This window comes from Heloderma suspectum, chromosome 8 (assembly GCF_057233095.1).
Source record: "Heloderma suspectum isolate Gila_16-S chromosome 8, 16-S_ref, whole genome shotgun sequence".
In the NCBI taxonomy this organism is placed as follows: Eukaryota; Metazoa; Chordata; class Lepidosauria; order Squamata; family Helodermatidae; genus Heloderma; species Heloderma suspectum.
In genome coordinates, this window is record NC_139465.1 from 46,128,659 (window position 1) to 46,200,034 (window position 71,376).

At 47.5% G+C, this 71,376-nt stretch overlaps 1 protein-coding gene and 1 long non-coding RNA gene across 2 annotated transcripts; one reads left to right on the top strand and one right to left on the bottom strand.

Annotated features, from left to right (window-relative positions):
• Positions 1-14,205: 14,205 nt before the first annotated feature.
• CNGB1 (cyclic nucleotide gated channel subunit beta 1) lies at positions 14,206-48,855 on the bottom strand. The gene is made up of 18 exons (XM_084812275.1): positions 48,572-48,855; positions 46,950-47,106; positions 46,192-46,308; positions 42,866-43,023; positions 40,291-40,449; positions 37,023-37,231; positions 35,709-35,759; positions 34,138-34,224; positions 33,623-33,687; positions 29,272-29,394; positions 29,011-29,152; positions 27,782-27,941; positions 25,905-26,002; positions 25,735-25,818; positions 23,182-23,300; positions 22,840-22,986; positions 17,771-17,957; positions 14,206-15,278 (listed from the first exon to the last, which is right to left on the bottom strand). The coding sequence occupies exons 1-18, from the start codon at positions 48,801-48,803 to the stop codon at positions 15,072-15,074; spliced, it is 2,502 nt and encodes an 833-aa protein (XP_084668401.1). The 5' UTR covers positions 48,804-48,855; the 3' UTR covers positions 14,206-15,071.
• Positions 26,970-39,874, top strand: LOC146339140 (uncharacterized). The gene is made up of 3 exons (XR_014784638.1): positions 26,970-27,624; positions 31,025-31,116; positions 37,042-39,874. It is a non-coding gene; the product is annotated as an uncharacterized LOC146339140 (long non-coding RNA).
• Positions 48,856-71,376: the final 22,521 nt, after the last annotated feature.

Genomic DNA, 71,376 nt, shown 5'->3' on the forward strand with positions numbered 1-71,376 from the left:
GCGGAATCTCTGCCAGCTGCTGTGCCTGTGAGGGATGAGCTGGCTCCTCTCCCATGGATTGCTGATCCTCCTCAGAATCAGAACTGCTCTGGGATTCCCTCGGCTTGGTTTCCACCCTGACAGAATACTCTCTTTGAACTCCAAGCAGAACCAGCAGCTGGAGAGCTGGGTCTGGGCATGAGAAACCCCTGTTCATGTCCCAGCTCAGTCATGAAGGCCTGTAGCAAGTGACTGTTTCTCAGTCTGACCTGACCTGACCTGACGTACCCCACAGGGTTATTGTGAGGTTAACAGTGGGACAGCAAGCGGTATAAGCCACCTTGAGCTCTTTATGCAAGGTCTGACAAGTATGACAAAGATGTATCTGAACCTCCTGAAACAGGCCTCTGAAGCCTCAAGCGCAGAGCCAGTCTCTCTGAATGTTGTTGCTGAGAGAACCTGGGGGCGGGGGGACATTCACAACAATGGAATGAGAAGTGCATTGGAGTATTATCTGGATTTTCATGGAATTGGCTTTGGTCCATCAGTGACACACGAAGCAAGAAAAGCCGAGCATACTGTACCTTAAAAATCTGGTTTTCAGGGGTCATGCAGCGCTTGAAAGGAACATACTTCTGGGTGGGGTGGGGGGAGTAGAACTGAACGCCATCAAACTGGCAGGGGCTGCTCAACCAATGAGGGAGGCTTGTTTCCCACCCCTGTCCAGGCTCCCCCCGGCTTCTACATTATTATGAATGGAGAGCAACTAATGTTCCCCAATGTGCGTACTTTTGCCTTGAGAAGCCAAAATCCCCAGTTCTGGAGTGCAGCATCTGAAGGATCCCCCTGAGACTATCCCACTCCCACCTCTAAGTTTCACCCCATTCCAGCAAACTGTTGTGGAGTTATTGCTTACACACAGACACTTTTCTCTTTCTTTGGGCACTTTCTCCCTGCTTGCAATGACAGGCTCCAGAAACCTCGACAGATCAGAGAAGCAACTTTACAAAACATCTAAGAAGTGACTTTACACAACAATGGAGAAGCAAAGTAAGCAAACATCAGAGAAGTGCATCATCATGGAGGCTAATGACTGGTGAAATGGGAGTGCAGGACGATCCTGAAGGCTGGAAAGGCTCAGTGAAAGACACACCCCTGGGCGGGGCTATCGTGCCGAAGTAAATGCGGAGGATAGGGGCACACAGCACCAGAAGCATGGAGTTCTTTTGGGTGGTCTGGGGGCTGTGAACACTATCCACAGCAAATGGGGCCCTGGTCCCTTCAAGGACCCACTGTGGTCTTTTTGCATCACACTTTGAGGACAAAATCGCTTGTCTCCACAGCAAACTTGATGCAGTTGTTAGCGCAGTTCCAGTTGAGGTGTCTGATGCCACCATCTGCCCAATTTTGTGGGATCGGTTTCAGTTGTTGTGGCCTGATGACGTAGGCAAGGTTCTTGCAGCAATGCAACCACCCATGTCCCTCTCGATCCTTGCCCCTCCTGGCTCATAAAAGGTAGCTGAGGGGCGGGGGGAGTATGACTGGGTGGGTCCAGGGTGTGGTGAATGCTTCCCTTTGGGAAGGGGTGGTCCCTGCTGTTCTTAAGGAGGCAGTAGTGTGACCACTCCTGAAGAAGCACCCTCTGGACCCAATGGTATTAGGCAACTACTGTTGCAAATACACCTTTCCCAGGGAAGGTACTTGAGAGGGTCATGGCGGATCAACTGCAGGCACTCTTGGAGGATGCTGATTATCTAAACCCATTCTAGTCTGGGTTTCGATCTGGTTATGGGTCTGAATCAGCCTTGGTCACCCCAATGGATGACCTTTATCAAGAGAGGGACGGGGGAGTGCAACCCTGTTAATTCTGCTCAATCTCTCATTGGCTTTTGATACCATTGACCATGGTATCCCCCTGGACCGACTTTGTGGGATGGGTATCAGGGGCACTGTGCTACAGTGGTTCCGGTCCTACCTGCGGAGCCAATTTCAGAGAGCAACATTGGGTAACAACATCCTCTGCCTCTTGGCAATTGAGCTATGGGGTTCCGCAGGGTACCATCTTGTTCCCAGTGTTATTTAACATCTATATGAAGCTGCTGGGAGCGGTCATTAGGGGATTTGGACCCAAGTACCATCAGTATGCTGATGACACACAGCTTTATCTCCCTGTGACATCTGAATCAGGAGAGGCTGTGCAAGTTCTGGATCTGTGTTTAAACTCAGTAACAGGCTGGATGAAGGCCAAGATGGAAGCCCTGTGGGTGAGTGGTTCCCAAGTCCGGGAGATAGGCTCATAGCCTGTTCTGGATGGGGGGGGTGCTCCCTCTGAAAGATCAGGTCCATAGTCTGGGGGTACTCCTAGATCCATCACTGTTGCTGGAAGCCCAAGTGGCCATGAGAACTTGGAGTGCCTTTTACCAGCTTTGGTTGGTTCACCAACTACGGCCTCTCCTGGACAGGGATAGCTTGGCCACTGTGTACAGGCACTGGTAACCTCAAGACTGGATTACTGCAATGCACTCTATGTCGGGCTGCCCTTGAGGCTGGTCCGAAAGCTGGAGATAGTGCAGAACACAGCAGCTTGGCTCTTGTCGGGAGCTGCCCCTTTACAGCATGTAACTCCTTTGCTGAGGGAATTGCGCTGGCTGCCTATTTGCTACTGGGCCAGGTTTAAGGTTTTGGTACTAGTGTACAAAGCCCTAAAGAACTTGGAACGAGGATACCCAAGACAGCACCTTCTCCCTTACCAACCTGCCCAGTCACTGAGGTAATCGGAGGGCTTGCACTTGGTGGCTCCACATGGACCTGTGGCCTGATTGGAGTCCACTAGGAGAAGACCCTTCAGTGTGGTGGCCCCCCTTTCCTTGGAATTCCCTGTGTCAAGGGCTCCTTGGAGGGCTCTCTCAGTCTAAGCCAGTAGCCAAGTCCAAACACAGACAAAGGGATTCTTTTCAAAGCTTTATTCTTCTTTTACAACTTAACAACTCTACAGGTAGCAACTAGATCTGAGCAGCAGCATCCCTATGCCCTAAGTTGGAACAGTTGGTCCCCGTTTGAAAGGGAATTACTGGCAGACCCCTGAATATAGGACTAGGGAGAATCCCTCCTCTTTTCCCTTGGATCCTCTGGGCGCAGCCGTTCTTTGAGCGCGAACCGGGCACTACGCCTCCTTTCTGCGCCCTCCATTTGGCGCCGCTCTCTGCGTTGGCGTCGTGCGTCCATCAAGTCTGCTTCCTGCGCTCTGTCACTCCCAGGACTGCTATCTAAGCTAGGAATGCTGGTGGGAGGAATCTCTGTCACCTGTTGGCCCTGGGAAGGATGAGCGCGCTCCTCTCCCAGGAGCGACTGCTCTTCCTCAGCATCAGAACTACTCTGGGATCCTATGGGCTCAGTGTCCACCCTGACACTCTGCGCCTGGAGTCAGGCAGGCACCAACACTGTGGCCTTTCTGGCACCTCCTGAAAACAGCACTCTTCCAGGAGGCATTCCTTAACTGACCAGTCATGGTTTTTATTGGTGTTCTGTTTTTTAAAATAACATAATTTTAATCTGGTGTTTTCATCTTTTTATCCTTTCACTGTTTTATATAATAGAATCATAGAATAGTAGGGTTGGAAGGGGCCTACAAGGCCATCAAGTCCAACCCCCATCTCTTGTGTTCACTGCTCCGAAATCTGCTCTGATATGGAGCGGTATATACATAATGTAAATGAATGAATGAATGAATGAATGAATAAATAAATAAATAAATAAATCCCAAATTAAAGAAATAAAACAGAGTAAAAGTAATCTTGTAGCAGCCATATCGGGGGTCAGACTAAGTAGCCTCATGCAGTCTCATGCTTCATGTTCTTGCTGAGCTCTTTCTCCCTTGAATATATTGTAAGCTGACGAGACACAGGAATTCCTTGTCTTGTCAAAGGTCATACAATTGTATATCTTGTTCTCTGCTGTTCTCTTCTGTTCTCTCCTTATCACGGCTACCCTATAACCCAGTTCTTGTATTATAAACAATGGCGCTAGGAGAAGAAATGTTGAGGACTGCAACCCCACGCGGGAGGGGGAGCCGTTTCATGTGTGTCACAATGTCTATAAAAACAATGTGCTGATGTATTTCGGGGCTTCTGGCTCTTTGGAAATGATTCCAGCCTTAAGCCCGCACGTTAAATAAAGAATCTCTTTTTCCTTCACTCCGTGGTCTCTCTGACTCTGGGTTCTGCAACAATCTCAGAAAATCCGGCATTTCCACTGGAAATCTCCAGGGCGGCCGCAGATTGGCCACGATGTCATCTGCTGCAATGACTGCGAAATGCTCCCAGTTCGAAGCAAATCCCTGGGGAGGGCAGCCCCCGGATGCACGGAGCAAGGCTGCGTTACTGATTACGTGCTTGTTTGGCCCTGCCTCCCAGGAGCTCAAGATGGCATAAATCCTTCATTTTATCCTCTCCACAACCCTGTGAGGTAGTTTAGGCTGAGTGGTAGTGCCTGGCCCAAAGCCACCCAGGGAGCCTCATGGCTGAAGGGGGCCCTGACCCAGATCTCCCCTGTCCCTGCCTGGCACGGCCTGCTGCTGGCTTCCGGGAAGCATCTGGTGGGCCCCTCTCACCAGCAGGGCCTGTGGGCTCCCCTGGCCTGATCCGGCTTCAGGACTGCTGTTCTGCGGTGTGTACTCAGAGTGGCTTCCCCAGCTAGGCACCCTCCGGAAGTGGCCATGCTAGCTGAGGATTGTGGGAGCTATAGTCTGACACATCTGGAGGGTGCCAGGTCAAGGAAGGCTAGTTCAGGGGCCGAGACCAACCCATGGGAGGCGGTGATGCCCAGGGGGAGCCTCCATGCGCAGCCCCAGCCACAGCCCCCCGCCCCCCTGCAGGCCAGGGTGCCTGGCTGACCACCATTGGGAGCAGGAGGCTGGGCTGGGCGGGCCCAGTGTGGAGGGGAGGAGCCCCAGGCAGGCCGTGTCTCTGGGGCGAAAGGTCAGAGTGCCGCACGCCTGGGTGAAAGGTGAAAGCGTCACAAAGGGGAGGATCTTCATCTTCCAGGCCACCCAGTCCCACAATGTTGTTGCCGCCTTTGCCCTGCCTCCCATGGCCCCACTGCCCAATCAGATGGCCACTCCTCCTCCTGGCCCCTCCCATGCTGCTGTCATCACAGTGCCTGTGTCCTCCCATTGGCCGCCGGGGTCTCCGGGGCTTGTCCGGACAGCCAGTCAGGTTGGGCTGAGAGTCTGTGATGGGCCCAAAGTCGCCCAGTGAGCTTCCGTGGCCGAGTGGGGACTAGAACCCGGATCTCCCAGCTCCCAGCCCAGCACTCTCGCCCCTACACCACGCTGGCTCCACAGACCAAGGCTGCTACGCATGCGTGTGTTCTCTTCACTTGTTGTCCCCTGCCCCCTGGTCCCCTTCACTTTGCTCCTTCGGTTCAAGACGTGCAGTTCGCCTGGCCGCCTGGCGCGCACACACAGGCCTGCGGGCAAGAACTGGATCTGGCTGGGAAGGTGCTGAGCTCTCTGCAGCCGTTGCTAATCACCCGCTTCTCTTTCTGGGCAACCCAAAGTCTTCCATTTTAGGACTCTCATTACTAAAATGAAAATGCGTCGACGCTGTTTCTTTGTGAACATACCTAGAACTGACAACAGATTAGGCCTTTGAATCCAACCCCATGCTCAGTGCAGGAATCCAGTTTGAAGCATCCCTGGCAGATGGCTGTGCAGTCCCTGCTTGAAGACCTCTGGTGATGGAGAGCTCACCACCTCCCGAGGCGGTTGGATCCATTGTCTGACCGCTCTGACCGTGAGGAAGCTTTTCCTGCTGGGCAATAGAAACCTGCTTTCCTGCAACTTAAGCCCATTATTTCATGTCCACAGTCTTGGATGACACAGAACAGGTTGTGTGACAGCCCTCTGTGTGAGACAATCCTTTAGGTACTTTAAAAGTGCTATCGTATCCCCCCTCCCCTCCTCTCCTCTCCTTTTCTCAACATACCCAGTTCCTTCAACCTTTCCTTGTAGGACTTAATTTCTAGGCCCCTGATCATCTTTGTTGCCCTTCTCTGAACTAATTCCAATATATCATAAAGTATGGTGTCTAGAACTGGACACAGTCTTTGAGGTGAGATCTGACCAGTGCAGAGTAGAGTGGAATTATCACTTCCTGTAATTATGAAACTATACTTCAATCAGTGCAGCCTAAAATTGCATTTGCCTTTTTTGCAGCCACATCACACTGCTGGCTCATATTCAGCTTGTGATAGACTACGGGCTGTTCTACATTGCGCCGGCCATCAGCGGGTTAACCCTCGGGTTAAACACAATCACATTAAAACGTGATTATCCACACTCACCCCATTCCCCCGTTCCAGTACTTTGTTGAATGCGCAAGCACAGTTCACACGCCAGTACTGCACTGTTTTCCAGCTCTCCAGCAAGGCGGCTCTCATTGGAGGAGTGGCAACTCTTCCTGTTTTAGCTGATTGCCCACCCACCATCCCTCTCTTCCTCTATCCCTGTGTGTGTGTAGGGATGGCGCGAGCATCCTGTTGGGGCTCGAAGCCCAGAGAGAAGTTGCCACACCGTCTCCCCCCCAAGACACCAGTTCCCTCAGCAAGAAGAGGGGAAGAAGGCAGCACCTCTCATCCTCCCCCCATCATTTCTACAGAGGCAGTGGCACGGGAGAGGCTGGTTGTTCTCTGTAAGTTCTCCTGGCCTTAGGGAAAATGACCAGCTTGTCCCTCGCTGCCGCCACTGTAGCAGGTGGGGGTGGAGGGAAGAAGGAGGCACCTTTCCTCTTCTCCTCCCACACCTGCTGGAGGCCAGGGCAAGAAGCTCGGGGGTGTCTCCCTTGACAGCCGGCGTGAGGAAGATGAGTGGTGGCGGCACCCAGTGCTCGGGTTTTGCGGGGGCTGCTAGCGTCTTCGAAGCTTTGAAGACTGCCCTGTGTTTGTCTGCTGCTCATGAGATGACGCTCAAATTATCCACAGACATTTTTATTGATGTTAGTCTGTGAGTAGTGATGCCTGCCTGCCTGGATATGTGTGTGTGTTTCTTTCTGTGCTGCGAGCATGGTGGGGACTGTGAAAAAAATTACGCTTGCCTGGGCTTGCCCGGGCAAGTGTGCAGAGAAATTGGGCTGGAGAAGGTACGATTCTTTGAAGATTTGAAGTTTCAAAGATTTGAAGATAATGCCTTAATTACAAAACAAAACAAAAGCCAAAGCAGGGGATAGAAGGAAGTAAAACTTAGTGTCATTTGAAGGGAGAGAACAACCCCCTGCTCAGTGCAGGAAGCCTGATTCCCAGGCGGTTGCCCATCCAAGTACTGACCAGGGCTGACCCTGCTGAGCTTCTGAGATCAGACAAGCGGGCACACATCCATTTGCTGGTTGATGAAGAAACTTTGACTGCTGGGAAAGCTATGCGGTCAGTATCCAGAAGACCGCATGGGGGCGTTGAGAGCCTTGATCGGACAGGAGGGAAATACAAACACCGCTGTATATGGGCAGGCGTGGGAGGGAGCTACGACCTTATATGGTGACGAACATGGAAGAGCAGAGCACATGAATGGGAAATACCAGAATATCAGGGTATTGAAAGCAGTAGCAGGTAGGGATGTCAGAGAATTCCTCCACGGACCCCAATAAGGCTGGATTCAAAGGAATCTGGCCTCCAGAGTCTGTGACGGAACGGATCCCTTACTCTGCTGCATCTACCACTTCAAATCTTCAAAGAATCGTACCTTCTCCAGCCATTTGGCTAGCCTATTGAGGGAAAAAACATAAGGCTTTACGGCTGCATTTAAAAACCAGTTACGGCTGCATTTAGCTTAATCTAAGAGCTTTACGGCTACAAATGGCGTAGTGGACGCCATTTGCGGCCAGAGTCAGCCCTTAACCTAACAATACAGCACAGCAATGGCGGCTGGTTGTATTGCTGGTGATACGGAGCCGGTGGCCGGCTCCATGGAATCGCCGCAGAGCGGTGCTGGCCGAAGAGGATTCCAGGGAGAGGGACAGATCACCTCCCCCGGTGAGCTGGATCCCCCCCTGCAACGAAAGGTAGGCAATCTGCCCATCCCTAGTAGCAGGGAAGCAGGAAATTGCAGTTCCAATACAAGGCGGGGACGGCGTAATGTGAAAGACGGGGGGTGAAACCTTGTTGGAAGCGTAAAAAACCGTAAGTGTAGATTGGCCCTACAACTCCAAGACCCTTTTTACACATACTATTGCCTAGCCAGGTATCCCGCATCGTGTACCTGTGCATTTTATTCCTTCTTCCTAAATGAAAAACTTTGCACTTGTCTCTGTTAAATTTCATTCTGTTATTTTCTGCCCAGTCTTCTAACCTATCAAGATCATTTTGAATTTTGTTTCTGTGTTCTAGGGTATAAGCTATGCAACTCAATTTTACGTCATCTGCGAATTTGATAAGCATTCCTCTCTCCTCTTGAACTCCTCTTCCTGTTGGGTTTTCCTGCCATAGAATCCTACTGATCAGTGCTCTGAGTTTATTAAAATCAGCTTTCCTGAAGTCCAAGGGAGTTTATGAAGACGTTTTGATGCTGCGTCATGGTCAGCAGTTTCACATGCTTTCTTGACTTCAAAAGTGTTGTTGAAAACAGTATCATTTTGCATTTCTTGCAACTGCCTCCCAACACAATAAGTTTTAATGTTGCCTTGATATCCAGATTCTTCTTCTGCAACAGTGATGTTACAGGTTTAAGATATCCTAGTACTTATAGCATAATTTCAGTAAGAAAGGGAAAAGAAAGACTGCTGATCAGACTGAGCAATCCAATAGCTCTGTTTTTAGATGAGAAAAATTTTCACACAAGGAAGGTGCACTGATTAATTTGAGTGTGGAAAGAATTAATTCTTTGTCTAACTGTATAACTGAATTCAACAGCGTCTCCACACGAGACATTTATCGTACACTTCTGATTGTTCACTCACAGAAGTTCACAGGTCCTTTTCACGACGATGCCAACCTCCAACGCCGCACACGTTGCTTTCAAGGGATAATTTGCCATTTTAAGTCACCTTAAATGCATAATAAACCTAAACCACGCGATAAAACAGCGCCATCCGCTGGCTGTAGCAATGAAACATATGGGAGGGAACAGGCAAAAACAAGGGCAGGCGAATGCGTGTATTTTGCTGGTTGTTAAACCCACAAAGACTCTGGAAGACAAAGGACTCCCTCACACCGGGCTTTTATCCTACGATTGAGATTGCTCCTTCGCGGAAGTTTGCGGGCTCTTTACGTGATGCAGCGATCCTCCAAGGCGTCTCCTGCACTAAATGCCCTTTGTTCCATTTCTAAATAGATGGCAGATAATGAGCTATCAAATTACCCCCTCATGTTCCGCTTCAGTTTCCTCCACGAAAAGAGGAAAAGCGGCAAGAAGAGGAGCGAGATCAGTGAAAGATAATGGAAGGCTCAGGGATGGGGAGAAGGAGGGGGAAGGGGGTGGGGGGAAAGGAAGCAGGTGAAAAAGGGAGTCGTTGTGATCCTGCATTTAAAACGGAAGCAGAAAGCCCCATTTTAAATGCATGATTTCAGGCTGGTGTAGAGATGCCCAAAGCTCCAGTAAGGCTGCGTGATTTTTTGCTAAATGTGGAGAAGCCCCAAGGGTCCAGTCCATCGTTGAACCAACAGGTGTTGTAAAGAACTGCCTTTATAAATCTGACCAACACATCCCTCCTTAAAAAAAATATATGTACAACTGTTCACATAAGTCAAAATATTCATCTCAGGTGTGTCCTCAATTACTTGTACTATTAGGAATCTGTGGGCAGATTCCACCATGGCACCAACCTAAAAGAATAACATTTGTAACTTTAAAAAGAAAAACCCGTTGGTTTTATAATAATAGATTTAATTATTTGTTTGTAAAACATTTAGGAGGGGGCAGAGAAAATTTAGGGAGGGTTGCCCTACCCACCCCCTGCTACAGGCCCGAACTGTTCTGTGGCCTAGTGTGGCAAAAATTGGAATAAAAATAGTACATATGGTAAGTATGTTTTAGTTACTTAACTCAGTTTAAAGTCTAGAGCCATATAATCCCCTTTGTTCTGAATACTACTCAGCTAATGCCTAGACAGCCATCTAAAAACAAATGTACCTTTCAGCAAATAACTATTTTGGAAGTTGCAGCTCAGTGGAAAAATACAAATTAGACTTCATAGGATTGGAGCGGGCCTACAAGACCATTGAATCCAACCCCCTGCTCAGTGCAGGAATCTAAGTCAGAGCATCCCTGACAGATGGCTGCCCAGCCTCATCTTGAATGCCTACAGTGTGGGAGAGCCCACCACCTCCCTAGGTAATGGGTTCCATTGTCGTATTGCTCTAACAGTCGGGAAGTTTTTCCTGATGTTCAGCCGGGATCTGGCTTCCTGTCACTTAAACCCATTATTCCGTGTCCTACACTCTGGGCTGATCGAGAAGAGATCCTGGCCTTCCTCTCTGTGACAACCTTTCAAGTACTTGAACAGCACTATCCTATCTCCCCTCAGTCTTCTCTTCTCAAGGCTAAACATGCCCAGTTCTTACAGTCTCTCCTCACAGGGCTTTGTTTCCAGTCCCCTGATCATCTTCGTTTTTTGGAAGTACCACTATTTTTAAGGCAGATATCCTACCCATCCATGAAATATGAAGCTGGTTCCAGCAAGCCAAGTCATGTTTCACTTCAAGCATGGCCTTACAATGATTATATTCTGTTAAGATATCAAGATTTTGTGTAATCCATACCCCTAAATATCTAACTGGAGTATTTTCCCAAGATATTTTATATTCTTTGGTAATCTTAGTTTTTGTAGAATTATCCATATTGAATCCAATCCAGTCTGATTTTGTAATATTAATTTTATATCCTGATACTTGACCATATTCCTGCAACAAAAATAAAAGTTTATCATAAGTATTCATAGGATTATATAAATAAATAACTATATCGTCAGCATAGAAACTAATTTGAACTCTTCCCTACCAATCTTTACCCCCTTTAATATATTTTCCATTCTAATAGCTTGAGCAAGAGGCTCTATAGATAATGCAAATAACAAAGGAGATAAAGGGCAACCTTGTCTAGTGCCCCTCCTCAGATAGAATTTGTCTGAATTGACACCATTCACAGAGACACAAGCACTGGGGTTTGTATAGATCATTTTAACCCATTCAGCGAGTTGGCTGCCTAAACCAATTTTATCCAAAATCTGTAACAAGAACTTCCATTCTAGGCGGTCAAATGCCTTTTCAGCATCTAAAAAAATTAGTCCATATGGTTGTTTAGATTTATTAACAAGATGTATTATATTTACTAATTTTCTTATATTGGTTGCCAATTTACGATTTTTAATAAAGCCTGTTTGATCTTCTGGTATATAATTAGCAATTATTCCATTTAATCTATTGGCAAGGATGGATGTCCATATTTTAAAGTCTTGATTCAAAAGAGCAATAGGTCTATAAGACTCAACTTTTGTAGTATCTTTATCTTTTTTTGGAATCACTACTATATGAGCTTCCTCCCAGGTTTTTAAAAGAGAGTGAGTTGTCATGATCTCATTCAGTACACCTAATAATGGTTGTTCTATTTCCGTTAAGAATACCTGATAATATTCTGGTGTAAAACCATCCATATGTGGGGCTTTATTGTTTTTTAAATCCTTAATTGTGTTACGTATTTCTGTTAAGATGATAGGTCTCTGTAATGCATCTATATCATCTGGTATAGTAGTTTGATCGTATTCATATGATTCAATATTCTCCCTAGAGGGTTGTTGTATATAAACTTTCATAAAACTTTTTGAATTTATTTGCTATATCTTTAGATTGAGTATAAACTGTACTTCCTTTCTTTATTTGCATAACCATTGTGCGATGTTGTTTCTTCTTTAACATATAGGATAGTAATTTATCAGCTTTATTGCCTTTTCCAAAAAAAAACGCTGTTTAAGATATCTTAACTTTTTCTGCACTTGGTCACAAATCAGTAAATCTAACTGTTTCCTAACACTTTCCAATCTCCTGTATATAATATTTGAACATATCTGTTTATGTTCTTTCTCTAATTTCTGAATTTTATTTTTTAAGTCCAGTACGTTCTTTTCCTTTTGCTTCCTTAGGAAGCATGATTTTTGTATTATCAATCCTCTCATATAAGCTTTTGAAGCTTCCCAAATGGTTGATTTTGTTAGTTCAGAAGTGTTATTAAATTGAAAATTTTCACGTAATTTAATATTTAAGTCCGATACATTTTCTTGATTTTGCAAACTAAAATTATCTAACCGTCATTTCCTGCTTATTAACTGCTCTTCTCCAGACAGCCATTCTACATAAATAGGAGCATGGTCTGCATATATATATGGTTTTATTAATACAGATGATACTTGTTTAATTATATAGGGAGAGGCCAAAAAAATATCGATCCTTGAGTAAGAATTGTGAGGAGGAGGAGGAGAGAAAAAAGTATAATCTCTGTCCTGGGGATTTAAATATCTCCACACATCAGTAAGATTTTCTTTTTAAAGATGTTTTATAAAACAATCAGGCAGTTTACCGCTGCAAATTCTTAAAGATGATCTATCTAGTTGAAGGTTGACCACTCCATTGAAATCCCCTCCAATAATAACTTCTTTGTCCAAATTAGCATTTATTATGTTGTTCAATTTTTTTATAAAACTCCTTTTGATTGTTATTCACAGCATACACGCATCCTACTAAATAAGTTTTACTTCCCCAATATATAGTACCAAAAATAAATCTGCCCTCTGGATCAATTATCTCTTCAGAAAACTTAATTTGAGAGGGGATTTTGACTATAATGGCCACTCTCCTTTTTTTATTATTTGCTGAAGCAAAATAAACTTCCCCTAAATTTAAACTCTTTAGTAGTTGTTCATTCCCTTTTTAAACATGAGTTTCTTGGAGAAATATCAGATCTACTCTTTCTTTTTTCGATAGGCAAGCAAATTTCCTCCTTTTAATGGGGGAATTTAATCCTTTAACATTCAAAGATATAATTCTAAGTTTGACATTTTTTATTACTAAAAAGAAAGAGAAGGAAAAAAGAAAAACAAGAAAAAATATCAATATGTTAACGATGTTACATAGGAAACCAAGCAGATAGAAACAGTCAAACTATGAGGGGTTTACAGAAACTGTTGGTAAATCCCTAATAATCTCTAAAAGTTGTTTTGCCTCTTCCACTGACTGGACCATAACCCACTCCTCTTCCATCCAAACATTTAATTTAAATGGGATTCCCCAATGATATTTAATTTTCCTTTCTTGTAAACAGATTGTCAAAAACCTCATCTTTCCTTTTTTTTCAGTGTCTCAGGGTGTAGATCAGAGAGAACCTGAATCTCTTTGTCATCAGTTTTCAAGGTGTTTCCCAACCAGATCTTTTTTTGTATAGCTTCTTTAGTTTTAAGACTAATAAATTTAACAAAAATGTCCCAAGGTAATTGCTTACGGTTTTCATAAACTGAGTTAATTCTATAGGCTGATTCGATTTCTATTGCTTTCTAACTTTCCCAAAATGTTGTCCCTACTCCCATGGGAGTAACTGAAAAACCAATATGCTGAGGGGTGGGTTAACATTTGCTGAGCATGGGTTAATGATGCACAAGCGTGCATCTCAGACTGATGTTTAGATGGACTTTCTTTGTAGAGAGGAGCATTGGTCTTTGGGGACAAAGGGCATCTCTACACCAGCCTAAAATCCTGCATTTAAAATGGGGCTTTCTGCTTCCGTTTTACATGCAGGATCACAACTGACTTCCTTTACACGTGCTTCCTTTCCCCCCTCCCCTTTCCCCCCTCCCCTTTCCCCCTCCTTCTCCCCTCTCTGAGTCTTCCATTATCTTTCAGTGATCTCGCTCCTCTTCTTGCCGCTTTTCCTCTTTTCATGGAGAGAACTCAAGTGGAACACAAGGGGATAATTTGATAGCTCATTATCTGCCATCTATTTAAAAACGGACCAAAGGGCATTTAGTGCAGGAGATGCCTGGGATGATCGCTGCGTCATGTAGAGCCCGGAAACTTCTGTGAAGGAGCAAACTCAATCACAGGATAAAAGCTCGGTGTGAGGGAGCCCAAAGTCCCTTGAAGTATCCTAAGTAACTTAGGCTGCAATCCTATGCATGTTTAGACAGAAACATGTCCTACCACTCCCAGCATTCCCTAGCCAACTGCATTTCCCAGAAGAAATGACAAGAGACATTTGAACACTCATAAGACGATCAGAAAGAATGCCATTTTATTAGGACAATGCTGTGCTGGAAGCTACAATGTGCAACCCCCTGCTACTGGCAAGCGGACTACGCAACTTATATTTCACATATTTCAGGGGATTGTAATGCATTAATTAGATGTGAAAATGTGACAATCCACCAAGTTAATACTTCTGTAGCCAGATTAAAGCATACCATTTCTTTCTCACAATATCTGAAAGAATATCAGAGGTAGGGAAACGATTTTTGCCACATCGTCCAAGACTAGAACAAAAGGCACTGATGTTTAAGCCTCAGCCAAGCAGATTAGTCCTATTCTCCCCCCCCCCCCCCGCCCCTGCACTTAAAACAAGTTCCCTAGTGAGATTCTGGCATCTCTTTTTGCTTGACCCTTTGGGTACCTGCTAAACCTCTGCTTTTTCTCAATTGCACCTTCTGTATTAAACTTTTCCCCAAACTACCACGGCTCACCTTGATAAACGAGGAGACATTGACAACGGAAGAAACTATGTGGATATTTAAAGCAAATACACCGTTTACTCAACATTTGGAATGTTCAATAAGCCAATATTGTTTAATGCAAGGTTCCCTTGCTCTAAGGTTGGCTATCCCCTTGGATTTTAGCAGCAGTTCTTTTAAAGTCTCAGTAGAATGGATTTTAAGGGTACAAAGGTTTCTAGGCCCTGTTGTAAAAGGATTAATTTGCAGCCGCCTTTTCTTCTAATAGCACAGCATTAGAGACACCCTTTTGAATGGTTTAGCAGCCCAAGCCAATGAGATCCGTAGTCAGTAAGGTGCCATTCTTGGGACCAGGATATTCTACGAGACACCGGCTTGTCATCAGTCATGTGGGTTTTTCTACTTAGCTTCTTCATCTTTGTCTAAAGCCTCTACAGAGAGAATTTGTTCATCGCCTTTGGGTGTTGGACTCACGCAAATCAGAACGGAGTGATCGGAACACTTTGAGACAATCTTCTCAGTTCTGCAGTCATCGGACTTCCGAGAACCAGTTGGTGAACTATGACTGACTGGTGATTTAGGTAGAACTGGAGTGGAAGTGGCATCCTGAAAAAGAAAAGCATGAAGCTGATGGCCACCTAAGGGTCTGTGTTTACTATCTATATCTATATATATACGATGTCTGTCTCAAGTCTGGTTGGAAACCACAGCGATCTAGAAGTCCACCCTGTAGTCCAGGGATGGGGAACCTCTTTCAGCCCAAGGGCAGAATTCCATTTCCGAGAAGCTCTCAGGGGCCATGTTCCAGTGGTGGGCGGGGGCAAAGGAGGTGGGGCCAAAAATACAACAAGTGCGGGCACAGTTTAGCGTAAAGCTCTTACTGCTGGTAACTCAGCCTTAGGAGGGGCATCTCGGCCTTTTAGGATGGGGAGCCCCAGAGGCTGGACTGGGACCCCTGGAGGGCCGAATTTGGCCCCCAGGTCTGAGGTTCCCAACCCCTGCTCCAGTCCGGGGGTGGGCAGCTTCAGAGGTTCCGGGGGCCAATTTCCCACCCCCGGAAATGCAGTGGCAAAGAAGCCATATTTTCACTTTAAACCATGGTGTGTGGGATGTCTGTACCTTAATTGTGCTCCCTGGAGCCCCGGGAAAGCGTAATTATGCATTAGAACAAGGGGTGTGCTCTCCGCGAGCCTTGTTTTAAAGTGAAAATGCGGCTTTTTTGCCACGGCTGTGCTGCCAGGATTCAGCATCAATTCAGTGGCAGCAACTTGAGAGTGCTGGGGAGGCACAATAAAAGATGGGAGGGCCACATGCGGCCCACGGGTTGCATGTTGACCACCCCAGCTCTGATCTATGGTGTGTGGGGAGTCTATGTAGTTACTCAGTATTAAGAGAAACAAGTGAGAACTGCAACAAGATGTTGCAGAATATCCTGACCCTCTAACAGAAGTGCTCCTGTTCAGCATTCCGGACAACCAGCCATGCTTTCCTCCAGGATACTATAAGCTGTTAGTGATTCAAGCAGCCATCCCATTCTCCTCCTTCAGTTTTCCATTTTTCTTTTCCAACTGACACTCAACACTCCCTGCTCAGTCCTCACTGGGTTGTTTTTATTGGGGGGGGGGGTGTTGTCGTCCCATCTGGGTGTTTTCCTTTTTAAAGATTTGTTTCTACTTGTCATGGCTCCTGACCTGGAGTCCCACAGTGCTCTGAGGAAGACTCAGGTGAGGTTCAGGCCACTTTCCCCTGGAGAGAACCTTCAGTACCTTCTCCTGTGCCCTCCTGGCTGGAGAACATGGCCCTATCACCATCCTCACACGCAGAGGACAAGTCCCCAGCAGCCCACCCATCTCCTAGACCTCACAAAAGCCAAAGGATTTAGAATTAGGCAAGGTCCCTACAAGGACATGAAGGGAGGTGGGGCCTAAGGCAAGACAGGCCCTGCTGGCCTTTGTAAGACCTCAGAACACTTTGGCTCCCTGCTGAGGCAACGTTGTTCCATACCTCAGTCGCTGGGGCCGCTTTCCAGCTCCCGATGTCTGCTTCAACTGACCTGCCTCGACTTTGCCTGACTGGACTTGATCCTGTGAGCCTCAAGCCCCAGCAGAACAACACAGTACTCCCTCAAACCTCACGGATCCCTCAAGTATGCAGATATCTTCTGGTTTCTCGGTGGCCCTGTTTTGGCTCGATTTCTGTCAGCTCTGAGCACTGAGTTTGCCACTGGAGGGAGCGAGACGTTCTGCCTCTCTTTGTCTGAAGGTTCTACTTTCAACCACAAATGACAGGGCTGAGCCTTGGCATGAATTGAGCCCTGCCTAAGGGAAGGTGTGCTGCTTGTTTTTAATAGAGAAAAGTAAGGGGAACAAGACATGTGGAGGCAAAGTACACATCAAACACAAATGGTGTCACAACACCCACAAAGGTTCTTATCATGCCATTGCTGTGCCTCGTTTGCACACAGCTTCAGTGGCGCTGATGGGGGCTGATGACGATTTCCACTTGTAACCCTCACGTGTTTTCCCACTGCTTCTTCCATCTTCTTTCTTTCCGGAAAAATCCGTTGAAAAAAAGATGGACTAGCTACACAATGGCTTTTGACTGGTAGCGCCAGGAGCCGTGGAGCCGGGGCTCACAGGGCTGAAGGGGGCACTCTTATGAGCAGGAATGAGGACTGGAAGTGCCGCCCCTGCCCCTGGCTTCTCCACTGCCTTTGCGCTTAGCTACAATCCTCATAGTAGCTGGGGGGGGGGGGGAATTCCCAGGAACAATATATATATCAGTGCAGGGGCCTGCATTTTTCCACTCTCCTGGAGGTGTGGCCATGGGGACTGTCACGATGTGTGCCTGCACTCCCAGATTTCCCATAGCACTGCTGGCGCTCAGAGCCCTCTGCCCTGAAGCCCCCCGCTTTAAATGAAAAGCAGCCATGGGAGGCTGGGCTTGGAGGAGTGTCCCACCCTGTCCTTGCCAGTTGCTTTTTAGCCCGTCTGACTGTGATTCGCTTGTCGGGTTCCAGAGGTATATTTTAAAACATATTAGGGAACTCCCTAGCTTGTCTGACATCTCAGATCCATCTCCCCACGCTTCGTGTTTACCTGCATGGCCTTCAGCTCCTTCAGTTTCCATCGGATATGAGCCAGCCTTCCTTTGCCTCCCATCCTGCCCGCAGCAAATAGAGCCGCTTGAAAGAGTTTAGGGGTCCCAGCTCTTGGAGGAATTATAAGCACATCTTTTGGCATGCCTTTTTCATCTTTGGGTTTGCTGTTGCTTTTCAGCATTCTCCTAGAACAGAAAGTAAGAACAGTAATTATAAGAACATTGGAAAAGAGCTGTGCTAGACCAGGCTAAAAATCGATCTAGTCCAGCATTCTGTCCCCACAGTGGCCAACCAGATGGCTACTGAAAGCCCCCCAGAAGACATGAATGCAACAGCACCCTCCTACTCCAGTTCCCCAGCAACTGGTGTTCAGAGGCATGCAGCCTCTGATACTGGGGGCAATATAGAGCCATCAGGATGCTCTGACTTGGATTCCTGCATTGAGCAGGGGGTTGGACTCGATGGCCTTGTAGGCTCCTTCCAACCCTACTATTCTATGATTCTATAGGACTAGAAGCCATAGACAGCCTTATCCTCCATAGCTTTGTCTAATCCTCTTTTAAAGCCATCCAAGTAGGTGGCTACTAATATATACAGTGCTAGTGAATTCCATAGTTTAACTATGTGCTGTGTGAAGGAGTCCCTCCTTCTGTCTGTCCTGAAACTCTGACCATTCCGCTTCATTGAATGACCCCGAGTTTTAGTATTATGAGAAAGGGAGAATATCTCTCTCCGCTTTTTCCAGACAAAATGTGATTTTATATTCCTTTATCATATCTCCTTTACTCGCCCTTTTTCTAAGCTAAAAAGCCCCAAACACTGTAGCCTTTCCTCACAGAGGAGTTGCTCCAGCCCCTTGATCATTTCAGTTGCCATTTCCATCATCATTTCCAGCTCTACAATATTGTTTCTGGGGTGCAGTGACCAGAATTGTATGTCGTATTCTAAATGTGACCGCACCGTAGATTTGCATATTGCTATTGATATGATAGGACAGGAAGGCCTGGCATGCTATGGTCCATGGGGTCACAAAGAATTAGGGATGTCAGAGAATTCCGCCACGGATCTCGGGGAGGCCGAATGCCAGCGCATTCAGCCCCCCGAAATCGGTGGCGGGACGGTCACCCGGCCCCCGGGACGAGACTTACCTGGGGTGGATCTTCCTGGCGGCGGCGGCTCCGGCGGCGGTTCGGCAGCGGCGGCCGGTCTTCCGACCGGCTGCCACTGCTGCCATTTCCAGTTAAAAAAACAAAAAACAAAATGTGATAGGCTACGTAACGATTTACGTAGCCTATCATGGCTAAGTTTAAAAAAAAAAACATGATAGGCTACATAAATGTTTACGTAGCCTATCATGGCTGACTTAAAAAACACACAACAACAACGCGCATACGCAAATGGTGGCGGCCATGGCCGCCGCCATTTGCGTTCCTTATTTTGGCACGTCTTAGTCTACGTCAAGATTTACGTAGACTAAGACGGCGGAAATAAGGGGAACGCAAATAGCGTAGTGTCTGCTATGCTATTTGCGTTCCCCTTATTTTCGCCATCTTAGTCTACGTAAATCTTGACGTAGACTAAGACATGCCAAAATAAGGAATGCAAATGGCGGCGGCCACGGCAGCCGCCATTTGCATACGCGCTTTGTTTTTTGTTTTAAGTCAGCCGTGATAGGCTACGTAAACATTTACGTAGCCTATCACGGCTGACTGCAGGGACACAAATGGCGGCGGCTACAGCTGCCGCCATTTGCGTCCCTGCTAGCTAGCGGCCAGATGTCTGGCTGCTGGCGGAGCTGGCCGGCGGCTCCGCGGAATCCCTCCCTGCGGAGCACAGCCGGCCGGCCAGGATTCCGGGGGGGGGGGGGGAGGAACGGAGCACCTCCCCCCCCATCCAGGATTCCGGGTGGAGGGACGGAGCGCCTCCCCCCTCACCATCAACATAATCCGCAAAAGGTAAGTGCCTTTCGTACATCCCTACAAAGAATCGGACACGACTTAACGACTGAACAACAACAATTGATATAATATTGGCAGTTTTATTTTTGATTCCTTTCCTAATTAAGCCTAATGTAGAATTTGCCCTTTTCACAGCAGCCACACACTAGGTTGACATTTTCATCGAGCTGTCCACCACAACCCCAAGATCTCTTTCTTGGTCAGTCACCGCTAGCTCAGATCCTATCAGCATATATGTGAAGTTAGGGTTTTTTGCACTTTACACTTGCTTACATTGAACCACATTTGCCATTTTGATTCCCATTCACCCAGTTGGAGAGATCCTTTTGGAGCTGTTTGCAATCACCTTTTGTTTTAACCACCCTAAAAAATTTGGTGTCTTCAGCAAACTTGACCAACTCAGTAATTCCAGGTCAGTTATGAACAAGTTCAAAAGCATTGAAAACAAGCTTAAAATTCATTAAATAGCTAATAAAAATACACTGAATGATACATATAATTCGCTTTTTTCAGCATAACATGAACATGAGGGAAGCGTGAATTATGAAAGAAACATATTTAGGCAGAGTTCTAACATTGTCTTTGGTAGGCATCCCTAATATTGAGCAACCATCCTTTCTTGATTCTGTTCTTCCTGTCTCCACAACCATTTATTTAGAGAGCCTTATTATTGTGGAACATAAGCTTAAACCTCAGAGTGAAGAACAGGGGAAATCCCAGTTCCAGTGGCCAATACTTAAAACAATATTTAAAACAAACTTTTCCCATCTGTGTCTACCATTTTTAGAGAAAAGGGGGAGATTATTAATTTAGTTTGTACCCAGATCTAGCATTAACTCCAGGTGGTTTGAATCACACTTCCACAAAGGGTTTCCTGACTGATATGAAGAAGAGAGAAGGGGCCCTAGTTATGCAATGCCTCTGTCATGATGACATGAAAATAAAAGAAAACTAAGAAGATGGCTAGAAAATGGGATTTGAAAAATCTGTTAGTCAAGAGAGTTGAAGTTGTTGTTGTTCAGTCGTTAAGTTGTGTCTGACTCTTCGTGGCCCCATGGACCATAGCACGCCAGGCCTTCCCGTCCTCCGTTCTCTCCCGGAGTGTGCTCAGGTTCATACTCATTGCATCGGTGATGCTATCTAGCCATCTCATCCTCTGCCGTCCCCTTCTCCTTTTACCTTCAATCTTTCCCAGCATCAAGGTCTTTTCCAGGGAGTTTTCTCTTCGCATTAGGTGGCCAAAATATTTGAGCTTCAGCTTCAGTGTCTGTCCTTCCAATGAGCACTCAGGGTTGATTTCCTTTAGGATGGACTGATTTGACCTCCTTGCAGTCCAGGGGACTCGTAAGAGTCTTCTCCAGCACCACAGTTCGAAAGCATCAATTCTTCGGCGCTCAGCCTTCCTTATAGTCCAGCTCTCACAGCTCTCACGTTACTACTGGGAAAACCATAGCTTTGATTAGACGGACCTTTGTCGGCAAGGTGATGTCTCTGCTTCTTACTATGCTGTCTAGGTTTGCCATAGCTTTCCTCCCAAGGAGCAAGCGTCTTTTAATTTCATGGCTACAGTCACCGTCTGCGGTGATCTTGGAGCCCAAGAAAATAAAATCTGTCACTGCTTCCATTTCTTCCCCTTCTATATGCCAGGAAGTGATGGGGTCAGATGCCATGATCTCAGTTTTTTTTAATGTGGAGTTTCAAACCAGCTTTTGCACTATCCACTTTCACCCTCAACATGAGGCTCTTGAGATCCTCTTCGCTTTCTGCCATTAGGGTGGTATCGTCTGCGTATCTGAGGTTGTTGATAATTCTCCTGGCAATCTTAATTCCGACCTGTGATTCACCCAACCCGGCGTTTTTCATGATGTACTCTGCATATAAGTTAAATAAGCAGGGCGACAATATGCAGCCTTGTCGTACTCCTTTCCCAATTTTGAACCAATCGGTTGTTCTATGTCTGGTTCTTACTGTTGCTTCTTGGCCCTCGTACAGGTTTCTCAGGAGACAGGTAAGGTGGTCTGGTACTCCCATCTCTTTAAGAATTTGCCAGAGTTTGTTGTGATCCACACAATCAAAGGCTTTAGCATAGTCAATGAAGAAGAAATAGACGTTTTTCTGGAATTCTCTTGCTTTCTCCATGATCCAGCGAATGTTGGCGATTTGATCTCTAGTTCCTCTGCCTCTTCGGAACCCAGCTTGTACTTCCGGTAGTTCTCGGTTCACATACTGCTGAAGCCTAGCTTGTAGGATTTTGAGCATAACCTTGCTGGCATGGTGAAATGAGCGCAATTGTGCAGTAGTTTGAACACTCTTTGGCGTTGCCCTTCTTTGGAATTGGAATGTAAACTGACCTTTTCCAGTCTTGTGGCCACTGTTGAGTGTTCCAAATGTGTTGGCATATTGAGTGCAGCACTTTAGCAGCAGCATCTTTTAGGATTTTTTTATTTCCTTCTCCTATTTAATGACCAAACTGGTTTCAATGCCAAACTCAGGTGTGAAGGTGGATCGAAATGGTTCCAGATCAGCAGTGTTCTCCAAGTTGACTAGGCACCCCCACCCCCCGAGCACCTTGCTGTTACACCTGGGCCTGGTCTCCATCCGTCTTTATGGTGGAAAAGGGCATCCTCGCTTCTGTAGCATGGCAGGGCTGCATTCAGCATATTCGCTTGTTAAAAATGTAGAATCAACTTTGAAAAAGAGGTCACAAAATAGAACTGAGGGAGGGCGTATCATGGTCCTTGTCAAGGAGGTCCTTGCAGGAGCACACTCTACCCAGCTCACTCTTACTTCCCCAACCTGGTGGCCTCCAGATGCTTTGGACGACAACTCCCAGTATTTCTGACCATTTGCCATATTGGCTGGGGCTGATGGAGTTGCTATTCAAAACATCTGGAGGGCACCAGATGTTGGGGAAGGCCGCAATGTAGGCACTGCCATGCAGAGTGAGAGCACATTTCACCAGCAAATTACACAGACAAAATGAAATTTCCCCAGCAACAGACATGCTACCTCAGGGCAAGTTGTCCAGCCAAATGAATCACCACTGTGTAAAGACATCTGATTCCACTACAACAAACACACGACACCAGTAGGTCATCCTGTAACTCACCTGGCCTTCTTCCGCAGCAGTTTCTGAGACTCTGGATAATGCACTAAAATTTCATTCAAATCTTTCTTTTCCAAAATGAACAGGTTAGTAAATCCATGTGCCACAACATTGGCTGTGCGCCGATTTCCACCTCCCACGGCCAGCAAACTAATAAGAAGAGCAAAAACATCATACCAGGCACCCAATATGGTTTTCATAACTCATCATCTGCTATTTCACAGAGTTGGATGGCATGCTTGACTTCCATGCTTTTTCCCAACATCATCCCAGTGGGATAAACCATTCCCCTAGGAAGCCCAAGGCCAGTTTCCTCCCCAGATTGCCCATTTTCATTGGCCTGACCTTATTTCTCCAAACACAGATCCAGCTTTCAAAGTCACAAGCACTGTTTTCCCATCAGGTCCTCCAAGCACCTGGACTTGTCCAACTTGAATGATATACATCTCTCGGCCGATTTCCCCCTCAAGCAAAAATGAGAAAAAGTTTACTTTTGTTAAGGTGTGTTCATATCAGAACAATACAAAAAGGTTTCTAAACAGGAGAATGACCTGAGTGCCTTTTTCTCTTGAACCACTTAAGCATCTTAAAACTTGCTTGTCTATTCTAAGATGTACCCTGTAGCTGCAACTTGGTTATACCCTTAAAAGTGCCCTAAACGTAATTTAAAATAATAAAACAATAATAACTTGGTGTTGTGCAGATTTCAACCAGTGCCTGTCAATCTATTGCTAGGATGCATAAGTGTAGAAGCTTTAGCAGCAGAAACCTTAATAGAGGAAAAATAGCAAAGAGTCTTTTGGCACCTTAAAGACTAACCATTTTATTCTGGCCTAAGCTTTCATGGACTATAGCTCACTTCATCAGATGCATGGAGTATCAGTTGTGGTGGGGAAGGAATTATAAACAGTGAGAAGGAAACAGGTCAGAAGGAAATTAAATGCAGAAAGTACTGATTATGAGAATCACATGATTAAACAGTAGTCTGCAGTGTCGTTATTGCTGATAACACAAACACCCTGGCATTAGGTAAGTCAAGTAACACATGTAGTATGATAAAGATCCTTTATCCTGATCAAAGCCTTTGATAATAGAATTAAACCTGTTCCTGACTTCTAACTCAGCTGTCTCTCACTCTAATGTCCCATTGAAGTTTCTTTGCTCCGCAATGGCCACTTTAAGATCAGTGACTGAGTGTCTTGGGAGGCTGACGTGTTGCTCCACTGGTTTCTGAATATCGCCATTTCTGATGTCAAATGTGTGTCCATTTATTCTTTTCCATAGAGACCGGCCTGTTTGCTGTATATAGAATTCAGAAGGACACTGTTGACAGAAGACGGCATTTAGCCAGCAAGAGCCAGTGTGATGTAGTGATTAGAGTGTTGGACTAGGACTTGGGAGGCCTGGGTTCTAGTCCACGCTTGGCCATGAAGCTCAACTGGGTGACTTTGGGCCAGTCATTCACTCTCAGCCTAATCTACCCCACTGGGTTGTTGTGAGGATAAAAAGAAGAGGAGGGGGATCACATCTGCTGCCTTGGGCTCTTTGGAGAAAAGGTATGATATAAATGTACAAATAAAAAAATTTGTGAACTGCCCAGAGACCTTTGGCTATTGGGCAGTATAGAAATGAAATGCCATGAAATAAATAAATAAATAAATAAATAAATAAATAAATAAATGGCACAATTCCATGCGCATTTAGACAGAAGAAAGTCCTACAACTCCCAGCAGTCCCCAGCCAGCATAGCTGTCTGTCTAAACATGCATAGGATTGCGCCCTAAATATCTCACATTGGGAGATGAGTGAGTGAGCCCCTAATGTTGTGGATGATGTTACTAGGCCCTATGACTTTGTCTCCAGAGGAGCCCTGGGGACACAGCTGACCTCTGGGCTTGCTGCAGGGCGTAGCCCCTGTGTCCTCCAGTCTGCTGCTGCTTCACCCCTGCGTGTTTTGTCATTCTTGAAAGAATGTTTCCACGACGCAATGCCAGTCGCTCAGCCGTTGTGCAGAGGACGATGATGTCTCTCAAGCCCACATAGCTAAACAGGTTTGGCTGTGTGGCGAGATCAGGAAACTTGGGGCAGGCATCAAGAGTAGGCATGGATGGGCACCTGCCGAGGGCAACAATGCCAAAGGGGTCGGAAAAAACAGCCGTAAGGCTGGAAACCAAAATCAAAAAAGGGCAGCTGCACCCATGGAATCCCCAGCACGTTCCACAGGGGTCTTTATCAAGGGAAAACCGCTCAGAGGCCTTTCTGGAGGATTCCCTCTCCCTTGCTTCTTTTTTCCCTTGCTAGAGACCCGCGTCGGGAATTCCATTGGTGCAGCTGTCCCTTTTCATGTTGGCACCTGCGGAGGGCCCACACACAAAAGCCCCTTGGAGGTGCTCCTGTCTGTCGTTGCAACCCCTTGTTCACCTGCTTCTCGTTCTGACCCAAACCATGGCTGTGGCGAGGGGGAGGAGGGGGAGGTGCCGCGGCCTGCCTGCTCCCTGGCTCTCTGCCTGTCGAGGAAGCCAGCGGGAGCGGTGATGAGAGCGGGGGAGCAAGAGCAGCTGGGGACCGTGGCGGCGAGAAGGTGGACTCACTGAAGGAGGGGAGCCCATGCAGGGTGACTTGTCCGAGGCCCTCCAAAACCTGGAGATGACACCCAGGAAACCAGACCGCTTTGCCTACTCTCTTCTCCCCAAGCTTCTTGCTGTACAATGATGTACATAAACACTGAAATCAAGTCCAGAAATCCCCCACAGCCATTTTAACACTTTTTCGTGTGGCCCTACCCAAGAATCACTGAATAAGGGGGTGGGGGGCACATATTAAAAATGACCAAATGTTCATGAAGCTCTCCCCTCACCCTCCAGGTCAGCTGAGCACTGCTTTGACCGTGCTTGTTACCTTCTTGCACACGTAGTCATTCGGTAAATACACAACAGATCTGAGCCGCTTCAGCATGTCGAAAATCATTTGCCGGTCACAACCCTGAATCGAAAGAAAGGGGGAATCATTTGGGTTGTGCAAGCATGCCATGGTTTAAGGGAGCTGCGCTGTGAGGAGACAGGCAGTACCTGAAAGAGCGGCACCTTGCTAACGATGTCATAGTTCACATCGACAGCAATGTCCAGTTTCATCTTCTCAGGCAGTTGCATCAGCAGCTCCGATTCATCTGTAGCACAGGAGATGTAAGGGAGAGTTCAGTCCAGGGGCTGGCGGCCTGGGGCCTTTGGGCACATGCAGCCTAATTTTGCAGACTGACTGAATCCTAGAGGAGCTGGAAGGCCCCTGAGCCCATCGAGTACAGCCCCCTGCTCAGTGCAGGAATCTAGCTGAGAGCGTCCCTGACAGATGGCTGCCCAGTCTTTGCTTGGATATCTCCAGGACAGAGAGCCCAACACCTCCCTCGGCAGCTGGTTCACATCCAGCCGATGTTTTCCCTGATGTTCAACTGAAATCTGCCTTCCTATAACTGCAGCCGGTTATTCCGTGTCCCACAGTTCTAGGTGACAGAGAACAGGCTGCAGCCTTCTTCTGTGTGACAACAACCCTTCAGGAACTTGGAAAGTGCTATCATATCCCCGCTCGGTCTTTTCATGCATCCCTCAGCCCCTCTGCCTGCAGTCAAGAGCAATCTGTCTCTTCATTGCAGCCTACTGCATGGGAAGGAAGAGGGAGGGAGGCAGAGAGAGAGGAGAGAGAGAGAGAGAGAGAGAAGGACGTGGCAGAAGGAGGAAAGGGTGACCCACCCACTTTGGGCTCTGGCCACACTTGCCACCAGCTTTGGCCTGCCCACCTCTGACATGCAGCCCCCAACAGGTTACCCATGGAGGACTGTGGCCTTTAAGAGAAGAAAGGTCGCCCACCCTTGGCTTAGCCCACACAGGCATTCCGAAGCGCGTGGCCTCTACCCACAAAGAGGCAGCGTGGGCACGAGCTCCGCCCCGCCCCGCCCCTGCTCCTGTCGCCCCCCGCGTGCAGAGGGCGGCTGTCTGGAGCGGGGCGCCTCCTCCCTCCCGGGGGGCTCTCCGTGCGGAAAGGAGCCCTCCAGACCTCAGGCAGGGGCGCTGGGGGAAGAGGCGGCTCCCCGTCGCGCACAGTCGCCCTCTGCACGCCGAGGTCGGGGAGAGCGGGCGGGAGGGGGCTAGCAGGCGCGCCCCTCGCGTGTGGCGGGGGCTGGCGCCAGCGGCGCGGGGCAGGGGCAGAAAGGGTCCCCCGCCCCGGCCCGCACCAGCCCAAGTGCCCGCAGCGCGGACCAGGGAGAAGGGCCTCTGGGGCCCCTTCAAGGCGCGGGCAGGCCGGCCTGGCTGAAGGCAGCCTGCCAAGCTCACCGCAGCTGCAGAGGAGAGGTTTTCCTCAGGGCCTCAGCCGGGGAGGAAAGGGTTCGAATTCCCCTCCCCGCCTCCTGCGAGCCCAGTAATGATCCGCCGCCCCGCGCCCCCCGCAGTAGCTGCCGCTTGCCTTTTTTGAAGCATACGAGCGAAATGCGAAACTGCACGGAGATGCCCAGGTGGCGGAGCGCTCGGAGCATCTGGCACCACGCCGAGCTCGTGCCAGCAGGGCGGGAGGAACGACAGGGCTATTTTTGCCTGGCATCCAAAAGGGCCTTTTACGTTAGGCAAGCCTCGGAGCTCACCAGGGGCTGAGACGCTGTTGGGTCCAGCAAATCCCTGGCCTCTCCCCTCCCCACCCGCTGCCAGCATGCCCCGTCCCTCCCTCCCTCCCTCTTCATGCCCTTCCCAAGGGCGGAGCTCTGACAGCAGGAGGCAGAGCCACCACACAGCAGCTGGAAAGGTGAGAGGCACAGCTGGATCTCTTCCTCCGATCGATCGCAGCTCTGTCTATAGCCTTGGACAGGGAGTTCTGCATGTCACATCTAGTTTGAAACAAAGCGATATGGAATAACCAGAGGAAAACCAAGCTAATATTAAAAGTGACCATTTAGTCTTACCCAGCATGCCTTGGGAGTGCCATGTGTATTCGTACCACGTTTTGACTCTATTCTGAACAGAATGGGGGATTCTGTAGAAAGCCATATATTTAATTGTGTTGTCCATGCAGGTCCGATAGTAAGTCTGTGCAGCTGTAGCAGCACCAACAACATCCCTCATCTGTGTGAGATTAAAAAACAATAACACATTCAGGGTATTTGTATTCAGAGTTACCTACTGTTCTGGGTACTTAACAGGAATTAATTAAGCTGCTTAGTTAAACAAATGGCCAGGGCCAGCGTCAAGGGTGGCCACGGTTGGGCACTTGCCAAGGTCCCACACCCCAGCAGGGGCCCACTGACAAGAGTCCCCTGGACTCGCTCCTTCTCTTTGCCACGGCAACCTGCTTGTTCACCTGCCTCTCGCTCTGGCCCAGACAACGGTGGTGGCGAGAAGGAGGAGCAGGAGACGCCACGGCCTGCTGGCTCACTGCCTCTCTGCCTGCCAAGAAGCAAGCAAGCAAGCAAGCAAGGGGTAGCAGTGATGAGGAAGAGTGGGGAGCAAGAGCAGCTGGTGCCCATGGCGATGAGAAGGGAGACTCACTGAGGGAGGGGCCCATCCAAAGCCTGGAGCTGGACTGCAAATGGCTATGCAGGTGGTCACAAATTTCTTCAGTACTGACATAAAATCCAGCACATATGTGTACCTGACCCCATTGAGGCATGTAATCTTTATGAGACTATGGGCGGGTTGTTGCTGGTAACCTGGAACATGATATCTGAAGGGTGACCATTCAGCTTGTAGCGGGGAGAAGCTAGGAAAACTGGTGCTAGATTTACCCTTGAAGAGGCTAGGAAATTCTCAGTTTTCACAACACATAAGCCAGCAATTTCTAAGGGTCTATTTAAATTCTCCATTATTTGTTCTTCAGTATTTTAATGCTGCTTAACATTTTTCATACTTGTAATCATACTTACAAACATGTCATAAAAAGAGAATTCTAATGCTTTTACCAGTTTAATTTTCTTCACATTTGCTTCTTCTCATGGAGAGACTAGAACATTATTTTGTGCCATAACTTTGGCTTGTTTCAGTGTAACATTGTTAAAAGATAGAAATAGCTTTACTTTCAACAATATCAAATAATAATATTGACCCTTCCATCCAAATTACACAGCGTAGCAACAAAAAGCAGCACTTTTTGGAACTCACAGTGAGACCAGGGGAGAGGCATTAATGGTTTTCTTACCTGGCCTATCATAACTGAGAAAGCAAAGACGCCGGTGAAGTAGTTGAGTAGCTGAAAGATAATCTCAAAGAGGGTGCGTGGGTCAGGCAGTCCTCCAATTGTTATTAAAGTCTTGACAGCCCAGTAATAACAGCGGATATAACTTTAAAAATACAAACATATGAGAGGCCCACAGTAAGATGCCCAGGCATTTATCTAACTCTGCATTTATCCTATGACAATGGATCGTACCAATGCGGAAAGTAAACACAGAATAAGTACCTGTTTCCTTCCCCATCATAGACCCATGGGGTGGAGGCCAACCCCTGGGAGGCAGATGCCCAGTAATATAAGCAGGAGTTCACATGTAGGCTGAAGAGCAAGTAGGCCGTGATCCTTATCACTCTGCAAAGAGGGTGACGAGAGATGAGAGCGTTAATGAATGGCGCCTTCCGTTCTTCTGAAACTTTCCATGGCTGTACTCCCGCTTGCAGCCAGCGGAAAGAAACCGTGGTTGGGTCCACCGCACTTCCAGATGCTCTCACAGTGGCAATTGATCACAAATGGAAACAGAGCAGCTTATACGATGGAAAAGGGAGAACATGTTCATGGACAGCATGGGCAAGTGTGTCTTTCACCCCCTTCTCCTTCACAAGAGAGCTTGAGGAGTTTCACCAGACACAGCCTCAAAGGGGGGTCTGCAGATGCGGAGGGCAAGAGGGGGGAGGGGGCCCGTGACAATGGCTGGAGAGGCTCAGTGCCAACAGCGAAGGCCCTGAGCACTTGCCCTCGCCTTGCAGGTGCTGCGAATGACACGCACACCCTGCCTGGGACCCTGGCTGTGAACGTGCCTTGGCCGCTGCCAGCAAGGGAAGCCCACGGCACACCAGGTAGCAATGCACAGGTGTGCAGCCCGGAGCCAATGGGTACAACGCCAGTGGGAGGGGTGAACTTACATTCCCTCCTCCAGTGGGGTAGTTTTGAAGTGCAGGCACTCATGATAGCCCCCAAAGCCATGCCCCTAAGGAGAGTCCAAGAATGCAGGCAGCTGTGTTGATGTCTGTCTGTCTGTCTGTCTGTGGGTACGTGTGTGTGTGTGGGCAGCAAAGGGCAGCAGAACATAGTATAATACCACATTTATCAGGATGAGATGACAGTGATAGAATAGCAAGCTGGCAAAGGGCAGCATACTGGTTAGCATGTTGGACTCTGGCTGCAGAGACCTGAGACTGCATGAGAAAGGGAAAGAGAGGGACATGGCATGTCCCCACCCCAGGCAGCATAAAGATTTAAGATTTTAAACCAGTTTAAGATTTTCCAGGAGTTTCTTTCCCCAGCACCACGTAGGAACAGTTTATCTGTAAGTCAACAAACCACTTCTAGCAGTTTTCATCTCCACCAGGAGCAGGTCTTTTGCAAAACTAATCAGTCTTAATTGCCATTTGAGACCAAGCCACCTCCAGAATACTTTTGCATTGTAACAGGGATAGCTCAGAACAGTGAGGTCGTTGCAGGGAAAATCCATTTTCCCTGCTACTGCTGTGAGGATTACAGCTGAGGGAGCAAGGAAGCCTGTGGGGGGTTGGCAGGTGACATCATGGTCCCTGCTAATCAAAAAGTCCTGGTGCCTCAACCCTGGCTCTCACACACACCACCCTTCAACTCCAAGACCTCAAGCTTGGATGTAAGACATGTGTGTGGCTGCCATGTTCTTTCCCTAATCCAATGCAAGCTCCTCCATGGCCTCAAGGTCGAAGGGGAAAGGGGACTCGCTCACCCCAAACACATTGTGGTGGCTGGACACGGAGGCCCTGAGGAGGCCTGGCCCTTGTCCAGCTCACTCCTGTGTGAGAGACACACTGAAGAGAGTGAAGGAGAATAAGAAAGCCTCACCCTCCTGGCTCTGTGTTACCTCCCCCCTCTGCATGTTTCCTTCAGCCTCCCCCCAACACACTTGTAAGTTTGAAAAAGGAAAAGGAAAAGGGGAGGCCATATTCACTACATGCTGCCGCATTAATTATTTTTCCCTTCTTAGTACCATATGCCGCACTTGCTCTGGAACCAGTAAAAACATCCCCTAATGCTGACAGTGTTAATCATCTGCAACTACAGCTTGGCAGAAGGGAGGTAAGCAAAAGTTAATAATAATCTACATGCAAAGTTAGTAACAGATTATACTAGGAGTAGGTGACCCTGGAGGGAACAGCTTTTACCACACAATTCGATGCATGTTTTCTTGGAAGGAAATACCACCATGTTCAATGGTGCCCTACTCCCTGGGTAGAGGATAGGAATTATAGTCTAAAAAGGTCAGTGGGTTTGGGGGCTGGACAAGTTTAGAATATTGACTGATTGACTGATTGATTGAAACATTTCTAAACTGCCTTTCATGGTTAATGGCAGATATCAGAGAATTCTGTTGGCACACAGCAAATTTGCATTAGTGGAGCTTCCAAGCTGGAAGATCTTCTACAAGAGCCTTCCCCAAGAGCCTTCCCCAACCTGATGCATACCAGATGCCTTGGACTACAACTCCCACAATCCTCCAGCCACAGCTGGATGTGTCCAACACATCTGGAGGGCACCAGGTTGGGGAACACTATTCTACAGCATATGTTGTTTTGCTCTTTATATTCTGAACCATGTTCTAAATTTCATGGTACAATTTTAGTCCACTTATAACCGAGTCTTGTTTTAGAAAAGGTAAGTTATCTACTGTCTGAAATGGATGCTCATGTGTCCCATAGGGCTTCTCAAGAGTTCAAGCAAGTACTATTTCAGATTTAGCAGTTAATTGCCATAATGGTATTTTAACCTGACAAACCTATTGACATGTTTGGTTATTATGCTGTTTACTGTTTTTGAGTTTCAGTTTTCAGGTTTTTAATTCTGAGATTGAACTTCTGGATGTTTGTATCCCCAAAGTACTGATTTTATTTCTTGGAAAGTTGCAATGGGCACTGGCCAAAAGCAATAAAAGCTTGCTGACCAACTATATAAAAACATCAAACTGAAATCACATTATACCTTAAAAATGAAATAGCAATTAATTAATGGCACAGCAAATAATAAAAGGTGGAATGAAATAAGTTTCTCTTAAAGAGTTGCCTTAAGAATCAAGTATTGATGGGACCACACGTATTCCTTGTAAGAGGGATTCCACAAACATGGGGCCACCACCCAAAAACGCCCTGGTACCCATGAGTCTAGCATCTCTTATCAACAGGCCAGAGAGCCAGGCAGATCTTAAAGCCAAGGCAGGATCATACAGGTGTGAATAGTCCTTCAAATAATCCAGTCCCAAACTTCTTAGGGCTTTAAAAGACATAAACAGCACTTAAAATTGGGCCCAGAAACAAACAGGCAGCCAGTATCACTGATACAGAATTCTGACCCTCTGACCACCAGAAGCATTCTCGCTGCTTGAAGTTTCTGAAATCTTTAAAGGGAGAACATGTTACAGTAACCCAACATGAGGATTTGAGGCTCTGGAGAATTTCCATCAGCTTCGGATTTATTATCGCAGTGGACTCCAGTCCACAAATGTTTATACCATGATACATTTGTTAGTCTTTGAGGTGCCACAAGACTCTGTTGTTTTTGCTGCAGCTGTTGGTTACCCTTTGGGAAAATGTTGTGTTTTGTGCCTCCTGGAAATAAAATGGACATAAATTTGCTTGTGTAAATCAGAGGAGTTGAACTTCTTTCAGCCTGAGGGCTGAACTCAATTTCAGAGAAGCACTTGGGGGCTGCATTCCAGTGGTGAATGGAGCTGAAGGCAAGGCGGGTGGTCAAGGGGAAAAGGGGGGGTCAAAATACCAAAATACCAGCACGTTTTAGCTTAAAGCTCTTATTACCAGGAAGTAAGTCTTAGGAGAGGCATTTCATCCTCTTAGAATGGCGGGGGCGGGGATGTGCAAAACATGGAAACCACCCCAAAACTGCCAGTCAAGAGAAAGGAGTAGGGCTAGGGTAAGGGGCATGCCCATCTGGGGAACCCTGAAGGCCTGGATTGGGATCCCAGGGGGGGTGGATATTCCCACGGGGCTGAGGTTCAACACCTCTGGGGTAAATCAACATGCAACCTTTGTGCTGCTTTCCTCTTTAAAATGGGCCAAATTTGGGGAAATACTTCAGTACAAAGAGAAAGTTACACAAAGAAGTAAAATCTTGGCTTGCTGCTACGATTTTCTTCACATGGAGCTTTTATCCTGTGATAGAGATTGCTCCTTCATGGAAGTCTGTGGGCTCTTTACCTGACGCTGTGACCCTCCAGGGCGTCTCCTGCACTAAATGCCCTTTGTTCTGTTTTAAAATAGATGGCAGATAATGAGCTATCAAATTACCCCAGTGTGTAGTGTTCCGCTTCAGTTTCCTCCGTGAAAAGAGGAAAAGCAGCAAGAAGAGGTGCGAGATCAGTGAAAGTTAATGGAAGACTCAGAGACGGGGAGAAGGAGGGGGAAGGGGGTGGGGGGAAAGGAAGCAGGTGAAAAAGGGAGTCATTGTGATCCTGCATTTAAAATGGAAGCAGAAAGCCCCACTTTAAATGCAGGATTTAGACTGGTGTAGAGATGCCCCTAAGTTGCACCCCTTCCTATGATAGCTGCCCCAAGCCATGGAGCAGCAACCTCACCTGTATACATAGGCCTTGCTCAGAATAGCTTCAAGCCGATCATTAAACTCGAAGAAGACCATGTACTGCGGAAGAGAATGAAAGCAAATGATAAACACTGAGAGGTTCTGAGATGTCCAGCAATTCAGGAGGGAAGCGACAAAGGGAGAAACATTTCAGAAGACACTGATTGGCTCTCAACACTCTTCCTTAATCACTGATACCACTGGTAAGGGAACAGAACCATTTTCTTAAGCAGCATGTGAATCAAACCCCTCAAACAGCCGTCCCCAACCTGGTGCCCTCCAGATGTGTTGGTTGGCAACTTCGCTGTCCAAGACATCTGGAGGGCATCAGTTTGGGGAAGGCTGCCCTGGAAAGTGCTTTTACACTTCACCTCAAAAATAAGCTGAGGATTTGCTTTCTAGAACAAAGCCAGCAAAATGCTTTTTCTCCCCTGCTCCCCCATCTACATAGGCAAAAGAACAACAAAAAGGCTTTTGGAAACAGGGCACAGGCGACTTATCCTGACTCACCTTTAAGCAGCGAGGCAAACGCAAGAGGGAATGCACTCCAACTTTGAAGTACAGGAAATCCAGTGGAAGAAGGCAGATCACATCCAACTGTCAAGGAACACACAGAATACCCCCCAAAGAGGTCAAGGATGGGATAGACCACCACTATTGCTGCATATAATTTTATGGCACTTTTAAATGGCTTTGGGGTGATTCCAGAGAGAAGACTCCTAGTGCTATCAATCCAAAGGCCTTGTGCAACTTTTACGTCTTTCCCTCCTCGATGGGATTGTTTGCAGGATCCCTGTGAAGCCCTTGCACCTGAAAGTAGTAAGGCTCCTGCAGGGAAGCAGATACCCTGGCTATGAATGTGAACTGAAAGCTACAAAACACTAGGCAGCATAATAAAAAAATTAAATGTGCGCGCATGTGTGTGTGAGTGAGATACAGAATTCCCTGAATATAGCAACAGCAAAATCCTTTCACTGTTTAAAAACTGTTGTAAGCTTATGAGGCTGGACTGGATGATCTTCCCAGATAGCTTCTAATTCAGTGATTTCCCCGATTCTAAGACTGAGGTTTGGACAGGAAATTACTTTATAACTCAGGCCTGGCCAGTATCTCCTTTTGTTGGGTAAACTAGAGGTGATATGTTGCCAATGGAACTAAATAGCTGGTCAGTTGCATCAGAGAGGGGGCAGACTTTCCCCCCACCTCCGCTGAGGATGATGCAACCAAGCTAGGCCTGGGTTTGGAAAGAGCAACCGACTGGGACACTGTAGACCTGTTCAGTCAGACAGAATTAGAGAGCGGAGTTTTGGACTCTGTGAGCTGAGAGCATTTTAGAGAGCTGGCTGTCTCCCTGGGAACCTGATGTAGGAGCTGTGGATTTTGGACCATTTGTTGGAGCATTTAAACTGAGCCCTCACTGATGCACACCCCTCATACTTGTAAGTAAACACAGACATTACAAAATGCCGCAAGCCGGAACCAAACCAGGATAAATGCTGCACCCATGGAACTTCTCATCACTAAGAGAACTGGGGGCACATACTTGATTGATTGATTGATTGATTCATTCATTCATTTATTGATTTGATTTGATTTGTATACTGCCCAACTGGCCAATGCCCTCAGGGTGCTTTACAGGCATAAAACAAAAGACCAACAACGCAAAAGTACAATAAAAGTATTGAAAAAATACAATATGAAACATTAAAAATAAGGAGGAGTCAGCAGTAAAATTAACGATCATACTCTGCCTCTGAGTCCAAGAAGGGGCTAATTCTGTCATGAGGGCGGCGGGGTGTGTGTGTGTGTGTGTGTGTGTGTCAACAGCCTCCTCCCCCAGGTCCCAGGATCCCCCTTATCTGCCTCGGCACAGGCAGCTCCTCCGTGATGTTTGGCTGGGGGGCTCCCGGCCATCCTCCGAAAAGGAGCCCTCCAGAGTGGGCATGGCAGATACGGATGAGAGCACCATTTAACTGAAATTATGCAGCTGTTGTTTAACTGCAAAGTTGCAACTTTTAATTTCTGGGGACTGATACTTGCTTATTTTAAAGATAGGTAAAATTAAAGAAAATGTTACAGACCTTGAAGCGACGTGACTTCAGGTAGTTCTTTCTCATGGCCTTTTTATCAGTCTAGAAGAGGAAGCAAAAGGAGAGAACACATCATGGGTCACAACATAGCCAGAAAACGAGCAAAATATGAAAGTTTGTCTGTCTTCCAAATAACTAGAATTCAGAAACTTTATAAGACATTTCTGTTTAGCAGTGACATTTCTGAAAATGGGTGTTCTTGTATGTTTTAAAACTTGTTGTTCCATAGTTTCCTATTTTTATGTGGTGATAGTTGTAAGGTTGTCGCCTGCCTTGATTTGACAAGGATATATCTGTCTATCATAATACAAGGGAATGCATGCCCATCTGTCCATTTGTCTGGGTTTTAGAACCACAGCTCAAGACGATGTCACCTAGACACTTGACACATGGCATGCGTACTAAGGGGACCCTAGCGGTATGCACCTCAGTGTTACTTTGTTTTTAAAATGGATTGGTTAATTTTAATTACGTTTAATGGGTCTGTGTGGTTGAAGCTTGCAGTGACAACTTCAGCCACTGGTGGGCAGGCACCCCTAATCAGCGCATAGCTTTGCAGACACACAGTCTATGCAGTGTGAAGCCAGGGGAGATGTGCAGGCCACGGGACAGCGTCATATGCCTGCCCCCTGCCCCTGTTGTGGGGCAGTCCCGCACAGGGGGATCAGACCCCTCCCTCAGGGGGCTGTTAGGGTGCACCACGGCAGGGGACATGCCCACAGTGCCAGCAGGAGTGGCTTCACCCAGATGGGGCTAAGGTGGCCAATTACACATTACCAAAAAAGAGGACATGCATGGCCAAAAAAAGAGGATAAACAAGGACACAGAGCTGCACAAAAACTGTGCAAACTAATTCATATGTATACATGCACATTTAGAAGCAACGACTGTAATGTCAGTAGAAAAACAAGACATCCCACCTTAGTGGGGAAGACTGACCAGGTAACCTGAGCCTGCTCAGTCTGTTGTCCACATGTTCTAATTGTGGATGAGGAACCTCAAGGCCCCGGCCCTAATTTCTTATGGCTCTTTACCTCTAAACTAGTCTTGGACTGGACAGCCCTTCAACGAGAGGACACCTTCGAACAGAGTAGTGTCCTCTGTAAAGTAGGCCACTGGGCCACCCTAGATTAGGCAGGCACAAGGTGTCCAACTCTGACAGCTGCATAAGCTTGCTTGAAGGCTCTGCTGCATCAAACACAGGGCTAGTCCAACTCAAGCAGACCCCACGGTGTCAGAAGCACATGCAACAGGACGTGGAGAGTAAGCAAAACACCACTGTGTGGTCCATTCTGTGCCACTTACTATGATATCTCCTCTATAGACAAACTGCAGGCGGACCTGAAAGACGGTGATGTCCAGAAGATAGATGAGGTCACAGAGATAGTCCATAATCATCCAGTAGTGGACATTCCCAGCAGTTTGGTATGGGAAAGCCCAACGGACCGGAATCAGCCAGCAGTTCCAATTCCACGCCAGAACCACAATGAAGAGCCAGAACACATACATCAGATCTGGGTCGGGGGAGCCAAGAATAGATTCAGGAGCCCTGCTCTTATCTACCCGCAAAGCTTGTCCTGCTTGATCTGTTTAGGAGACCTCAGCGGAAGAGCGCGGACTGAGCTCAGTTATCCTCCAGAATTTGCACTTTTCTGAATTTTGGAATGGAGTTCTCCCGTTGAAAAAAATGTATGCAAAATTGTATGTATTAGAGAAAACAATATTCAAATATGCATTATATTAGGAAAACTGCTTGTAAAAAAAGTGTATAATAGGCAAAAACACATATAAAATGCATGCATGAGAAATGTGCATGAAAATGCGTATGAATGTCCATGCAGACTTTTTTTAAAAAATCCCCATAGTTTGGAATGAACCAAACTTAAGACTGAAGACATTCTCAAAGCCCAGGACAAACTGCACAAAACACTGGAAAAATGAAAAACTGAGAGAGAAAATGAAATGGTCTGATTCATCCATCCCTATCCAAAGCACTAGGGAGAATTATCAGCCCTGGAAGCGGCAGAAGGACCAATTTCTCTGGGATCAGAGAATTAGGGTACAATCCGATGCATGCTTAGACAGAAAAAACTCTTACAACTCCCAGCATTCCTCAGCCAGCCATGCTGGCTGGATAAGGCTGGGAGTTGTAGGACTTTTTTCTGTCTAAACGTGCATAGGATTGTGCTCTTAGAGATTTAGGTAAGGTGAATTAGGCAAGAGTGGAGGAACTCTCTATAGTTCGTCGTCATGGACAGATCACTACCTGGTGGGATTTAGACTTGCTGGCACTCAGAACCTCTGCGGGGGTGGAAGGCCGATTAAGATGGTCCTCCCCAAGAGGCTGATGGATCCGAATGGTTTCCCGACGGCTCTTGGGGATTTCCCTGCTGCCTCGGCAGGCGATTCTGTCAAAGCCCTGGCCGATCTCTGGAACAGAGAAATGACCAGGGCCGTGGACACAATCGCTCCTGAGAGTCCTCTCTCACGAAGCGGAGCCACACCAGCACCCTGGTTTTCTAGGGAGCTGGCAGCAGTGAAGCTAGGGAGAGGACAACTAGAGCGACGTTGGCAGAAAGCTCGGAGTGAATCCGATCGAACACGGGCTAGAGCCTATTTGAAGGCCTACTCTGTGGCAATACGGGCAGCAGAAAAAATATTTTTCTGCTGCTATTGCATCTGCAAAGAGCCGTCCAGTGGAGCTGTTTCAAGTGGTCAGGAGACTTTTATTCACTAGCCTGCAAGAGGAGAATTTAAACCTCTTGACAGCCCACTGTGAACAATTTGCTCAGCACTTTGCAGCCAAAATTGCTCAAATCTGCTCTGACTTGGATGCTGTAGTTGCTACAGACCCAGTGGATGTAACTGTGGCCCCTGCTTGTCCAGTGTTATTGGATACTTTTCAATTTGTACAGCCTGAGGATGTGGACGGGGTCCTGGGAGAGGTGTGTTCTACCACGTTCCCACCATGAGTGTTCTAGATCCTTGCCTTTCCTGGCTCATAAAAGCAGCCAGAGGTGGACTGGCCATCACAGGCTTGCCTGGTGGGAACGTGGGAGAGGGCCTTCTCGGTGGTTGCCTCGAGGCTCTGGAACTCCCTTCCCAGGGAGGCAAGAGTGGCATCCTCCTTGGTATGTTTCTGCAGGCAGGCAAAAACTTTTTTGTTCTGGCAGGCCTGTGGGGATAGATAATCTGGACCTGTGAGAATAGGATGGAGTGGTACCACTGTTTATATTAGTGTTAGCTTTTTTAAATTCTAAAATTTTTACACAGTTTTAATATCATTGATGATTTGATTATATTTTTAACTGTTGTATATTTCTATGTTTTAACTGTACAAGTTTTTAATGTTGTAAAGCCGCCTTGAGTCCCAGTACTGGGAAAAAGGCAGGATATAAAAACAGCAACAGCAACAACAACAATAATAAATTAGGCAGTTGTCAGAAGAGGTGGTAGAACATTTCACTCTGTTCACCTATTGATATGGAATGACCAAATTCACACTTCCCAAATCGGTATGTGAACCAGAATGCAGTTGTCCTTCAGTATGCACACATCTCTAGATTTTGTGATACAGTTCTCTGAAAAAATGTGCATATCAGGGGAAGGTACTAAGGGAAAATGCGTACATGAGTGAAAAAACATACCCCAAAAGCATTATATAAGAGAAAACTGTTTGGAAAAATGTACATATAAGGCAAGTGTGTACAAAAATGTGTATATAAGGCAAAGGTGTGTAGAAAAATGCATATATTTGGAGAAATGTGTACAAAAAGCCATTTCCTGTGGACTTAAAAAACAATTGGAAACTGATGCAGAAATGGGATGGAACAAACGGAAAGTTGGAAAAATGAGAAAAAGAGAGAAACTGAAACGGACAGATGTGCCCATCCCTATTTGTCACCCATAAATATTCTCCATAAAAAATGCTGGCTCAAAGATGGAGCCACTTCCATGCCCAAGTCACAGCTCAGCCATGAACTCACTTGGGTGATCTTATGCAAGACATCTCTCAGCCTCAGTTCTCTGTGTGTAAATGTGGGGATGACAACACTGGCCTACATTACAGGTCCGTTGTTGTATTACTGAGTTCATGTATGTGAAGCAGGTTTTGCCTAAATCAATTTGTCATGCAATTATATATAGCCTGCACCGTCTAGAATGCTCATTCACATTACAAGCGCCTCTTGCCTACATTCTGATTCTCATAAATGACAGCCACACAAAACACAGGCAACTGAAGGGTCATATCTGAAAAGACCCACAAAACGTAACGTGCCCATGTGAGTTATATGGACATTCTGCTAATTCCATGCAAGATACACAAGTCCATGGGTGCCATCTCGCTGAGCCTCCCCGAGCCTGATGCCCTCCATACGCTTTGGACTTCCCATCTGCCCCAGCTGATGCGCAGGAATGCTGGGAGTTGATGGCCGAAATGTCTGGGGGGCACCAGCTTGGGGAAGGCTGCTCTCGCTTACGGCATATTTCCAGCAGAGTCTTCCATACCAAACAACCAGCCCAGCCCTGACCTTTAACTTCTCTCCTACATAGCCTTATCCTCGTCACTTACTGGTGAGGGGGTCAATACTGCTGGGGAACTGGCATTTTTTCACACGGGGTAGCAACAGGCGATGCTTGAATTTGCAGCAGCACATTTCCCAGTAATGCTCCTCTTCATCTTTCTCAGCTTCTTCCCCTTTTTCCTCTGGAGGCTTCTCTTTGGAAGGTGCTATGGTAACAAATGGAATAAATCAAGCCAAAGAGAACTTCTTCATCAAGCAATTGTTTTGCCAGGCTCTGATCACCCCTAATACCAGACGCATGGAGGCTGCAGCTATTCTAGCATCATACATGCTGGGCCAGGGCCAATTCACTATATCAAGAGTGACAAACATCAGCTCCACAGGCCGAATCCAGCCCACCGGGGGTCCCCAGCTGGCCATGCCCCCCCCGACTGCTGTTCTTTTGGTGGTTTCCTGGGTTTGATATAGTATTTCCCCCATTCTAAGAGGTTGAAATGCCTCTGCTGAGGCTTTACTGGCATTAAGAGCTTTAAGCTAAAATACGCCGGTGTTTGGGGTGTTTTTGGCCAAGCCTCTTTTGTCTTTGGCCCCACCCACATGGGGATGCAGCCCCCCAAGAGCTTCTCCAAAACTGAACTTGGCCTCGGGCTGAAAGAGGTTCTACACCCCCTCACTTCACCAGCTTCTGTCGACCTCGGGCCTGTGCTGGACTTGCCGGACTTGCTGAGTGCTTGGCATTGGCCGTGCCCATCACACATGTGGTTAAATGGAAGCACAGAGGGGGCCAGGGACATGCATACTGGCCCCATCTCTCCATGGTTGGCCACCCTGTGTTGGCAGGGAAAGTCTGCCAAGGACACTGCAACCGCGGTCGGCTGAACGCTGTTACAAAGCCTTATGCCAGGGGTGGGCAACTTTGGGCAGTCCAGAGGCCAGTTCCATGGGCCGCATTCCTGCCACCACCACTAAGCCACCAAATATCAGGGGGGAAAGGGAGGAAGCAAAAAAACACACCACCAAGCGAAATGTGTCCATTCCAAGCTGCGGAAGCTTCAATGGCCAAATCTGGCATGTTTTCAAGTTAAATTTGTCCATTCCAAGCCTCTGTATATGGGGGGGGAGCTTTAAAAAATTTTTCCCCGTGGGGAAAAAAATAGGTTCAGTGGGGGCAATGGAGGGCAACAGGGGCCACCCTGGGGCATGACAGGGGCTGCCTGCATTCCACAGGCCCCGTGTGGCCCACGCCTTCCTTACGCCATCAGGAGCCCTAACAAGCCAGGGTTCCTAGTTGTGTGGGGCAGTGTAAGCATTTGGCTGAACGGGCTTATCCTGCCCTTGCAGACCTTCCCCATCAACACAGGGAGGTGGGGTGGGCCAGAGTTTACAGTTAGCCCCTCTTCGGCAAACACCAGAAAAAGGCTACTGTGCATCGGCCCTATCAACTGGATATTTCATAGGTCAACAAGGCTTTTGACACAGCAGCCCTCAGGGTGAGTGGGAACAAAACGGACTTGCAGCTGGACCATTGCAAAACTTAAGTTGCCCCATCAGAATGAATTCGTAGAGCAGGTGACCTCTTGCAAACAGCAGCCTTGCTCTAGCCACAGCTCTTTCCAAGCTTAGTCTTGCCTCGGTTAACATGCCTTCAGAAACCTCAGTGCTGCAGGGCCAACCCCACCACCGCGGACAGGGAGGCGGCTGACTTCAGTGTGGTGAAATGGTTATTTATTTATTATTAATGGACAGACCCGGCTTTGCATGGGTTGGAGTAGCCCTTGGTTGGATACAGCAAAGCCTTCAAGGAAACCTACACTGCTGATGCCATGCCTGCTGGCACCCCTAGGCATGGCCCCTGCCACAGTGTACCCATATAGCCCCCTGAGGGATGAGTCTATGCACTCCATTTCCCAGGGGGGGGGTCTGCCCCACAGCAGAGTGGAAGGCAACCAATAACTCTGTCCCTCGGCCTACTAATCTCCCTTGGTTTCAATCTGCATTGACCTCAAAGCGATGTGCTGATTAGGGAAGTCTCCCACATACTGCCTGAAGCTGGTACTGTAGGCTCCAAACACCTGGACACATTTAAATTAAAATTAATTAATGAGTTTAAAAAGCTAAACAACCCTGCTGTGCACACCCCTAGGTTCCCCTTACTATTCATGTCAAGTTTCAGGTGAGTAGGTTTCATTTTCTTGGTGCTATGGCACTGATGGACAGACTGACAGACAGACTGAGAGACACACAGACATACTCTTCTTTTATTATAATAGATTATTATTGTATTTTTACTGTCAGGAAAGGGAAGAGGTGCTTGTGGGATTTCCTGCCTCAATGACCAAAATACCTTGGTTGCCTTTGGTAATACCTTGATTTGGGGAGGTGGGGAGAGATTTGGTGCTCCATTTCATGCAGCAAAATCTCTTGGGTTGGGCCTGAGTGTTGGAATAAGCAATTAGTAACCCTTGAGAGGTAACTCATCAGAAAAAAGGAAAGCAAGAACACTATCCAGGAGCGGAGAGAGGACTCAGAAATAGGATAAAAACAATTCACCCCTTGCAAACACAGCCAGACCCTAAAGCAGCAGAGCCAGTAAGTCTGCTTTTAAGCACTATGCCCACTTACATGGCAGGGGGCTTTCTTCATCAGAGGAGACATCAGGGTCAATCAGTTTCTCTTTCACTTTCTCTGTCCGGTCCTTAAAGAGCCGCACCAGTTCTTGTAAGCGGTCATTGATAACTGCGCTATTTTGGCTTGCCGCTGAGCTGCTCCGTTCTGGCAAACTGCAGAGAAACCAGCCCAGATATTAAGGAATAGAAGGCTTCTCACTAACCAACTTTTTATTCATCAGGCATGATGAATCTTGGGCCAGGATTAAACAATCATCCTGTAAGACAAAGGTCCTCAACCTTTTTGGACCTGTGGGCACATTTGGGCATTTGAGAAACTGCTATGGGTGCCACCACAAAATGGCTTCCATGGTGGGTGTGGCTAGTCACATAATGGCTGCCATGGGGGCCTGGCTAGTTAAAAGTGAGCTACAGCGGTGGCATGGCTGGGTAGAGAAATGGTGCAGTTAGAGGCTGACTGGCTGGGTGGGGGTAGCAAGTCAAAAGGGGAGAAGGGAGAGGAAGAATACTGCCTAACGTGTTCAAAGGTCTTTCTTAAAACAATGTTTTTAAGGAGGCAGGGAGGGGAGAGCTTCATGGGCACCACTCGAGTGCTACACTGGGGCACCCTTAGGGATGTACGAAAGTCACTTACCCTTTCGCGGATTCTGTTCGTGGGGGGGTAGGTGCTCCGTCCCTCCCCCCGGAATCCTTGACGTGGGGGGAGGCGATCCGGTCCTCCCACCCAGAATCCTTGACAGCCAGCTCTGCTCCGCAGCGGCTCTGCAGAGCAGCCGGCCAGGACAGGGCCGTCCGCAGCCAGATTTCCGGCTGTGGACTGGCTGGTGCGGACACAAATGGCGGCCACTGTAGCGGCCGCCATTTGCATCCAGCCAAGGAGCCATGATAGGCTACGTAAGTCTTTACATAGCCTATCACATCTGGGTAAAAAAAAACCCAACGGCGTACGCAAATGGCGGCGGCTACAGCGGCTGCCATTTGCGTTCCTTATTTTTCGCTGTTTTAGTCTACGTAAATATTTATGTAGGCTAAAACGGCGAATAAAAAAGGAACGCAAATAGCACCCACTACGCTATTTGCGTTACCCTTTTTTTTCGCCGTAATAGTCTACATAAATATTTACGTGGACTAAAACGGTGAAAAATAAGGAATGCAAATGGCGGCCGCCATAGCCACCACCATTTGCGTATGCCGTTTTTTGTTTTTTTTTACCCAGACGTGATAGGCTACGTAAAGACTTATGTAGCCTATCACGGCTAAGACCAGACTGCAAATGGCGGCCGCAGCAGCCAGTCGAAAGACCAGCCACTGCCGCCGCAGTCGCCGTTGGAGCTGCCACCATCCGGAACATCCGCCCCAGGTAAGTCTCGTCCCGGGGGGATCTGTGGGGAGGTGGGGGGGTGGCAGGCTGTTCCGCCACGGAGTTCGGGGGGCCGAATGCCAGTGCATTCGGCCTCACTGAAATCTGTGTCGGAATTCTCTGCCATCCCTAGGCACCCTGCTGTAAGCAGCTGGCCAGGAGGTTCATGACTGACTGGTGGATGGTTGGAGTACACCGAGACACCTCTGTAGTTTGCTTTGCCACATTTTTCCTGTAGCCTTATATAAAACAAGGTCTCTTGTGGTTTTGCTGAAGCAGAAAATCTCCTTTGCAATTTTCATAAAGATGGTGAAAATATTTCTTTTTTTATGTACAAATCTTTTCTTTAATAGCCTGTTTTGACTCCTGAGCCACCTTGTGCTTAAATGGCCTTTCTGGCCCCATTAAAAAATGTTTTGCCTTCATATATCCATTCATATACCCAGCGTATGCGGGTTCAGTTGTGGAAATACATGGCCGTATGACACCCCCTCACTGAGACAAGTGGCGAAACACACACACTACCCCAAGTGATAAGAAAAATTCATAGTCCCCCTCCCACTTTAAGTCTTTTGAGCTGTTAACTATTTCTGCCAGAAGGTAAAAGAGGTGAGGTCAGGTCACCTGCTGGACTTTTCCCCAGTTTACATAGGAACGTCCCTGAACCGGCAGCCACCTACTATTATTACTTGGCCATGGGAAAACCTTTCCCCTTTAGGGGCATCTCTACACCAGCCTAAAAGCCTGCATTTAAAACGGGGCTTTCTGCTTCCGTTTTAAATGCAGGATCACAACGACTCCCTTTTTCACTGCTTCCTTTCCCCCCACCCCCTTCCCCCTCCTTCTCCCCATCTCCGAGTCCTCCATTGTCTTTCATGGATCTCGCTCCTCTTCTTGCTGCTTTCCCTCTTTTCACGGAGGAAACTGAAGCTGAACACAGCAGGGTAAGTTGATAGCTCATTATCTGCAATCTATCTAGAAATAGATAGATCAAAGGGCATTTAGTGCAGGCGACGCCCTGGAGGATGATCGCTGCGTCATGTAAAGAGCCTGCAAATGTCCGTGAAGGAGCAAGCTCAATCGCAGGATAAACGCTCCGTGTGAAGGAGCCCTGGATCTTTGCCATGTAAAGGTGGGAAATCTCCACCTCTTGGGAGCTACCTGAACACTGAACTTCCCCAAAGTCCTTGTGCCAGTTTGCAATGCAGAGCCACCCACCCCCTCCTCTCGCCTCTCCCCATGCAGTGCAAGGTGAAGCCTGGATCTGCCCAGATTTCAAATACACTTAAGCTGAGGCAGAAGGGCCTGGCGAATGCGCGGCCTGATTCCCCCAGTTTTGTCCTGATTGGCTCTGCCCAGGCTAAGTGTATATAGGAATGGAATCATGAGCATGCCCAGCTTGGACACGAGGCAGGCAAGGAAGCCACCTGGCAGAAGGGAGGGAGGGAGCACTGCAGGCTGCAGCGAGCTAGATAAAGAAACCCCAAGCTGCAGGCCGTGGCACAATGGCAAAGGTGACTTTTGGGGGGAAGGGCGTCTGGCAGATGGGAGGGTGGGTGGTGCCCCCCTGCCCTCAACAAGAAATCGGCCATGCTGCTCCCTTTCCTGGCTTTGGGAGGGTTTTCTGAGGAAGGAGGGTCCTGCCTCAGCTGATGTGGTGTTTGAGAAATACATCTCAGGATTTCGGATTCTGGAGTCTTGCCAAGTTATATTAACATAGCTTTGACTTTTGGAGGCACCCTCCTCTCCTAAAGGCATAGATCTCCTGCTTCTGTTATACATTTGGTCCAATTTTTTCCCTGTGACGGTTGCAGAGTTGCAGCTAGGCCGCTCAAAACAGACACCTGGGGCCTAACCTTGCCAAGAGAACAAGACAGAACCTCATGCATGCTGCCCGGACCTTCCTGAAGAAAGGGTGGGCTGCACGTGCCATCGCGAAATGAAAGATTTTAGTATTGTACCCAGTCTGCTCATCCCCCTGTGGACTGGACTGGTCCGGCCATGCTTTGATTGGAGACTGCCCTGGAGAGGGCACCCTCGATTCCTCCGTGCCGTCTTCTTGGGAAGAGTGTTTCCTCCTAATGAGAGAAATAATTTGCGAGGGGAAATGGTCAGATTTGGGGGGATGCTTTCATTCTCCTGTCTGTTGTTGCACACAAGAATGAGAACACACCACCAGAACCTTCTCTCTGTTAGTCCATTAAAATGTACAACAACCACGTTATCCATACCACCGACTGCGGCCTTTACACACCCGCTGCAGAACACTATTTAGCTACTCCCCAGTGGAAAGCGTCCTAAGACTCTGATGCAGAACCCACAGGCACAATGCAAGCAGATCCTAGAACCAGGGTGCTGAACCTCTTTCAGGCCAAATTCCATTTTGAAGAAGCTCTTGAAGGCCACATTCAGTGGCAGGCAGGGCCAAAGGCAAAAGGGGGTGGGACCAGAATTACCAGCTTATCTTAGCTTAAAGCTTTTACTGCTAATAACTAAGCCTTGAGAGAAGCATTTTAATCTTTTAGAATTGGGGGGTGAGGGTACTGCCAGGAAACCACTGAATGACTGGTGATCAGGGATAGGGGTACGGCCAATTGGGGACCGGGAAGGTCAGATTGGGACCACAGGAGGCCAGACTTGGATCCTGGACCAGACGTTCTGCCTCCAGGCACAGACCTTATAAGACAGAATGGAGGCACTTAAAGGCTGGCGTCCATACCTCTTGGGAGCCATGGGCACAACTGGCACAGTGAGAGTTTGGGATTTGTTCTGGGGCGACGGCTGAGCACGGTGGGCAAGGGTTGGCAGCCCCGAAGAGCCATTCTTCGAATCCACATTCTGGATGTTCACAGTGGGATATCTTCCTGATGGCCATCCTTGGGCAAGAAAGATACAAAAATGAACCAGAAAGACAATCATGCCAGATAAAGTCTGGCTCATAGTAACAACAGTGCTCCCTGTGTCCAACACTCAAGAAGCAGGTTTTTTCAATGGGAATGGGAAAAAACTATTTCCATTGGCGGGGAAAGAGGGAATGGGGCATCCCACCCCCTTGGCCACATCACTACCAGGTCACAGAGGCACACCCAGGATGTAATGTGTGTGTGCTGGGGGGGGGGGGCATGGCACATTGTGGTAAAACCACCAGGGAGCCGCTTCCGTAAAAAAGTCGGAGTAAAAGATGTTTCAGAAAATGCGGCTTTTCAAGAGGGAAGTGGCTGGTTGGTGGCAGACTGGTGACGACGTCATCTGTCATGAAGGAACTCAAACTGCTCTAACTTTGCACTAAATTGCTTGTGAAGACAGCCCCCTGGCATACAAATTCCTCAGAGGCTAGATCTACCTATCTTGGCAGGCCTAGTGACCAGGCCTATTCGCTGCTCAGTCACCAGATCTACTGGAAATGGGGGACCTTTTCTCTGATGCTATCGGCCTTTTTTAAAATGTGCGACCACACACAGAACACATAGTTCAAGGAAAAATATGCAATTCCAAAAGAACATTGCTGTAGTTCAAAATTCAAGCCATGCAAAAGTTATAGTGTTAGAAAAAAGTGGCTGATAACAATGTGAAAAGTAAAGTGAAAAGTTCAGGCTCCTCTGGAACCCCAACAACTCATCAAGCAGACTTATTTCTCCTTCTGTTAAAGACGCTCCCCACAGACTCCACTGCTACTCTGTAGAGCTGCCTTCCCCAACCTGGTGCCCTTCAGATGTTTTGGACTTGAACTCCAGCCCCAGCCAGCACGGCCAAGGGTCCAGAATGCTGGGGCTGCAGTCCACAACATCTGGAGGGCGCCAGGTTGGGGAAGACTGTTCCAGAGAGTGTTCACCAATGTTTCCAAGATGAAGGAAATCCTTCTAGTATGAGTCATGTGAAGTTGTCAAATTTGGGGGGAGAATTTTAACCAAACAAACAAACAAAAAACATTAAAAAACAGAAAAAATTAAGATATAACAACATATTGTAAAATCCGCAGTTTCAAATATTACAATATTCTAGGGAGAAACAAAGAGGAAAAAAATAGGTTACACATAAACTTCAGTAAAAGCAGACCAGATATCCAAATATAAGTCCACTTGCAAGTTACTCTTTCAAATGTTGCAATGCTATGATAAGGGCAGTGATGTCACAAGATATACGATATGATAGTCTTAAGACAGCTCTCCTATGTGGTGGATTTTCTATTCTTTTTGCAGAAATACAGCTTCCCCCTCTGGAAGTCATGACTACTGGAAATACATATTTTGAAACGAGGTCACAAGACATAAAAGCAGACAACGTGACGGAGGCCTGACATACCACACTGCATGCACAAAGCCATGGCAAGCGCTACATTACCCCGGGCACGCAGGAGGGATGCTTCTTCCTTCAAAAAACTGGGGTTTGTCACACCAGCCTTTTGCTTTCTGGAGATAAGGACAGGAATGCGAGAGGCAGCAACGGTGCGGTAGCTGGGGACATTAGGCAACTGCTCAGCTATGCTGTGGCGGGAAGGGGAGGTGTTTGGATGGTCCAGTGGTTTGTCATGTACCAGGCGAGCTAACTCAACATCTTGGTTTTGCTTGGACATGGTGCTAGGCAGCTAGACAGACGCTTGAAGCAAAGGTCACGGGAATTTGAAGCTGCAATAAAAAAATACAACATTCTGTGAGAAAGATGGTGTCGCTGAGTTCCAAACCATCAGGGTTGAGGGGATGTTGGGGACAGGATCGTTGGTGACATCTGTTGAAGAGGCACAAACATGACCAAGCAAACAGGACACATCTGGGCCAGTTTTAATGTAGTGGACTCAACACACATCACCTTTCCTCAAAGACCTTGTGTATCTTCAAGCGCTTTCAAAAACACGATCCTCTAAAACAGGCTTCCCCAACATGGTGCCCTCCAGAGGCTTTGGGCGACAACTCTCATCAGCTCCAGCCAGCATAGACAGTGGAGAAGGGTTATGGGAGTTGTAGTCCAAAGCATCTGGAGGGTACGAGCATGGGGAAGACTGCTCTAAAATATGTATTTTGCTGATTGCTTGTAGCTTGTGTGCTTTGCAACAGCTGGAGGTTGTGTGATGCAACATTTTCTCTTTCTAACCATTTAAGGTTAGCTTCTGTGCATGAGCATGCTGAGCTATGTGCCTCTACAACCTGCCCTAGAACAAAATGGTCAATGCATGCTCAGTGGCGGAGAATAGGACAGAGCTGTGTGTCCACAATGCTGTGCTGCACATCCCCATTCTGTGTGATGTACAGTACCTTCAGGTGCAATGAGAGCCGTTTCTGCTTCTTCTGCCTTTGTTGAAACACAAAACATAATATTATTCTAAAGCACAGTTGTAAGAAAAACATCCCATTCTTTCTCACATAAAAACAGGAAGGATCGTTTTTAAAATGTATCATAAAAGTCTTAGAACTAAAATGGTAATTCCTTCTGTTGTTAATTGATTTGGAAAAATCAGTTGTGCTTTTAATTGCTAGATCAAGGTATCAGCTACTTATGCATACCACTGAATCTCTACAGAGCTTTAGATAACAATTTTGCTATTTTTCTCTTGGTAACAAAATAAGTCTGCCATCTGTCTTTTCTGTTGTTAAACTGAATGTATATGGTTGATGTGGAGCTGAGCCTTCCTCTTTGGGATTAACACATGTAGATGAGGATTGCCCCAGACCCCAGGACTGGAAAACAGTTGATTGCAGAAGTCACCCAGTGGATTATTTAAACTGCTTTCTGTAGCAAGCTGCCTTCACACTCTTGATGTTTGCACCAAACACTCACCTTTGGCCTCAACTTACTTTTTTACCTAGTGCGCCACCTAAAATTAATCTCTGGCTTTGCTAATAGAAGGACTGACATGTTTCTCAGAACTTCTGTTCTATGCCGACTGAAGGACTTGTGTGTTTCTCTCAAGGCCAGAGGCAGATCCAAGTTACAGCTGGCCTTTGTGTTTTCAGAAAGGAAAATTAGCCATGGTTTCTCTAACCCAAAATGTATCACTAGATATAATCTGGTACCTGCAACACCTACCACGGGCTAATTCATTCAGACTGGAAATCTCCATTTTTAGACTGGGTCTATCTAAACTGCAAACATCACAAGCACAACATCTGGCCAAATTTTTGGACTGTTCTATTTCTTCTACCATCTCCTGCGTTTTGGACCATCTAACCTGGTGAAGTGTTCTAGAAAGCTCAAAAGCTTGCACATTTGGGGGAATTTTGATTAGTCCTAATAAAGGTGTTACCCAACTGTGGATTTTTGGATTGTAATTGATAAAACTCTGAAAGGCCTGGAACCTGGGGATTTGAAAGGCCATGTCCTCCTGCTTGAACTTGTTTTCACATGGTATTCAGCACTGGAGGCCTTGTTTCAAATATGGCTTGCTGGGACACAGGACAGGGACTTTTTGGTAATGGGCCCAGGCTGTGGAACTCCCTCCTTAGAGAGGCTTATTTGGCTCCATTCATTCCTGACAATATGCAGGAGAACTGCAAACATTTTTTTATTCCATAGAACACTAGATTTAATCTGAGGCCCTTTGTTATCTTATTGTTATCTGGTTCTACTCTTCAGTGTTTTATTTTATTGTTATTTTATAACATTTTTAAAAATTACGAGCTACCTTCACAGAATCACAGAATCACAGAATAGTAGGGTTGGAAGGGGCCTATAAGACCATCGAGTCCAACCCTCTGCTCACTGCAGGAATCCAGGTCAAAGCATCCCAGACAAGCGGCTGTCCAGCCTTGTCTTGAATGCCTCCAGTGTGGGAGAGCCCACCACCTCCCTAGGTAATCGGTTCCATTGTCATATTGCTCTAACAGTCAGGAAGTTTTTCCTGATGTTCAGCTGGAATCTGGCTTTCTGTCACTTGAGCCCATGATTCCATGTCCTGCACTCTGGGATGATCGAGAAGAGATCCTGGCCTTAAAAAATATAGATAAAATAAACAAATAAATAAATAACCAATGAACCTGTAGAAAAGGGTCTAAGATGGCATCCACCACCTCGACGTTGTCTGAAGCAGCTACCGCAACGGCACAGCCATCAGATGGATGCCTATAAAGGAAATGAAGGCAAAAATGTAAAGCACACCAATAAAAGGTAATGAAGAACCCCTAAAATCCAAGCCCCCTTTTTGTCCCCTTGCAGCTAACATCCATTGAAATTGCACATGTCAGAGGAGGAACCCAGAGGAGGATGGGCTTTTTCAGGGGAGAGTGCAACCCCATCCAGAACTGGTTGAATACCATCCCCTGGTTGGTTGAGATTGAGCTTTAGATCGTTGGCTCTGATACGGACCACTACTGAGTCCAGGCACCGCCTCCCAGACAGCCTCACCGGACTCAGAAGACGAGGAGAAATAGAGCTGGGTGTCATCAGCATACTGATGAACACCTCACCCCCAAATCCCTGGATTACCTCACCCAGCAACTTCATATAGATCTGGGGTGCACAACGTGTGAGCCCTCAACCACTTCCAGTGTGGCCCATGGAGCTGTGGGTTAGGGTTTCCCTTGTTAGCACTAGCAAGGGAGAACTTTTCCTTATCTCCAATCTCTCCTAAGAGATTGGAGATCAGGGAATTGGTAATACTAGCAAGGGAAAGCCCTGGGAGGAAGAGAGTGTATGTCTGGGAGGGGAAAGAGGGTCTGTGTGTCTCTGTGGGGGGAATGTGAATGAGTATCTGAGTTGCACATGTGTGTCTGAGTGTGTTCTAGTGGTTGCGCATATATGTGTGGCTGCTGGCACCTCGGCAGACACCTGATACATCTCTTGGGGCCAAAAAGGCTGTGTACCCCTAATATAGTTATTTAAAAGCATGGAGGACATGTTGGACTCCTGCGAATCACTAGCACAAGTGCCAAGGAACTGGGCAGAATTCTCTCATCATGACCCTCTGGAACCATCCCTGAATCTCAGAGCAAAGCTGAGATATCACCGTGCACCCTGCTCCCAAATCACAGTGCCAATCCACCTCTCAAAACCTGCTGAGAGCTCAAGGAGAACCAAAAGAGTTGCACTCTTCCTGTCTCTCAGACAAGGGTGACCATCAGGGTGACCAAGGCTGCCTCAGTGCCTGAAAAAGGGCTGAAGCTGGAGTAAAGCAAATCTAAATAATCTGTCTCATCCATGAGAGCCTGGAGCTGGGCAGCCACCAGCCTACATGCAGGCTCCCCTGGAAGGGAATTTTTGTAACAGGCTGATAGTTATTCCAGTTGTCTGTGTCCAAGGAGGTCTTAAAGATCAATTGCACCATTGCCTCCTTCAAGGTGGCTGGGCGGGGACACCCATTTCTTAGATGTAACAAACTTCTGCTAGATGTAAAATGCTAGGAAGGGCATGGGTTGGGCAAACAGGAGGTCCTCCAAAGTCCTCCAAGCACCTGGTCTGCATCCTCAGGCCAGAGCAACTGAACTCATCCCATAAACGTGGACTAGACGGTTTCCTGGACATGTCCCTAGGACCTGCTACAGTTGTGGCATTAAGAATGGAATTAATGGAAGCCGTTTTATCCTCAATATGCCATACAAATCCATCACAGAAGGCCTCCTAGGGTTCTCATCTCTCTCTCACAACGGGCCTAACCAAAGCAGGCCCCAGGCCACCCCCAGATGGTCTGCTGGATGTGACGGTGGCAGAGAAGAAGTGCCTCTTCATCTCCACCACATGAGCCCATATGCGTGTTTGATTACATTCTCACTGTGAGTCCTCCACCACTTGTATTCAGGTCCTCTCATAGCCCTAACTGCTTCAGTGCCTCCATTTGCCTGATAAACTAGCCTTCCCCAACCTGGCTGGGGGATGCTGGGAGTTGTAGTCCAACACATTTGGAGGACACCGGGTTGGGAAAGGCTGTGGTAAACCAAGGAGCCAGATGCACTCTGCCTTGCCAAGGAGATTGTGTCAACCACCCATTCCATCTCACCACTCCACAGCGAGACTCTGGCCTCAGCAGGAGGGCAGCCAATGTTACCTGGATTGGCTCTTAGAAACTTCCTGCCTGTTTCTGTTTTCTCTGCTTCCTGTGTGGAACCTGGGAGCATGTAGCTTATCTATCCCTTGCCCCTCATTCAGTCTGCCGCAACTTCTACCCTTCTAATCAAGGGATCCCAGCAAGAAGCAGCAAGGAACATGAAACACCCCCCCCCCAAATATAATTCCTATAGGGCAAGGTGTGGAGCCTCAGCCCCCCTGACCAAACCAGCCTGCCTGAGGGCTAGATCTGGCCCTCAGGAGTTCCCCAAGGGTTTGCCCCCTCCCTTTCCCCTGACTGCCGATGGTTTGGTGGTTTCCTGGCTTTTGCGTGGTTTCCCCCGATTCTGAAAGGCTGAAATGCCTCTCCTAAGGCTCAGTTGCTAGCAGGAAGAATCATAGAATCGTAGAATAGTAGGGTTGGAAGGGGTCTACAAAGCCGAGTCCAACCCCCTGCTCAATGCAGGAATCCAAGGCAGATGGCTGTCCAGCCTCGTCTTGAACGCCTCCAGTGTGGGAGAGCCCACCGCCTCCCTAATTAATTGGTCCCACTACTGAAATGCAGCCCCCAAGAGCTTGTTCAGAGTTTAATTTGGCCCTCGGGCTGAAAGAGGTCCAACACACCTGCCTTAGACCAAAGCAACTTTATCTGGGGGAACGAAAGTGCTGTATACTTTAGCCTGTCATCCTGGCTACCATATGGAAAATAAAGCAGCTCGTGGGAGTGAAGATGCTGGCCATCTCTGCCTCATGCTATTGCTCCCCATCCATGGTTGTAAATGGCAGGACAGGAGCCGACATTTGAAGCTAGTCCGGATAGGGCACCCTATTCACCCCAGAGCCCAAGGCGGATGTCGTTTTGTGATCCCCACTGAATTGTTACAGGCAAATATCAGGCACAAAGCCGGCCCTGTGGGGGTGAGGATGCCACACAACTGGGCCTTCCAGCCTCACTTCCGTCACATGCCCTCCTCCGCACTCTTTGAAGCAGGAATGGGGAACCTGTGGCTTGGGGTGGGTGACTGGTCAGTTCCACTTTATCCCACGTTCTAGTTTTTGAAATCTCAAGTTATTTCTGTCCCAAATATGAAAAGTGTGGATTTTGTTGAATTCTTATTAAAACATGAATGGAAACAAAATTATAACCAATCTGCATTGGCCAAATTCAATAGTACAGCTAGTCCTAGAATGGAGGACTGTGATGTGCCTGCCTGCCACGGAGCTGTGAAAGATGAGGCTGTCAGAAAAAAAGAGGTGGCAGCCCTCGTTAAGCATCACCGTGGCTGAACACACGGGGATTCAGACACAGGCTTTTAAGAGCAAAGGACACAAAGCCCTGGGCCTGGAAGGACAAATCTGTCAGCTTTGATTTCTCCCATGTTCATTTCGTTAAGTCTCAAGTTCCTTTTGGTCCCAAATATGGAGAACCTTGCAAATTTTGTTCTTACCAAAACTGAAGAAAATTCTTACCTATCTATTCAGATGTCATTGTACTGCAACTCCCATCATCCCTGACCACTGGCTATGCTGTCAAGGGCTGATGGGAGTATCAGTCAAACAAAATTTGGAGGGCCATAGGCCCTCGCCCTGCTCTAAAAGTATAGCAACTAGGTGCAGCAGTTCAAAGGAAGAATGGGCTGTAACAGAGGGTGTGAAGACCATGGCCCCATCCAGCTGTTCTACAACAACACCCACCCTTAACACCAACATCTGTCATGCTGCCACATGCTCCCACTGGAGGAGCCCTCCTCAGAGGAAGAGCTAGAGGCCCCAGAAGCCCTGGGCACCACAGACCAGGTGCTGCTGCTAGACCCATAGGAGCCTGAGCCCTCGGAGGAGGTGGTTGCAGGGCCGTCCCTGTCAGGAGAAAGGGACTCTGCCTCTGAGGCAGACGCTGAGCACCCCCTGACCCCCGGGAGCATCATCCTCCGAAGTGACAGGCTAGCAGGGCTCCTGTGCAAAAGAGTGCTCACCTCCAGAAAAGCTCTCCTCAGGAGAAAGCGACTCCTCAGGAACAGGGCTCTGGAAAGCGAGTTCTGATTACAGCAGCAGAGCTCTGGGTGGGGTCCAACAGGCTTTGGGCTTAAAAGCCTTCACTAGAAACCCAGCCAGTGTTGGAACACCTTGGTCCATCCTGCCTCTGTGCTGTGTACCTTGCCTCCTGAACCATGCCCTGTCATTTATGCTCTGTTTCCCGATCTTTTAGATTATGGAATGACCCTGCTTCTGGACCTCTGGCTTGTCATCTTGACCACTCCTGCTGTCGCCTGATCCTCTTCGTTGGGTTGCCTGCCTGTGTTCTGACTTCTGCCTGGGTTTTGACCACCTCTGTTGTAGCCTGAACCCCACTAGATAACCAACTCTACACCAGAAGGTTTGCTGACTTCACTGCAGTTAGAGTATGCCACAGCCAAAGCAGGACAACATCTTCACTACTATTCTGGCAGCTAAGCAAAAACATAAAATAAAAATTGAAGCACTGTCTGCCCAAAATATTCGGATGCCTTCTTTAAAGATTAGATATGCTTCTCACAAATAAGAAGGATGAGAAATAGTGGTCCTTGTGAAATGTTGCATATGATTAATAAAAACCCCCACAGAAGTTATAATGTGTCATTTTCAGGTTTATGGCTATGCTCTTTTATTTTCTGTAAAGGTGTCTTCCCCATGTTGTCACATTTCTGTGTTGTGTCCTTGTCTTCCCTGCCCTCCAACTAAAAAGGCTAATTTGAACAAAAGCAGTACAGTTTCATTAATTTATTTAAGTTGCAAGTTGTTGGGATCAAGGAAATTTTAATGGAATTGGAATTTATCGGCAATAGCGAAGAAATTGGATTGTGTCTAAGTGCAGACAAACCTTGCTTGACCTGCAATAAAAAGCACCTTTGAACTGTCTTGAAGAACTCCTGCGAAGCGATCCAAGACACACCTATATCGTGCTATAGCACGTGTGTCAACATATATGTCAACATCCCATATTGAACATCATTTGAAGATGCGCAGAAGCAATGTCAAATGAACCGCCTCTTCCCAAGCACACCTGCCCAAGGCCCAAGCTACACGGCCAATTTGCTGCAGAGCAAGAGCTCATTTCTGACAGATGTCAATCCGCAGCCGCCCTACAGCTTTCTCTCTGGAAAAGGCGCATTTTCAGAAAGTCTTTTTAGTGCGTCTTTCTTCCTTAAACACGGCTCCACTGCAGTGTGCCCCATCCTCTCACATTAAATCCTGGGTGTGCCACTGTAACCTGGCAGTGACATGGCCAAGAGGTGGGGCTGGTCCCCCATTTCCTCTTTTCCCCCACTCTTTTCCCATTCATAATATGTGGCCTAGTGCAATAGCTGCTTTACCCATTCACAGTATGCAGACTGTTTTTCCCATTCACCATAGCACAGTAGCTGCTTCACCCATTCAGATGTAGTGTGTTTTCCCCATTCGCAATAGTGCCGTATCTTTAATCTTGCACAATATCCCAATGGTGGATGAGAGGGGAGAGGTGTGGGGGAAACTACAGGGGCTTAATTCAGCGCTTCCAGTACTGAGCAGGGGAGCGTGGACAGGGGCAGGGAACAAGCCTTTCTCATTTGCTGAGCAGCACCTACGGGGTTGATGACGTTCAGTTCTACTCTGCTCGCCCAGCCCCGAAGTATGAGGGTTTCAAGTGCTGTGTGACCTGTGAAAGCAGGTTTTTAAGGCAGTGCACTTTTCTTGCTTCGTGTGCCCTGATGGACCAAAGCAATTTCATGAAAATCTGGATATAACCAGAAAGTGCTTCTCATTCCGCTTCCATGTAGATTGGGCCCAAGTGAGAGTCCAGCTTTTAATATTTATTTATTTAGTTTTCACAAGGGTTCTTTCTCTCAATTTCTCTCTCTGTGTGTGTGTGTGTGTGTGTGTGTGCTGCATATATCCTGAGATTAAGAACCCAAACTGATGTAGGAAGGCAGCACCCCCAAGTGCTTCCCCTTCAGCCAAATCACAGATCCATCTCTCACTGCCCAGAGCTATATTGCAAAAACGCCTTCTAGCTGTTTGTCTCTCACTCTTCCAAACTTTGATGGATTTTACATTCCAAAGGCTAGAGCCACCGAGGAGATCCACTGTTAAGTTCCTGATCTCCCATCACTTTCATTCGGCAAAACCATAGCAATAAAACCAAACAAACGAATCAAGACAAGCTAAAATCATCATGCCCACGTAGGATGGAGGGGTGGCATTTCCTAGCTCTTTGCTCTGCTGCCTGACTAATCTGGCGATCATCTTGTTTATTCCAAATTGGTCAGCTGTACCAAGATGGTATCAAAAGATTTCACGCAACATTTGTCAGAAAACACTGGGCGGACAATACTTAGAGATGTGAAGACCTGGTAAAAAAAACACACACACAGGAAAAATGGGTGGTAGAGATGCCCCTCCCCCATTTTTAACAATTTTTCCAGGGATTTTTGGAACACTCGGAGGGGAAAGAGGGGTTACTCCCAAATTTTTCTGTCCCGCCCCACCCCCTATTTCCTCCCAAGCCCTCACATGTCTAACAATGCTACACAGTAACTAAAAGCTGAAGTTCAGCCACTGGACTATACGGGTCCGTGGCAAAGGAAGAGCAGTGCCTGACATTTGGGCTTCATTACTGCATCCCTCTCTCCCCATGCAGCCAGTTCCAAACACTGAGCAAACATGACAAACAGAGCCCAAGATAAGGAGATGCCATGAGTGGAAGGTTCAGCCTCCCCCCCCCCGCTGGCATCTCCAAAATGGCCCCTTTCTGCTCTCCCATAGAAGTGAATAGATGCCAGAATTCCTATGGGGAGAAACATGGCATCTGGGGACGCTGCTGCCCACCCTCCATGGCACTGTGTGGCTTGAACCTCAGGGACGATGGAGCCCAGGGAGAGGCTGCAACATTTCTTGGTGCACCTCCGAGTCTGTACAATATGAAAGCTCTCTCTCGACATATCCTCACCCATCACAATCACAGGGATGTTGCTAGTAACAGATGAATGCCTTTGCTAGACCACACTGGATCCAGTGTTCAAACACAGAGGCCAATTGCATCCACCATGTTTATGACACTCAACAGCAAATGTTAAGCTTCCCTCAACTAGACATCGAGGCTTCCAGTCGCAGCTTGAACTTGGGAAACTCCCTTGCTATTGCTCTACACACCTCAGAAATATTCCATAACCGAAAAGAGCAAGCTAAACACTCACCTACCCACATCGCGCTTCCTTCACTGGCATTGCAAAACATACCACGCTTACGTCCGGCCCCCACGATCATCTTGAAAGCATTCTCTCAATGTGCGGGTTTTTCAAATAATCTGCAACTGCTTCAAAATTGAGACTTTTGACTCCTCCCCATTTGGGGGGATGCCTTCCAATGAGATGCAAATCCTGTTTCCTGCTAATCGGAGTGAGCTGTCAGAGATCTCTCCCTATGGCACACCCGCCCTTGCCTCTACCCTGCAACAGAGAAACGTTTAGGGACCAAAGAGCTGCTGTTGGCAGGGGAAGCAGAACAGTTGCTAGGGAGGAAAGCAGGTCACTAAGAGACTCGGACTGGTTACTAAGCACCACACGCAATTGGCATGCCCTTGAATAGGTTGTGCTAATAGAAGGATGAATGGCAGAAAAGTAGGCCCTGTGAGTTCTGTGGCAGTCCTACGGCACCTTAAAGATGTCTTCCCCAAAGTGGTGCCCTTCCGATGTGTCGGACCATTGGCCATGCTGGCTGGGGATGATGGGAGCTGTAGTCCTAAAAGAATATTGTCCAAGGATAACTAGCATTTCTACTCCTCAGTTAAAAAGTAACCTTCTCTTTAGTACTGTTAATTGTTGCCTTTTTAATTTTGCCATCCAGAGAGGTCAGGCTGGTGGAAACATGGGACAAGGGCTTTTCTGCCTGGAACCCCTACCTGTGGAACTTTCTCCCAAAGGAAGTTAGGCTGACCCCTTCCTTGCTCAGTTTTAGGTGGGCTGTTAAAACCTTTTTGTTCCACGTGGCTTTTTAGTGTTTTAAGTGCATTAGCACCACACTGTTTTGAAGATTCTCTCTCCTGCTCTTAATTCTTCTGTTGGCAATTTGTAAAGGTTTGAATTGAAAGGTTTTTCAAGTTTTCTAATTGTTTTAAATTTAAGAATTGAGTTTTCAAATTGTTCTGATTGCAAGCCACTTTGGGCGCCCTATTTGGGCGGAAAGGCAGCTCGTGAATTTATGAATGCCTATATCCATACATTTAGCTGGGGAAAACTTTAGCATGGGAAGATTCCAGGGCCTGTCTGCTATTCAAGCAAGCTCTATTAAGCATTTTCTAAGGATTTAGAATAAATGCATGTTGTTGTCGGTCTTTTAAGTATTCCTTCTAGCTACTTTGAAGCATTAATATGATCAGTCCTTCCTTCAGAAGGAAAAGCTCCTTCTTCCTACCACTTGCAAACCTAGAGAAGTAGCTTTTCCTTCCTTTGGAAGAGATGATATCCATTTCATCGGCATCTCTACACCAGCCTAAAATCCTGCATTTAAAATGGGGCTTTCTGCTTCCGTTTTAAATGCAAGATCACAACGACTCCCTTTTTCACCAGCTTCCCTTCCCCCCACCCCTTCCCCTTCCTTCTCCCCGTCTCCGAGTCTCCCATTATCTTTCACTGATCTCGCTCCTCTTCTTGCTGCTTTTCCTCTTTTCACGGAGGAAACTCAAGCAGAACACAATGGGGTAATTTGATAGCTCATTATCTGTGATCTATTTAGTAACAGAACAAAGGGTATTTAGTGCAGGAGACGCCTTGAACGATCACGGCGTCATGTAAAGAGGCCGCACACTTCCGTGAAGGTGCCATCTCAATCGCAGGATAAAAGCTCTGTGTGAAGGAGCCCTGAAGGAGCCCCATGACTGATATGATGTCTGTGTTCAGGAACAGGACAAAGTGTTTCTGGCTGCTATCTCTGATGCAGAGAAGGCTCATGAGCAAGTGGTCTGGCTATACCTGCATAAAGTTATACAAGCACAAATAGATGAAGTATCAGTTTGATTAAAATTATCTAATGATCTTTTAAAAATTATTTAATCATATAAGAATTCACATATACATATGATCCAATACACAATATGATCCAACACCTTTAACAAAGTGTTCAAATCAAAGTAAACAATTAGTATGGTTGGACATTATCACTGAATGTATCATTTCAAAAAACAACAAAAAAACTCAATCTTTCAACAAACCTTTCTTCAGACATTTGTTCTTCTCTATCCTTCATACAGAAGGTTAATTTTATCATTATTGCAACATCCCAGATCCTAAAAAGAGCCCAAGCAGACGAGGGGCAATCCCTTTTCCCAAAACAAGGCTATTGAGATTTTTGCTGTTGTTAAGAGATTAATTAATCTCTTAACAACTCCAGAGCCGTACAGTCTTTAAAGTAATTAAGAAGGATCCTAAGAGGATCTATCAAAAGCCTATATCCCATTCTCTGCTCAATATAAAACAGAACCAATTTCCAATAAGTTTGAATTTTAACATAATCACCTTTTCAGGTATTGTTACCAGCCCAAACCAAGGAGACAAGATGGACAGCAGATCAACAGACAAACACAACCGTTGCTCTTTAGAGAAGAAATGCCTCAATCCTCCGCACACGCTCTGCCCGTCGCAGCATGCCCTGGCAGAGGGCCTTGGATCTGCACACCGCACTGTTTCCAGAGTAGATCCCAAGCATGTGCCTGGCTCCACCCCCTGTGCCTTTCTCTTTGCACAGCTTTGCTCCTCTCTCTCCCTTGTGACAGGGGGGACAGTGCAGCAGAGAGGGTCTTGGAAGAAATTGCTCCGCAGAGCTTGGGAGGTCCTGCCCTTCTACTACAGCAGAAATAAGGAAGCCAGTCATCATCTAAAGGAGGGCTGGAAAACCTTTTTTGCCCTGAGTGCTGCAAGTGGTGCCAGGTGCTATTGGGGGCCATAAATGTGCACCCATACTCTTCCCCCCGCCCAACCCCAACTGGAGTTGCTGCTTTGGGGTCGCTGAGCCTCCCCTCTCCGAGACGCCACTCGGGATCAGTGTCTTGGTGCTGCTGAGAGCAGTGCCAGCACAACGGCCTGATCAGCTGGACTGTGGGGAAGGCGGAGGGGCCTCCTAGGGCTCGTGGCCACACAGCTGCCTGCGCCTGATCTCAAGGGTGGTTCAGAACCCAGACAGCGGCATGTTTAGACAAAGGGCAGTAGAGACCACATGGCCATTGCTCACATTCAGGACGCAGGGCAAGGGTGTTGTACCTCTTTCAGCCCAAGGGCCAAATTCAGCTTTGGGGCCACATTCCAGTGGTGGGCGGGGCAAAAGGGGTGGGGCTAAAAGCAGAAAGGGCGTGATCAAAATATGGAAAATGCCAACACGTTTCAGCTTAAAGCTGCTACTGCCAGTCACTGAGCCTTAGGAGAAGCATTTCAACCTTTTGGAGTGGGAAAATCTGTGCAAAAGCTGGGAAACTACGGAACAATTGGCAGTCAGGGGAAAGGGTGTGGCATGTGGGGAAGGGGCATGGTCATCTGGGGACCCCTGGAGAACCAAATTGGGACTCCATGTGGGCCGGAGTTGGCCTGGGGGCCTGAGGTTCAACACCCGCGATGTCGAGGGCTCTCTGAGGGCCTGAATGACCGCAGCCATTCACGTGCACGGCCAGGGCTCGTCGTTGTCTTCCTACCTCTTTTCTTCCTGCTCTGTTCCACATTGCCTTTGTGGGTCAGGGGGAGAGGCCAGGGTACATTCCGCATCGCAGTGCCAATGCATCACTTCCTCTTGGACTTCATGGTCTCCTTCCACAAGGAATTCCACAGCCCTCTGCCTCTTGGGAAAGATACAGACTGAAATAAAACAAGGTGGAACAGAGGAATTATCTACACATCATGGGAGCAGAGTTTTCTTACCAGGGGTGGAGAGGAAGAATAGCTTTTATCATCATTTTGAAAGAGGTGGGCAGGCCGGAAAACTGACAGGCAGGAAAATTCCTTGCATGTTTTTCTAGGCACAGTTGCCGAATGGCCAGGCCTGGCTCAGCAAGCCCTTTGCTAAAATTCATTGTGCACGCCAGGCCGACAACAATTCCCTCACAAGACGCAAGAGTCCTCAAGCACCCTCTGAACCCTGCCCCCAATATTTAGCCATATTTAAGCCCATATTAATGAAGCAGAAAGACTGAAGTGCAACATTCGTGTTGTGCTGGGCTGAACCTATTTTTTCTCCTTACAGGAAATGTTGGGTTCCCCACTCAGAGTCCAATAAGGAAGGATTCCCTGCTCCACCAGGTTCAATGGGCAGCTGACCTGGAGATGGGACGTCCTCCCTTTCCATTACAATGGGGGAGCAGTACCTCAGGCCCAGGGGCCACCTTCGGGGCTCCCCAGATGGCTACATCCCCTTTCCGCCAACCACTGATTCTTGGTGGGTTTTATGCAGTCATTTTCCTGTTCCAGAAGGTTGAAATGCTTAGTGAGTGGCATGTTTGGTATTTTGGCCCCACCCCTTTTGCCTCTGGCCCCGCCCACCACTGGAATGCAGCCCTCGGGCTGGAAGAGGTTCTGCATGCCTGCACTACTGCCGCAGGGAGAACAAATGCCCCGGTCCTTCAGCTTGTAACCTTCCTTGCCTCACTATGTACCTTGCATCCTGCATGTGACCAATGAAGACTAGCAGCTTGAACGCAATTTACCTGGAAGGGCCTCTTCTGGGGAAACCCAAATTCAAATCCCTACTCAGCCACAAAGCTCACTGGGTGAACTTGAGCCAGTCGCTATCTTTCAGCCTAACCTATGAAGATAAAATGAGGGGTGGGAGGCTCATGTACACCACCTTGAGCTCCTTGGAGGAACGGTGGAATATCCATGTAATAAATAATCATGAGATTACCATGAGGTTAAATAAATAAATAGCCAGTGTGGTGTGGTGGTGAGAGTGTTGGATTGGGAGCCGGGAGATCCGGGTTCTAGTCCCCACTCAGCCACGAAGCTCACTGGGCGACTTTGGCCAGTCACAGACTCTCAGCCCAACCCACCTCACAGGGTTGTTGTTGTGAGGATAAAATGGAGAGGAGGAGGATTATGTACGCTGCCTTGGGTTCCTTAAGAAGGAAAAAAAGGTGGGATATAAATGTAATAAATAAATAAATAAATTATTCATTTAACCTCATGGTAACCTCACGATTAGACTGCTGTAATGCACTCTAAGTGGGGCTGCCTTTGCGCCTTCGAAAGCTGCAGCTAGTGCAGAATGCAGCAGCTGGGGTGATCAGTGGAGCACCCAGCCCCACTGCGTTAAGAGGGCTGCACTGGCTGCTTATTAGCTACTGTGCTAGTTCAACGTTTTGTTGTTAACATACAAAGCCCTAAACAACTCGGGACTAGGGTGCCTAACAGGCCGCCCTCCCCTCTACACACCTAGCCAGCCATTGACAACCTGAGGGGAGGCCTTGCTGGTAATTCCGGGCCAACAGGATGGTGCCATGTGACATCTTGAAGATCGGCCTTTGCAGTCGTGGCCCGCACCCACCCTCTGGAACGCCCCCCCCCCCATGCAGTTCGGGAGGCAGGAAATGTGGTGGGTCTTAACTGCCTCCTGAAAGCATCCCGGTTTACGCAAGCTTTCCCTGGCTTGTAATTGATATCACGGTGCTGCTTCGTTTGATTGCTTTCTTTGGTTGTTTTTTAATTGTTTTAATTGCTTCTGTTATTTATGTTTTGTTGTACCTGGAATTGTTTATTTATTGACTATTTTAATAGTGATTTTTAACATTTTGGCATGTACACTGCTGGAGATGTTGTTATATCAAGCAGTATGCAAGTATTATTTATGAGTAAATGCCTCTCCAAGCAACTGGGACTGTTGTTTTGAGGGTCAGTTCAAGATGCTTTGCTGCCTGAGGTGAAGGACAGGATGGCACCCTCCCCATGCCATGTGCAGAAACCAGCGGGACTGGCAGCTGAAACTTACTTCAACGCCAGTGATGGGACAGCAGCCTTCACAGTATCTGAGGGCAGCAGACAAGGTAGGGGGGCCAGGCAGGCTGCACAGGCACACACAGTTCTAGCACCCCGCTGCTGTCCCGGTCCCCAGCATCTGCTCCCTGAGGCAACCACCTCACTCTGCTTAATGGCAGGGCCAGCTCTGATGGCAAGCGGTACTGGCGGCTGGGCCACCAAGGTGGAGCATCGGAATCCGACTCTTGAACCTTTTCTGGAAGTACTGTAAGGGCTGTCCGCCGGGCTGCCTTTGACAGTAAGCAACAATGTTGGTGGGTTTTCGCTTGGCTCGTTTATTTTATAGGAAGATAATCCAACGAAAGTAAACAGAATGTGGACTAGAGGCCATTTTAGCAGATCTGGCTGCAAAGCTTCTCAGAGAAAAAGCCACAAAGTCTTATGGCATCTTAAATACTAGCAAATTGATTGGAGCAGAAGCTTTTGCAGACTAGAATCCACTTCATCACAATCAGTGGAACTTCTGAGCAAGCGAGGGGGTTTGGGCTGGGGTGTCCAACTCGCAAAACACACCAGCCCAGAGAATGGTCACACGCGGCTCAGTTCTGCTGCCAACGTGGCCTTGATCCCTGCCTGACTGGGGATGGCGCTTTAGGAACAGAACGCCAGTTGCTTGGATGGTGCTAGAGGGAGAGGCTGGGTCAAGGGTAACAGATAAAGGAGCCCCAAAGGCAGACCTCAGCTGGCAGCAAAATGCTCGAATTATGGAGGCAAGGGAGGAGGGGCTTAACGACAAGCCCTACCCCCTGACTCCCCCACCCATTTTAGCCAAATCATGCTTTGATGTAGTTTGGCTTTCACCAGATTCCTCTGCCCAGTGCGAAGGGGTCCCTAACATTTTGGGGCCAGTGGGCACATCTGGAATGTTGAGAGAGTGCTGTGGGCACCATCACAAAATGGCTGCTATGGGGGGGCTTGCCCATTTCATTCACAAAATGGCCATCTTGAGTGCCATTTTTGGTAGAGGTAGAAAGGTGGAGTACAAATCAAGCCAATCAATCAATAAAACGGCTGCCACGGTGAGCCAGCCACAATATATCCATTTCCGAAAGCTAAATGAGTGAGGCTCATGATCTCTGAGCCATTAATGACTTCCGGAGAGGGGCAGGGTCGGCCCCCACTCTGTCCCGAACAACACATAAGAAGGGGAAACGTGAGGATCCCAATTCCATGTTTCCCTCATAATGCAGGGACTGGGGAGGACATTTCGGGAGAGAAGCAGGAGGGAGGGAGCTTAACCTTTGCCTCCCTGCTGATTCTCCCTGCTCCGGAAATGCCCCGTCCGGGCTGTTTTAAGCAACACTGCCTCCCCAGCTGCACTACCCCACTAGGGCAGATGAGTCTGCAGGCAGAGAGGGAGGCAAAGCAGGATTCCCGGTGGCCGGAAACCCTCCCACACATTCTCTTAGGAAATGCAGATTTGGGCACATGTGTTTACTTCCCCTTGCATTACTTGCATTACTGACCCCATTTTAACATGAGAAAATCTACTACCAAAACTCCATCCAACCCATGCTCGGACACCGCTATGCAAAAAGACTCCACTGGCACTTCAAATAGCTCTGCAGAGGGGGATTCCCTTCCATTGCTGAGCTCAATCTCCTGTCTGAAATCAGATGTTGCCCTTCTGAAAATTGTAGTGGCAGTTATTAAAACCTCCTTGACTACTCTGGGCACTAGGACTGAGGCAACAGAAATCCAAATAGCCTCTGCAGAGGATAGAGCAGCAGCATTAGAGAATACAAATTAGAGAATTAGAGAGGATGAGATGAAGAGGGAACAAACCAAAACGCATGCAAAATTAGTGGATTTGGAGGGATGCTCCCGACGCAATAATCAAACAGTGGTGGGGGTCAGAGAAGGAGTGGAAGTGGGTAACCTGACCACTTCTATACAGGCTCCACTTAGAGAAATCCTACACCGCCCAGACAACTATGAACTGGACATTGAGCGAGCACACAGAGCTCCAGGACCCCCCCCCCCCCGAGATAATAACTGTCAGGAGCACCCTGGAAGCCTCTTTCAGTCCCCTCCAATAGCCAACTCCAGACACAGACAAAAGGATTCTTTTCAAGGCTTTAATCCTTTTACAACTTAATGACTCTTTCAGGTGCTAATCACCAGCGACTAAGCAATGAACAGCAAGAGTAGCCTATGCTCTGAGTAGGCAGTTGATCCCCGTTTGAAGGAGAATCACTTGAGGACTCTGAACTTATGGGCTAGGGAGAGATCCTCCCTCTTTCCCTTGGGTCCACGGGAGGCAGCCGTTGCTTGCGCACCAAACGGTCACTACACCTCCTTTCCGCACCCTCCATCGCTCGTCGCTCCCTGCGTCTGCGTCGAGCATCTAGCAAGCCCCGTTCCTGCACTCTCTCACTGCCTGGGTCACTATCTATTTCAGGAATGCCGGCAGGAGGAATCTCTGCCAGCTGCTGTGCCTGTGAGGGATGAGCTGGCTCCTCTCCCACGGATTGCTGATCCTCCTCAGAATCAGAACTGCTCTGGGGTTCTATCGGCTCAGTTTCCACCCTGACAATAACAAGCCCAGGCCATTTATTATCAAGCTGCTGAAGTATCCGGTATGTGATTACTTGCTGCGGAAGACAAAAGAGCCAGCTCCATTAACTTGGGGTCCAGACCAGTGCAGAATAAATATTTTCCCAGACTTTGCCAAGGAAGTAGAAGACCAACGGACAGCCTTCATGGGAGCGCAGGCAATGGCTTGTGAACGCAACGTCCAATGTTTCACAAGGTTCCCAGCAATCCTCTGTATCCAGCAAGGGGAGAGGATACACACATTTTGTTCCTCGACAGAAGCAGAGGACTGTATTTTAAGTCTGGACCCACAGCACTCCTACCCAGTAGAACAATGAGGAAGGAGAAAAAACAACCATGCTAACAACCAGAAAGGGAGAAGGAAAGAGGAAAGGAGAAGAGAAGGAAGGGGAGGGGAGGGGAGGGGAGAGAGGGAAAGGTGCGGGGGAGAAGAAAGAAAGAAAGAAAGAAAGAAAGAAAGAAAGAAAGAAAGAAAGAAAGAAAGAAAGACAGAGAAAGAAGGAAGAATGGGGAAAGGAATGATTAAGACATGCATTTACAGCTAGGGCCAGAAATATTGGAACAAGGATAACTGTTTTGGCAGTTGGCCTCTGTACACCACCACACTGAAGTTGAAAGGAAACACACCCAGATGGGAGCGAGGTCAGGACTTTCAGCTATAATTCAAGGGGTTTGACAAAAGTGGGGCACTAACCATTCAGGAAGGACAGCCAGTGGCATACACCACCCCCCATCGTTGGTGGCTCATAAGTAATGGAACAAACCAACATCATTTCAAACTTAAGGATCACCTTTAATACCTGGATGAAAATCCTTTGCAGTCAATGACTGCCTGAAGTCTGGAACCCATGGACATGACCAAATGCTGAGTTTCCTCCCTCGAGATGCTTTGCCAGGCCTTTACTGCAGCTGCCCTCAGCTGCTGCTTGTTTGTGGGTCTTTCTGCCTTCAGTCTTGTCTTCAGTAAATGAAAAGCATGCTCTATTGGGTTAAGAACAGGTGACTGACTTGGCCATTGAAGAACATCCCACTTCTTTGCCTTGAGAAACGCTTGGCTAGCTTTCGCTGTACGTTTTGGGTCATCATCCATCTGCAATATGAAGCGGCGTCCCATCAGTTTGGCAGCATTCGGCTGAATCTGAGCAGAAAGTATAGCCCTATACATGTCAGAATTCAGCCTGCTGCTTTTATCAGCAGTCAGGTCATCAATAAACACCAGTGACCTGGTTTCATTGGCAGCCATACATGCCCATGCCATAACACTGCCTCCACCATGTTTGACAGATGATGTGGTATGCTTTGGATCATGAGCTGTTCCTTTCCTTCTCCATTCTTTTCTCTTCCCATCATTCTGGTACAAGTTAATCTTGGTTTCATCAGTCCAAAGAATCTTATTCCAGAACTGGGCAGGCTTTTTTAGGTGTTTGCTGGCAAAGGCTAATCTGGCCTGTCTGTTCTTGAGCGTTACCAGTGTTGTGAGGCCTCTGTATTTACATTCATAAAGCCGTCTCTTGACTGTAGATGTTGACAATGACATGCCTACCTCTGCAAGAGCGTTCTTGACCTGGCTAGATGTTGTGAAAGGGTTCCTCTTCACCATGAGCAGAATTCTGCGGTCATCCACTTTAGTTGTCTTCCGTGGTCTTCCAGGCCTTTTGCTGTTGCTGAGTTTGCCAGTTAATTCCTTCTTTTTCAGGATGTTGCAGACTGTTGTATTGGCCACCCCCACTGTTTTTGCTATCTCTCTGATGGGTTTATTTTGTTTCCTCAGCCTAATGATGGCCTCCTTCACTCGCATGGACACCTCTTTGGACCTCATGTTGGGAGTTCCAGTGAACAGCTACCAAATGCAAATGTAACACTCAGAACCACCTCCAGGCCTTTTATCTGCTTGATTGGTCATGGGGCACCCAGGAAACAGGCCACACCTGGCCATGCAGCTGCTTGTCAGCCATTTGGTCCATTACTTCTGAGCCACCAATGATGGGTGTGTGTGTAGGCCACTGGCTGTCCTTCCTGAATGGTTAGTGCCCCACTTTTGTCAAACCCCTTGAATTACAGCTGAAAGTCCTGACTTCGCTCCCATCTGGGTGTGTTTCCTTTCAACTTCAATGTGGTGGCGTATGGAGGCCAACTGCCAAAACCGTTATCCTTTTTCCGATATTTCTGGCCCTGACTGTAATATCTTTCATGACTTTGAGGGCAGGGAACATACTCATACAGCCCCTCTTGCTGAGTACTCTGGGCATCTCCCAGAGCATGACTTTGGGAGCAATACTCAGCCTCATAGTTGAGGGTAAATTGGAACTGAAAACGAGAAATTTTCTACTGGGTTTTTTTGTTTTCCCTAAACAACTAATAGTCTGTTGAACGTCAGAGGGGAGGGGGGGCTCTTATCCTCCCTTCACCTGACCACGGTGACTTATCCCAGGGGACGATGGAAAAATCCATGCCAGGGGAGATTATATATTCTCCTTTCCATGGGCTGGGTATATCTGCTCAATTATATACAAGGGAGTTAGGAAGCTTGTTAAACATGGGGTTTCTATGATCAGCAGGAGGTTTACAGAGCTGAGACATTTGAATTCTGCAATAGGGCAGGGGGGGGGCAAAGGGGGTTTGACTTCTTTTTCATGCCTGGAAAGCCAGGAAGTTACTGTTGTTACAAGCGGGGGGGGGGGGAGAAAGACAGCATGTGTTCCATTGCTATATTTGTACTTGGGGATTTTGTGTTATGCCTTGTTAAGGCACAGGGGTTTGCTGAAATGTTTCTTTTATTATTATGTAGGTGTTAGCCTATTTACATTTTCTTTTCACTCCACATATGGAGCCAAGTGACTCCCTGCAGAAAGCCACTCTCAACATGCAGTCAGGAAGGCAAGGAAACATCTGTCCTGGGGTTTCCCCTCCTGTCTGTGCACCCTATATTTGGATCGGAGATGCTCCTTCCTGGTCATAGGAAACGATTTACGCTGGCTTCAAGGCCTCTCTGACGTTGCTCCCCCAGGGGACTGGCTGTCACCTAGCTCCAGCGCAACAGGAAAGTCATTCTGTCTGATTTTCACACCTGTACACCCCTCAAATGCTCCAAGTGACAACATGGACGGCTAGAGGTCTGGGTTCCCCTCATAAACGTAAACAGGTGTTGTTAAGGTTAAGGAAGCCCCATGCAGACATCGTGTTTCTGCAGGAAACCCACCTTCTCCCCTCAGATGCACACAGGCTCCGGTCCATGGGGGTGGGGGACGTTGCATGCAGCTGGCTCCTCAAAAAGGGCATGAGGGGTGGCAATGCTGATCCGAAAAAACATGAACGTACAAATCAATCACATTGTAGCAGACCCAATGGGCTGATACGTATCGCTAGATGCAAGTATGGAGGGGCAATCCTTAATTCTGGCAAATTTATATGGTTCACAAGTTGATTCAGTACAGACGTTGAAGGAATGTGTTAATAAGATAGTTGCTATGTCCCTCCAAAATATTTTATGGGACCGGGATTTTAATGAAATTCTAGACCCTTTATTAGATAGAAATACCCCTCCACCAACTAAACCACACACAGGCATGAGAGTAGCTCTGTTGGATTATATGTGTGATTTGAAACTAATCGACCCTTGGAGACTTACCCATCCCTCAGACAGGGAATATACCCTTTTTTCAGGAGCACATCATAATTTTTCTAGACTAGATTATTTTTTGTTGTCTGGCACAATGGCCCCGTTAGTAAGGGAAGTTAAAATAGATAGCATCATTATCTCAGATCATGCACCGGCACAGTCATCATTGCAACTTAAATGTTCCCCTCCTTGCAACTTCTCATGGAGGCTAAATACGTTTTTAGTCTGTGACCCAGTTTTTATACAATAAATGAAAGAGAAAACAGAGGAATTTTTAAAGTTAAATCAGGGATCAGTCTCATCCCAACTAACTCTCTGGGATACATACAAGGCCTATATCAGGGGCAGAATTATTGCCTTCGCATCCAACACTAAAAGGGCTAAAGAACAGCAATGTAAAGAGCTTGAGACTGAGTTGGGAACTCTCACAGATTCTTATAGCACATCACCCACCCACCCTTTACTACATAAGATGCAGATAACCCAATTTGAAATTAACAAGCTCTATGCCCTAAAAACAGGGTTTTTAATGCAGTGCACTAGGCAAGCATTTTGGGAATTGGGAGACAAGGTAGGAAAGCTCCTAGCCTACAAACTAAACTTCACGGAGGGCAATCCCAAGTATCAGGTTACCCAACGGTTCTCATACCATGGATCCAGAAAAAATCAATGCCGCCTTCTATGAGTACTATCGAAACCTATACATGAAAGAAGGGGCAAGTACTACAGCAGATCCAGGCTCCTTCCTGAACTCCCTTAACCTCCCCACCCTGACTCAGGCTGAACGGGAACTTCTGCAGGCACCAAGATCTTTAGAGGAAGTTCATCAAGCAATGGGCTCAATACAGACAGGTAAAGCACCAGGCCTGGATGGGTTTCTAGTGGAGAGAACAGCCATGGGAGAGACACTGCCGCCCCAGCTGTTGGACACATACAGAACCTCCTTTGGTCAGGGCAGACGATCAGATTCTCAGTATGGA

Excerpts from the sequence above, each read along its gene's own strand:
- CNGB1 (XM_084812275.1), bottom strand. The coding sequence starts at position 48,803 with ATGTCCAAGCAAAACCAAGATGTTGAGTTAGCTCGCCTGGTACATGAC. Across the intron at positions 37,232-40,290 it reads CAGTATTGACCCCCTCACCA|ATCTGATGTATGTGTTCTGG; the intron begins GTAAGTGACGAG and ends CCCCCGACCCAG. Across the intron at positions 15,279-17,770 it reads AGGAGCTGAAGGCCATGCAG|GATGCCACTTCCACTCCAGT; the intron begins GTAAACACGAAG and ends TTTCTTTTTCAG.